At 41.5% G+C, this 72089-nt stretch overlaps 1 protein-coding gene across 1 annotated transcript; it reads left to right on the top strand.

Annotated features, from left to right (window-relative positions):
* Positions 1-11898: 11898 nt before the first annotated feature.
* Positions 11899-25867, top strand: LOC126355315 (organic cation transporter protein-like). The gene is made up of 3 exons (XM_050005608.1): positions 11899-12076; positions 14605-14792; positions 25438-25867. The coding sequence occupies exons 1-3, from the start codon at positions 11899-11901 to the stop codon at positions 25648-25650; spliced, it is 579 nt and encodes a 192-aa protein (XP_049861565.1). The 3' UTR covers positions 25651-25867.
* Positions 25868-72089: the final 46222 nt, after the last annotated feature.

The following is a 72089-nucleotide window of genomic DNA, read 5'->3' on the forward strand; positions in this document are numbered from 1 at the left end:
CTTACTCCTGAAGTTAATGTAATCATATCCACAAAACTGGAGACTTGAGATCCGCAACGGATAAAGGATAAAAGTAGTATTAGGATATCAAATGATAAGATGGTTACTGTCGCAGGGCCATTGACAGGGAGGGTTAATGCATCATCAAGTGGAATATGTGTGATAAAAGAAAAAGTTGTGAGAACTAGTTCATAAAGTGGGACTGCTATTTTTTCTTTAATAGTGAGAATGGGAAATATATTACATCATAATGAGGTAGATAGTTGATTTACGGTAATGAAGTAATTTAAATTTTCTGGAACATCAACTGATTATTTTACATCAAAGAGCCACAAATATTAACAAGTTTATTACGTTATTATCACATTTGTGACGTAGCGAATTCCTCGTTATCTATATTATTATATATGTACTGCGAATTCCCTCTTCTGTGTGTTGGAGAATATATTATGCTAATTGGGATATCTACCTAATGCACAGAACTGTATGACAGGGTATCATAGATTGTAAGGAAATCGGAATTGAGTACAAACAAAACGTCTCCGATGTACGTCTACAGAAGGTTGTTGTGTATAAAAATTGCCTTAGAACATTTAAGAACAGCCTGGAGGACCTGGGAGGGGAATATGTGTGAAACAAAATGGAACGTGAAGGATGACTGGACGTGTGCTAGGACGTAAGTGCACAACTTCCAAGGTAGTAGAGGGCACAGTCATTCAGTTATCCTGAACATGAACCAGAAAATTTATTTCTAAATAATTGATGACCATTTATTACACTATATCCTAGATTTTACAGTGATTATTCTGTTGATGCACCCGCCTTTCAAAATGAAGACTACAGGCATAGTTTCCGGGTTTGATCATGTGCTATAAATAAAACATTATACGCCAAAATTGTAGTCGCATCGAAAAGACTGGTACTGCTTGGACCAGCGGGTGACTTGTGAAATTATGTTCCTCTCACTTCGGCAGCTCAACGGCATCAAGTTGTGAATTCAGCTGGATTTCTGCTGAATATGGCTTAGTTGTAAACTTCATTCGTCGCAGAATGAAAACTGTTACAGTATTAGATGCGGTTTCTCTCAGTATTACCTTAATGAGGGGAGATATTCATAATAAGTACGATTGTTGTAATCAATACTCTGTTGCAAAGGAAACTTTGGTGGGCAGCGACAGAACAGTGAGGAAAGACTCGAGAGCGAAGCCTAAAGAAAGCCCTATCACTATGCTATTGTCATCACTTTACCGTGGCAATGAATGGAGTGGATGTAATTACGAGTGGATCAAACCATCGCAGAGGACTAATGGACTGTAATGATTACCTTGTTTTAAGCAAGAGAATATATCATTTGCGAAGGTAAATAAGGGTAATGCTAAGACGAGAATCGTCCTATGTTGAAATACAGTGCAAAGTAAATAGGCTGTCTAGTTTTACAGTCTCTTCAGTGAGCCGCTGCGAATGGAACATGACACTGCTCGAAATTTTCTTATGGTTTGCGCACCTTATGCCTTTATCGAAATGAGGCAATAGTTAAGGCGAGGTCAGGTTTTATTTCTCGTACCGGATAAAAATTACTATCACTGGACGTACATCGCTGCCCTTCATCATGTTTGGCCAGTTCTTCTGCGTGGCAAACCTGTGTTTAAGAAACGTTCAAAGACCTCTGAGGAATACCTGGCCACTGCAGACCAAGATTTGTCAGCTTCTACAATTTCCAATGCTTACATCGCTGCCCTTTTTGATTCTGTACCAAAAACTTTGCTCTCTCACTGCACTCTGTAACTCTTGACCGATGACGCAAGCAAATCCCTCGTTGGTGTTTGGTCTCACACTACTACAACACAACATCAATATCAACAGCTTTGCATTGTTAAGCATTACATCTATCCATTTGATTTTTTCCAAACTTTTTTATATATAGGTTACTTTTTAATAGTTGGAATCCGATATAGATCAAAACTGGTTCACTTTCTTTCTGTTTTAGGTCTGGAACTGACAGACATCAAACATCGGACGACGCTGAACTATTTCACGAGCAGCAGCTTGGGAGTTGGCATTATGGCTTCCGGATTCTTAGCTTGGCCTCTCCGCAACTGGAACTACTTTCTGTCTTGCTCTGCCGCGTTCTGCTTAGCGTTGTTTTTATTTTTCAGGTAATGTGGAGCGTGAAGGAAACCAGACAGCCATAATAATACTGAATATTTGTGAGGAATGTTTCGTTGCAGGGTATTTGTCTGTGTAGTAATGTGTTTCTACTATCCATTTTAATATTAAATCCCCTTACAATTCTCCAACCGTGGGAATTTGTTTTTCTGCGAGAGCTATTTTCCATTTTAAATTTGGTTTCAGATGCTAAATATACCTGTCTGTTAAAGGACTACATTTGCCAGTACGACTGTTAACATCAATTATTTCCCTTATTGGACAAAATCAGCTACTATTTATTCTGTACACGGTAAATTTGAACATTGGCATTGTTTTTATGCTTGACAGTTCTCTATCGTCAAAATTACATATTTGTGGTATACAATGACGATTAGATGTATCATGAAGTCGGGTTCCGTTACAGAACGGGATCTACTTTTTATTTCTAATGTGTAGTAGTACAGTCCTTAGACTCTTGGGGTGCCAACGGATGCTCACGTGGCTAAAATGAAAAATTTTGTAACCTTATTTCGGTAACAATTATTAATAGATATAATGCTGTTCTGTAGCATGGTGTAAACACGATAGTTTTCCAATGACACTTTACCTCTTTCAAATATAATGTAGCAGAACGGTGATGAGATGGATGGAGAGTTTGAGAAGTTGACGAATACGATTCTGACTCTAACTATACATCACATTCTTTCAATAACTCAGAATTTAATAATATTTATTTCTCAAACTGGCTGATTAATTAGCGTTTTAATAACATTTCTTATGTTTTGACCACACATTAATTTTCACCACAACCCCTTACACGTTTCGATCGTCTCTCGCTTTCAAAGGTAATATTATATTAATAATATAAAATGGTTAATTATATACATTGTATAACGTCAATGTTCTCAGTCACGAAACAAGTGTCGGATATATATGCAATCCAGTTTCCTATCAGTCCATCGCCTCCTTTACCCTTTTTCTGTGAATCTACTCTTCCCCCCCCCCTTCCCCTGCTGCCCCGTCTCTGTGTCTATCATCCTTTCCCACCCACCATACTGCTTCTATCCATATCGATCTATATCTCTCCCCTTTCCTCTGTCGATCATCTCTTCCCCTCTCTCTATCCATCTCCCTTTTCTGGTCCATCTCCTGCACTTTTTTGTCTCTGTGCCGGCTTCTGTAGCCGAGCGGTTCTAGGCGCTTCAGTCAGGAACCGCGCTGATGCTACGATCACAGATTCTAATCCTGCCTCGGGCATGGATGTGTGTGATGTTCTTAGGTCGGTTAGGTTTAGTAGTTCTAAGTTCTAGCTGACTGATGACCGTAGGTTTTAAGTCCATAGTGGTTAGAAACATTTGAACGATTTCGGTCTCTGTCGACTTCCTCTCCTATCTCTCTGTCGATGTTTCCCTCCCTTTACTTGTCTATCTTCTAATCGTTCCTTTCTCTGCCCTTCTCCTCTTCTTCCCTTCACTGTCTATGTCCTCCTCCCACTAGTCCTACTCCTCCTGCCCTTTCTCTCTGTCCATCTCTTCATCAGGCCTCTCTCTGTCCATTTTTGCTTTCTTTCTCTGTCCATCTTTCCCCACCCTTCTCTTTCTCCGTCTCATACCTTTCTCTTCATTTCCGTCTTCCCCTCTCTCTGTCCAATTCCACCTCCGCACACAAATGAGCCCATCACCTCCATCCTCCGCTATGTCTATCCTTCTCCCCTTCTTACTCCACGTTTTAAACCCATCCCAACAGGAGATCTGTTTTTCTCACTTCTTCAGTATTTATTTACAAACAGTATGTAATATCTGTATCAAGTTTGACTGAAATCTATTCAGCTGTTTAGAGAAATTTTTTACTCGTGACCTAATACGCACATGCCACATATATTTGCCATATATTTAACTTTTTTTTTTTTGGTCATCAGTCTACTGACTGGTTTGATGCGATCCGACACGATTTCCTTTCCTGTGCTAACCTCTACATCTCAGAGTAGCACTTGCAACCTACGTCCTCAATTATTTGCTTGACGTATTCCAATCTTTGTCTTCCTCTACAGTTTTTGCCCTCTACAGCTCCCTCTAGTACCATGGAAGTCATTCCCTCATGTCTTAGCAGATGTCCTGTCATCCTGTCCCCTTCTCTTTATCAATGTTTTCCACATATTCCTTTCCTCTCCGATTCTGCGTAGACCCTCCTCATTCCTTACCTTATCAGTCCATCTATTTCTCAACATTCGGTTTTAGCACCACATCTCAAATGCTTCGATTCTCTTCTGTTCCGATTTTCCCACAGTCCATATTTCACTACCATACAGTGCTGTACTCCAGAGATTTCTTCCTCAAATTAAGGCTGGTATTTGATATTAGTAGACTTCTCTTGGCCAGAAATGCGTTTTTCGCCATAGCGAGTCTGCTTTTAATGTCCTCCTTGCTCCGTCCGTCATTGGTTATTTTACTGCCTAGGTAGCAGAATTCCTTAACTTCACTGACTTCGTGACCATCAATCCTGATGTTAAGTTTCTCGCTGTTCTCATTTCTACTACTTCTCATTACCTTTGTCTTTCTCCGATTTACTCTTAAACCATACTGTGTACTCATCAGACTATTCATTCCGTTCACTTTCACTCACGATAGCAATCTCATCAGCGAATCGTATCATTGATATCCTTTCGCCTTGTATTTTGATTCCACTCCTGAACCTTTCTTTTATTTCCATCATTGTTTTCTCGATGTACAGATTGAAGAGTAGGGGCGAAAGGCTACAGCCTTGTCTTACACCCTTCTTAATACGAGCACTTCGTTCTTGATCGTCCACTCTTATTTTTACGTCTTGGTTGTTGTACATATTGTATTTGACCCGTCTCTCCTTATAGCTTACCCGTACTTTTTTCAGAATCTCGAACAGCTTGCACCATTTTATATTGTCGAACGCTTTTTCCAGATCGACAAATCCTATGAACTTGTCTTGATTTTTCTTTAGCCTTGCTTCCATTATTAGCCGTAACGTCAGAATTACCTCTCTCGTGCCTTTACTTTTCCTAAAGCCAAACTGATCGTCACCTAGCGCATTCTCAATTTTATTTTCCATCTTTCTGTATATTATTCTTGTAAGCAGCTTCGATGCATGAGCTGTTAAGCTGATTGTGCGATAATTCTCGCACTTGTCAGTTCTTGCCGTCCTCGGAATTGTGTGGATGATGCCTTTCCGAAAGTCAGATGGTATGTCACCAGACTCATATATTCTACACACCAGCGTGAATAGTCGTTTTCTTGCCACTCCCCCTAACGATACTAGAAATTCTGATGGAATGTTATCTATCCCTTCTGCCTTATTTGACCGTAACTCCTCCAAAGCTCTTTTAAATTCCGATTCTAATACTGGATCCCCTATCTCTTCTAAATCGACTCCTGTTTCTTCTTCTATCAAATCAGACAAATCTTCACCCTCATAGAGGCTTTCAATGTGTTCTTTCCACCTATCTGCTCTCTCCTCTGCATTTAACAGTGGAATTCCCGTTGCACTCTTAATGTTACCACCGGTGCTTTTAATGTCACCAAAGGTTGTTTTGACTTTTCTGTATGCTGAGTCTGGAAGTCCGACAATCATATCTCTTTCGATGTCTTCACATTTTTCCTGCAGCCATTTCGTCTTAGCTTCCCAACACTTCCTATTTATTTCATTCCTCAGCGACTTGTATTTCTGTATTCCTGATTTTCCCGGAACATGTTTGTACTTCCTCTTTTCATCAATTAACTGAAGTATTTCTTCTGTTACCCATGATTTCTTCGCAGCTACCTTCTCTGTACCTATGTTTTCCTTCCCAACTTCTGTAATGGCCCTTTTTAAAAACTTCCATTGCTCTTCAACTGTGTTGCCTTCTGCGCTATTACTTATTACTGTATCTACAGAGTTAGAGAACTTCAAACGCATCTTGTCATTCATTAGAACTTCCGTATCCCACTTCTTAGCGTATTGATTCTTCCTGACTATAGTCTTGAACTTCAGCCTACTCTTCATCACTACTATAATGTTATCTGAGTCTATGTCTGCTCCTGGGTACGCCTTACAATCCAGTATCTGATTTCGGAATTTCTGTCTGACCATGATGTAATCTAATTGAAATCTTCCCGCATCTCCCAGCCTTTTCCAAGTATAACTCCTCCTCTTGTGATTCTTGAACAGAGTATTCGCTATCACTAGCTGATACTTGTTACAGAACTCAATTAGTCTTTCTCCTCTTTCATTCTTTGTCCCAAGCCCATATTCTCCTGTAAAATGTCTTCTACTCCTTCCCCTACAACTGCATTCCAGTCGCCCATGACTATTAGATTTTCGTCCCCCTTTACATACTGCATTACCCTTTCAATATCCTCATACACTTTCTCTATCTGTTCATCTTCAGCTTGCGACGTCGGCATGTATACCTGAACTATCGTTGTGGGTGTTGGTCTACTGTCGATTCTGATTACAATAACCCAGTCACTGAACTGTTTACATTTACACACCCTCTGCCCTACCTTCCTATTCATAACGAATCCTTCACCTATTATACCACTTTCTGCTGCTGTTGATATTACCCGATACTCATCTGACCAGATATCTTTGTCTTCCTTCCACTTCACTTCACCGACCCCTACCATGTCTAGTTTGAGCCTTTGCATTTCCCTTTTCAGATTCTTTAGTTTCCCTACCACGTTCAAGCTTCTGACATTCCACGCCCCGTGTCGTAGAACATTATCTTTTCGTTGATTATTCACTCTTTTTCTCGTGGTAACCTCCCCCTTGGCAGTCCCCTTCCGGAGATCCGAATGGGGGACTATTCCGGAATCTTTTGCCAATGGATAAATCATCATGACATTTCTTCAACTACAGGCCACATGTCCAGTGGATACACGTTACGTGTCTTTAATGCAGTAGTTTTCATTGCTTCTGCATCCTCATGTCGTTGATCATTGCTAATGCTTCCGCCTTTAGGGCAATTTCCCACCCCTAGGACAAGAGAGTACCCAGAACCTCTATCCGCTCCTCCGCCCTCTTTGACAAGGCCGTCAACGTCACACATATTTGTAGCAGTTTCGTTCAACCCCAGCTCAATGTTTATGACGTTGTATCTCTTGAACTATATGTTGTACAATATAATTTAGCAGGTAGATCAAGCGGAACACCTGGATACTATCTATGATATGTGTTGCTAATCGAGTTAGTAGTAAAGGGGTAACAGATTAAAAGATTATCCTTGATTGGGCAGTTGTGCTACATGAACAATGAAAGTAGAGTAAGAGACACTCGGTTTTTCCTTTTATCTTTTTTGTATGTGTATGGGAGGGAGACGGGTTCATAGAGATTTAATATTATTTATAACATTGTTTGTAGTGACTAACTGCTCAGATTCAAAAATACTGGATGAATATAGACTGGTTATTTGCGAGATATCTGGTTCTTACCACACAATGACCTTTTCCAGACAGTAGTGGTGTGTGTACGAAGTTTCGTTGAAATGGTTCCAGTGGCTTAGGAGGAAATTTGGAACATACATTCATTTATACATAAATATATATATACATATACACATTTACTTTTAAAACATGTATGGAATTAAGAAGAGCGACCACATTATCTCACGAGATGAACTCTGGGTAGGTGGTTCCCAGAGTCACCGCGGTGGCTGGCATGCAAAGGTCGCGAGGAGGACGCCTTGAAGCTGCTGCGTCGCATCGCCATCACCAACGGCGGTGAGGTGCCTCCGTTCGCACCGCAGGTGATGCGGACCGTGGCCAAGGCCCAAAGGGACAGGAAGGGCTTCCTCAGCCTCTTCTCCAGCTGGAACGTCTTCAAGAATACGGTGCTGCTCATTATTGCAAGGTATGTGAATGCAGAGGAAAGCTATCCTAAGAATGTCTGCCTCCTCAATCCACTGCTTTCACTAGAAAGGTATCTGGTTATATCATACTTATCAACTGAATTTATGGTTCGGGAAGCCTGTCAGCAGTTCGGAAGTAAAACGCTTATGTATAAGGTTAGTAAGTGTATTACAGAGCGTACAATGGCGGCAGGTATTGCAACATGAGACTAATTTGTATAAATAGTTGTTATTTCAGGCACTCATTAAAACTCATTGAGGTAACCAGAGGGTAGATTGAATAAATTAAAAAAAATGGAATATAAAGCTCTGGAATTTTAAAACAGTTAATTAAATTTAGTGTCAAAATGGTATTGTAGTGCTAGGCACATGTGTATTGTGTCTGTATAAGGCAAAGGATTACATGAAAGCATAATTTAAAAATAAACATGCATCTCCTTACGAGAGTAATATCACCACTGAACTTTCACAAACAAGAATATATATATTTCAAATGTGACTGTAATAACGTAAAGGGCAATCAAACATAAACGAGATGGGTGGAAAAATGTACTTTTAAGTAAACTTTTCAATCACTCTTCACACATTTACCTCCCTGCAAGGCAAGACTGTTAGTGTGGAAAACGTTTGCAGCTAATTTTTCCTATGTGGGGACCTTTTGCCCCGAAAGAAAACCGACGTCCACTAATGTTTCTCCTCAGGCTCCAAAGGAATGGAAATCGCATGGAGGAATTCGAGAAGTTATGGGGGAGTTTTAAGGGCTCCTGAGTGAAACTTCTGCAGCAACCTGAAAACAACCCAAGCAACGTTTGAGTGGGCCCAAATGGCAGTCAGTCTGCTTTGCTTGAAAAGGTGTACCCCTGGGTACAGTCATGGTTCCATAGGCAACCATAAACATTTCTCCATAAAATTATAGGCTGTCGTTTCTCGCTGTCGATATATTATTAACATTTATGGAGATTTCTTCTGAAATAATGAATAGTTTCCATGCTTTTCCTACTATCTGTGTAATTTTCATTTGACTGCTCCTTATATCTCCATTGCTTCTTCTAGAAGGTTAAACAAAAATCGTAGCATGGAAGCGCTTTTAACTGTCTCCTTAACTTGGGTCCGCTACAAACGTGTGTAGTGGACTATTACAGAGATGTGCTGTGGCATGTAGCGGCAACCAGTAGTGTCGTTCTGGTGAGTCCTAAAGCAGCACTCAATTCGGAAAGCACCTAGGGCGTTGGATTTGATACTATTAAGCTACTACCCACGGGAATGTTAATTGTAAGTGTCACAAATAAAAAACGACACGCGTTGTTTTAAGATGCGACTGCAGTAGTTTCCTCGAACATATTTGTCTTGGGAGAGACGTCCGAGCAATGGCTCTTATTACAGCATTGCAAGATATCACGGTAAGCTACAGCAAAAGCGTATGACGTGGTCAGAGAAAGACGTCACACTTACAGTGACGTAAAACATAGGCCAAATCTCTCTATGCAGTACATCACGCTGCCGCCATCTTACTTCGACAGTTGTATAGAAGGGCTGACTCGAGTGGAGTGATCGGAACGCGCCGACTCAGACACAGCGAGTCCCTGCCTCTTTGTCACTTTCGCCGTCATATGTTACTAAATTATCATGTAATTCGAGGTTTCAGGTAATTTGTAAAATAGTTTTTGTAGCCAAACTAACTTTATCATAGTATCCTCGGACTTTCTGCCGGATCCTTAGCTCAATATGATTCGATATTCCTGCGAGGCAACTGTCCTCCATCTTCCGAAAAACGCTGCCACATCCTGCTGGAAACGGATGCATCCAACTAATGTCATAATTGCTCGAAAATATCTTATATTTCGTAAAATAAATTACTAAATACAGAGTACTACACACATCAAAACAAGTTTACCATCACCTCGGCTCTTAGAGTTCCGGAACCTGTACAGAAAACTGGAATAGAGAGAAACAAAAACATCATTTCCAACATTTTTTTTTGCTCATGACAACCACACATTGCATGTTGGACTACCATACAGCGAGACTTTCAGAGGTGGTACTCAAGACTGCTGCATACACCAGCATCTCTAGTACAAAGCACCTCGTCCTCTTGCATTGATGCATGCTCTTATTCGTTGTTGCATACTATCCACCAGTTCATCAACTCACTGTCGGTTCACATTGTTGCACTTCTCAACGGCGATTCGGTGTAGATCCCTCAGAGCGGCTGGTACGTCACATCGTCCATAAACAGCCCTTTACAATCTATCCCAGGTGTGTTCGATAGGGTTCATGTCTGAAGAACATGCCGGCCACTCTAGTCGAGCGATGTCGTAATCCTGAGGGAAGTCACTCACAAGATATGCACAATAGGTGCTCGAATTGTCGTCTATGAAAACAAATGCCTCGCCAATATACTGCAGATATGGTTGGAGTATCAGTTGGAGGATGGCATTCACGTATCGTACAGCCGTCACGGTGCCTTTCATGACCATCAGCGGCGTAGGTAGGCCCCACATAATGCCCCCCCCCCCCCCCCCCCCCGAAAACAGCAGGGAACCTCCACCTCATTGCACTCTCTGGACAGTGTGTGTAAGGCGTTCAGCCTGACCGGGTTGTCTCTAAACTTGACTCCGACGATTGTCTGGTTGAAGGTGTGTGCGACAGTCGTCGGTGAAGGGAAAGTTATGCCGGTCAGTCGGCATGTTGTTGGGCCCATCTGTACCGTGCTGCATGGTGTCGCAGTTTTAAAGATGGACCTCGCCATGGACATCGGGTCTGAAGTGACACGCCATGCAACCCATCGCGCTTAGTTTGAGTACTAACAAGACGATCTGTGTCTGCACTAACATTATTACTCAATATGCTGGCGCTGCTCTCGGGGCTCCTCTGAGTTAACGTAGGCAGCGATCATCCACTTCAGTAGTAGCCCTTGCGAAGCCTGAGCGAGACATTTCAGCGACAGTTCCTTTCTCTCTGTGTCTTCTCCATATCCGAAAATCGCTTTGGTACCATCCGAGACCGCTGGACACTTCCCTTGTTGAGAGCCTTTTCGGGCACAAAGTAACGAAGCGTAAGCGATCGAACCGCGGTATTGACTGTCGAACTCCCTCCGTCTAATAGGTTGTTTACATATTTGAGCGGGTTTAGTGACATCTCTGGCCAGTCAAAGGGACTTTGTCTGTGATACAATATCCTGAGTGAACGACTGTCTTTAAGAGTTCTAGGAACTGGGGTGATGCAAAACTTTTTATGATGTGTGCATAAGGTGCCTGTGTGCATCCATTTGCGTGCGGTCATTGTCCGTCTGTGTGTGTGTGTGTGTGTGTGTGTGTGTGTGTGTGTGTGTGTGTGTGTTTGTTTGTTTATGTGTGTGTGGGTATGCTGAAAAGAAAGTGGCAGTGGTGTCCAATAATTTGATCATAAAAAATAATAAACAATAACTGTTGTTTAAAATTGATATAGGGGACAATATTGCAGCAAAAACTGGGATATGGGCAGGGCTATTTCTTCACTGAGAGACGTGTACGCATTTCAAATCACTCATATATCCGAATAACAGAAATCGCTATTCCAAGACAGTGTGTAACTGGCTTCCACATTGTGAACATACAGTTATTCCACAAAAAAACAAAACGCACTGCTAACGAATTTAAACATACGCACAATTCGTAAACGCTTTGAAAATAACATAGCAATTATCATGACACAGCTCTGAGAGTTTCACGATAGTCAAGCCCCAGTTACAGCACTCATTTCGGCCGGCAGCCGGAGATTCAGATGCTCGGGTCGTGGTGATGGCTAGTACCGTCAGGAACTTGATGCATGAAGCGTGTCGTTAATTAACTATATTCCTTTGTGAAACAACTCTGCACAGGTCTACGCACCTGCTGACGCTCCACTCGTTGGTGATGATGGCTGGCGGCGTGGGCGTGAATCCTTTCTTAGCCGTGGCAGCACAGGGCGCCATCCAGCTGCCCGCCTACTGCGTGGTCCACTTCACTGCTGCGCGCTTTGGCCGCCGCTGGTCCGCCGTGGGCAGCGCCCTGCTCGCTGGCATCACCTCTGCTGTCGCCTCCTGCATGTTGGCCGGTAAGCTACACGCCCCCTGGAAGTTGCAGAGTGTTTGGTCCATCCTGCAACTGTGCAGCTAGTAAATATTGGCCTGAGTTTTTGTCTGCAGCACTGTTGCGTGGGGCTGACCGCGCAGCAAATGTTTTACTCGTACCACTTTTCACAGACAAGCTTCGGGAAGGAAACAATAAGCGATTGCCATTATTTTCTGGGTTCATCTTGCAGCCCTCATGTGGACAGTTTACGCAAGCCTACAGGATCAACGATTCAAACACAGTATATTGTTCACTTTCTTCCGCCGTGCACCCCTGCGAAAGAGTTCACGTGAGAATAGCAGTGTCAGTGCCCAAAGGGCGCAGTATTTCTTCGGAAAGCGAGCACTTAACGACTAACAGGAGGGCTGACGAACTGACCGCGGAGGCGCCGGAGTGCCAGGCTTTAGTCTCCCCTCCCCCCGCCGCCCCCCCTCCGCAACCCATTTCTCATACAGGTGCTCCCAGCGCTGTCCTCGCCCAGGCGCGGAGGGTCCAACATCCGTTCCGTTTGCGGTCCACGCCCATTGGCAATCGTCGGCGGCATCTTCGTAGTATATCTGCCTGTTCTCCAACTCAGTTCGTGGTGGGATGTTTACTTTCTCCGATTTAAAGCTAGTTCCCAGGACTTACTAAGGACGTAACCGCTGTTTGGATTGATCAGCAGTTCTCGTAATCGAAACTTGATTGATTCTGTAAACACATAGTCCCAGTTTTGGACGTCTGTGCCAGAATCTTGGTCAGGTCGTAATTCATTCTGTGTAATTCCGAGACGGCCGACTTGTAAGGCTGCTGCAGGCTGGTTTGCCGTTGATGTTCTTGGCAGCGATCATCGATAGTACGCACCGTCTGGCCTATAAAAGCCATGCCACATTCTCAGGGGATCTGGCTGACTCCGAATTTCCGTAGTCCTAGTTCGTCTCTGACATTACCAAGCATCGCCTGCGTCTCAATTGGTCATCGAAAGATACTCTCCACTTGATGTTTCCACTTGATGTTTTTGAAGAATTCAACCTACCTTCCCCGATAAAGGGCCACAAAACGGAATAAATGCCATACCACCGTCCAGCATCCTCACCGTTATGCACTATCACCTCGAATTGTAGCTACAGGTATAAGACCAGCTGTTTATGGTCCAAAAGTATAAATTTTGTAGAGAAACCTTGTAAATCAAACAACATCACGTATTTCTCGCTTGACTCGGATAGTTCTCAGAACAAGTTTCACTTACATAGCACCTCGCAAACTGTGCCAACAAGACTCTCACCAGCATGCTGCCCTGTGAGCTCCCATTACAAGACTGTAGCCAACATGGTGTCTCGTGAACTAGCATTACAAGAGTTACAGCACAATACCTCATGAACTCTCAGACGACACTGTAGTTAACATCTCGCCTCGTGATCCTGGGTAGAAAATTCGCCAGCTGCATGGTACAATGGTCATTATTTTGGCTGCTGAAGCCACAGGATTAGTTTACGTTTCTCAGTACGTTGAGTGACAAAAAGTAATTGGAAGGCACTGTAACACTTTTGCTGAAGCTATTGTTGTCATTACAGTTCTGTTAGACATGTGTTGCTCGCTCGCTCAAATCGGTGGCAATGATCCACAGTAGTCTGTTAATCGCCACGTACGACTGTACAGAAGCGACGTGTTATCAGTTATTCAAACACTTGAGTGAGTACTTTAAGACAGTGCATAACTGTGGAAACGTTGTTCCTGCGATAGTGAGAACCACCCAGGACGCATTTGACCTCAGATAGCGGAATTCAGATGTAATCTTCGATATGTTAAGTTATAAGCGTTTTGTTCCTTTAAGTCCCCCAGGTTGATAGGTGGTATATTTTCATAGTCACCACATACCTGACTGTCATAAGCTCATCACAAGTTTTGTTTAAGCTCCTGTCACATGCCACCCCTGACAACAACATTCGAGTAGCGTTCACGGCATGTTATTTTCAACACTCATTTCATATTATTAGCGCAAAAACACGGCGAGGAGTTCAGACTACAAGAGCATAGAATCTTACTAAATTTGTTGCTACAGAAGGATGCTGAAGATAAGACATAGTTCAAATAGCAAACGAAGAGGTATTAAATCGAATTAGGGAGGAAAGAAATTGAAGGATCGACCTGACTAAAAGTAGAGGTCAGGGACGCATTCTGCAGCAGCAAGGATGAAAGTGTTGGTGATTAAAATTGTAGAGGAAGACGAAGTGTTCAATACAGCAAGCAGGTTCTAATGGATTTAGGTTGTTCTAGTTACGCATAGATCAAGAGGGTTTCATGTGATAGGCTAGCACGGAGAGTTGCTTGAAGACAGTTTTCGGACAGAAAACCAAATGAACCACATTTGATGTGGCATTCACTTACTTAATTTTGTAATTGATATGCGTGCAAGTCTCTCTCTCTCTCTCTCTCTCTCTATCTATATGCGTGTGTATTTGTGTGTGTGTGTGTTACTTTTTTTATTTAGTAGTATGTAGTAATTGCTGCACCGTTTCTTTAATGGTTCAGCTAACTTCAGCGGACTGGCCATTACGGTGATGATGGTGATAACGCAGTTCTTCACGACGGGCACAAACGGCATGGCCAACCTGCAGAGCGTGGAGGTTCACCCCACGTGCCTGAGGCAGATCGCGGCCTGCGTTGAGTGGACCGGAGCTGGCGTTGTTATGTCTGCCCTGCCATACGTAGCCCTCATGGTAAGTGGAGCGACACGGGCATGAAACCTGTATTCATATTTTGTTTGAATGTTCCACGAGTAGCTAAGATATCACTATTATCTCAGTGAAATGAAAGCTACGAGATGAGAATATGTGAACAGACATGAGAACGAAACAGAAAACAATTTTCCCAGAACACGGACATCTCATGCACAGTCTTCAGAGCCAAAAACTTTATATTCAGCAGCAAACAGGATGCGTATCACTTTGACGTTACCGTTTACTGACAGAGTGCATAGGTGTACATATAGCATCCAATAAGCTGATGTATTTTCATTCTTTCTACACGGGTACGTAGTTGTCGGATGAACATCTCTGCTGGATGGGCAAAACGACGCATCATAAGAGGAATGCATGTCACGGACATGCAACGGACTAATGGCGGTAAAGCCTCTCTAAGTGTCTCTGAAATTTTTCTAATCCACTCTTAGCGTTAATAAGCGACAGAATTCAGAGCTTTCTAAAAATGCATCATTGCTTCACCAGGAAAGTAACTAACTATATAAACTGCACATCAGTAATTCACGTAATAATTCCCAGTAAGACAAACTATTATGCTGTTGCCAACGCCTGCATTTCGTGGTCGTGTGGTAGCGTTCTCGCTTCCCACGCCCGGGTTCCCGGGTTCGATTCCCGGCGGGATTAGGGATTTTCTCTGCCTCGTGTTGTGTGATGTCCTTACGTTAGTTAGGTTTAAGTAGTTCTAAGTTCTAGGGGACTAATGACCATAGATGTTAAGTCCCATAGTGATCAGAGCCATGTGAACCATTTTTTTTTGTTGTTGTTGCCAACGATGAAATAATGTACGGAGGCTTTTTAGTGCAGACCATAGACGGACATGAGAGATGTGATAAAATGTAACAGAAGATATTCTTTCTGGAATGTAGTTCTTATTACATATTATATACCTTTGCTGGCACTCTTTCCGCTCACTATAAAGATTTCTGGAGCTTTTAACTATTTTAGCGAAGCGTTTTAATTTCATGTATGCATATAAAACGAACGACTATTAAGGTTTTGTTTGCTTCTTAGAACAGAAAACGCTCGTATTGGCTGCTGGTGCAGTGAATACGCAGCTTCGTTTTGCTCAAAAATGTAAGAATAACCGACGTAATAGTACGGTTGCATTATCGTGGTAGAAAAGTAATTAGCTTTTTCCTTACAAATCCGGTTTCTTTTGCGATTTGCTTCACGCTAGTGGAGTTGAACTTGCAAGCAGTACTTCTTACTGATCGACCTTGTGGCAGGGATTCGCATGGCACTATGAAGTTGAAATCGCAGAACAAAGTGAGCATATTGTTTAAATTGGATCGCAGTTGTCGAGATTTATTTGACCTTGGCAGTGTAGAATGATTCGACTGAGCCTACTGACTGTTGGACTTATATTTGACGTTTGACACTTTTTAAGTAGTTTCTCGTCTTTGGCAACCTCATCTAGCAATCCCTGAGCAGCCATCATTCTCCACAACTTTTGTTCGAACTATAACATTTCCGGAAGTTGCTATACTTTTTCCCATTTCACACCTACAACATCCGATAAATATTAATAGCGTTATTGATTTTTATGACTGTGATCGTTCATAAGTATCTCTTCCACATTTTAGACGATTTTACCGGATGATGGGGGGGTGGAACATTTGGGAGGCTTGTCATCTACAACTCCTCCACGGCCTTCTTCGGAACACTTATATCATTTGTAAACTATTGTCTTACTCCTAGAAGTCCGCCCATTAGTTAAGTGGTCAGCTCGTCTAACTGTTATGCAACGGGCCCATGCTCGATTCCGTGCCAGCCAGGAGATTTTCTTCGTTCGGGGATTAGATGTGGTTGTCCTCGTCATTTCATCGTCAGAAACGCGCTCGTCGCCCTAAGAGGCTTCAACCAAACAGACATGCAACTCGGCGGCCAAGCTTCCCCATGTGTGAACCCACGGCCATCAGTGATGTACGATCATTGTATTTACTTTACGTTTTTTTCCCTCATTAAATTTAGTAGTTTACTATAGTAAGCGGTTGGTAAGTTGTATTAAAAAGACTTAGTTACGATTGGTGAAAGTTTTGGACAGCCTTGGAACGGTAGTTCCGATAGGTTAATATTGCATCACTAGTTCGATTTGCACATATCATTGACAAGGTACAAACATTTGCAATAAAAATCAATAGTTTAGGTCGTTTATATTTTCTTTGTCTCTCCTAAGTTGTTGGTAAAAACCTTAGGTGATAACAGTTCATGTAACAGATGTAACACGCGTTAGGTAATTTGACCCGTGGTTGTAACACAGATGTGAAAGCAGTCAAGTTGATCGTGTAGACAAAGTGTGGGCATAAAAAATTTCACTGATATGCCAGTTTGTTAGTAAGTATGGGTAGTATTTCAGTCACCATGTATCTGCTGCTAGACCAGATTAGATTCGATCTCTTAAGAACAAATTTGAATAGAAACTGCGTATTACTATTTTAGCTGGACGTGTCTAGGAATAAGAACAGCATATGGGCACATGCTTTACAGTCTTGAATCCTGTTTTATACGCCAATTTGATGTATATGTGTGATCACTGCCACATTTCTGCAAACGTTCTAAGCACTGAATTAACATTCCTACTCCTCATGAGGATTATAGGCTTCGAAAACACACTACTGGCCATTAAAATTGCTACACCACGAAGATGACTTGCTACAGACGTGAAATTCAACCGACAGGCAGACGATGTTGTGATATGCAAATGATAAGCTTCTCAGAGCATTGACGCAAGGGGGGCGCCGGTGGCGACACCTACAACCTGCTGACATGAGCAAAGTTTCCAACCGATATCTCATACACAAACAGCAGTTGACCGGCGTTGCCTGGTGAAACGTTGTTGTGATGCTTTGGGTGTGGAGCAGAAATGCGTACCATCACGTTTCCGACATTTATAAAGGTCGGATTGTAGCTTATCGCGATTGAGGTTTATTGTATCGCGAAGTTGATGCTCGCATTAGTCGAGATCCAATGACTGTTAGCGGAATATGGAATCGGTGGGTTCAGGAGGGTAATAAGGTACGCTGTGCTGGACCCCAACGGCATCGTAGCTGTCGAGATGACAGGCATCTTATCAGCATGGCTGTAACGGATCGTGCAGCCACGTGTCAATCCTTGAGTCAACAGATGGGGACGTTTGCAAGACAACAACCATCTGCAAGAACAGTTCGACGACGTTTGCAGCAGCATGGACTAGCAGCTCGGAGACCATGGCTGCGGTTACCCTTGAGGCTGCATCACAGACAGGAGCGCCTGCAATGGTGTACTCAACGACGAACCTGGGTGCACGAATGGCGAAACGTCATCTTTTTGGATGAATCCAGGTTCTGTTTACAGCATCATGATGGTCGCATCCGTGTATGGCGACATCTCGGTGAACGCACATTGGAAACGTGTATTCGTCATCGTCATACTGGCGTGATGGTATGGCGTGCCATTGGTTAGACGTCTCTGTTACCTCTTGTTCTCATTCACAGCACTTTGAACAGTGGACGTTACATTACAGATGTGTTACGACCCTTGGTTTTACCCTTCATTCGATCCCTGCGAAAACCTACATTTCAGCAGGATAATGGACGACCGCATGTTGCATGTCCTGCGCGGGCATTTCTGGATACAGAAAATGTTCGACTGCTGCCCTGGCAAGCATATTCTCCGGATCTCTCTCCAATTGAAAACGTCTGGTCAATGGTGGCCTAGCAAGTGGCTCGTCGCAATACGCCAGTTACTTCTCTTGATGAACTGTGGTATCGCGTTGAAGCTGCATGTGCAGCTGTACCTGTACACGCCTTCCAAACCCTGTTTGACTCAATGCCCAGCCGTATCAAGGCCGTTATTACGGCCAGAGTTGGCTGTTCTCGGTACTGATTTCTCAGGATCTATGCATCCAAACTGAGTAAAAATGTAACCACATGTCTGTTCTTGTATAATATATTTGTGCAATGAATAAGCGTTTATCATCTCCATATCTTCTGGGTGTATCAATTTCAATGGCCAGTAGGGTAATTAATTTGGAGATCTACTGTGCAACAAAGTGTGGTACATAAGATATTTACAAATGAGCTCATATTTTGTAGATGACAAACAACAGAGACATGAACTAGCAGTTTTTTTGGCGTTTTTGAAGTTTTGCCGAGTAAAACTTACAACGAATATCATCTTCAGTAGCTTTATATCACAAATTCGTTTATTATATTACACAAGCAAATATTCATTTTAACTAATAATAGGGGGTTATTTTATACTGGTTATCAGATTTCTTAGTAAATGATGTATAATTTTCATACAATTTCAGAGATATGACTGGTTCAACAGCCTATAAAATTTTATTTCGGAACTGGAACGAAAACATAGCTAATAATGACAATCTGCCTGTTGGCTGCTGTCTTGGATTTTCGACCAATGTTTGTTTGGTAATGATTCTTAAGTGTCGATAAACGTGTGATCTTTACTGTCAAAGTCTTGACAGTGCTAGCCACTTGTGCAAGGAAAACGTTAGGAACTGCATAAAACATACGTCGGCGAATGAACCCGAGACAGAGGCCAAAATGTAGTTTGTCAACAAATGGAGACGAAAGCTATGAAAATTGTGTATAGCTGAAACGTTTTTTGAAGTGAGTTTTTTGGACCTACTTCATATGTGGAAATACTGAAAATGTAGTTCCTGGACTAATAATTCATGTTGTATGAAAGACAGGAATACAGTTACAGAGTGCCCAAACCAACTATCGGTGAAATGAAACGCAAGGGCATTTACATTAAGAATGCAATGGAAATTCCACCGATAAAGAGAAGAAGAAATCAAGAAAGCAAAGAGGCGGCAATAGCACATTGAAGGCTACTAAGTTTGGTGACTTGATGGAATGAGAGGTGACAAGGAAACGATAGCTGATCCAATATGACAGTTTAACAGAGATTTTGAATATTTGCGACGAGGTGGCATTGTTCGATAACATTCTTTCAGAATTATCATCAAACGTCTCTTAAGATGTTATTTACTAATTCCTGACGAAAAAGGTGGAGATATCGTACAATGCATCCAAGGAACTGAGACAAATTGTAAGCACAAGAATGAAAAAGGAAAGCGCGACGGTAAGTGAGGCTGTAGGAAAAGTAAAGACTCCAGAAAGGTACTATGGACTTCGTGTTTGATTATGGAAACCGGCCTTAAGTAAAATCACAATACTTTCACTAGATTTGATTATCTAAAAGCAGCGTTCGAGAGTGTAGAGCTGTGAAAGGTTTACGAAATAATGAACAAAGTGGGAGTAGGTTACAGGGGAAGACTGGTGACACAGCATGCACTAGACCCAAAGAGATCATTAAGAACTGCAGACCAAGAACGAAGTGTTTGTTACTAAGAAGTAAGTAACACTTGGATGCAGTCTTTCGTGGGTGCTATTGAATTACATTTCAAAGATGCAATGACGCAAATAAAGGATATGTTCAAGAAAGCTATTACAATTCAAGGTGAAAAGGTATCAATGATAATCTTTGCTGATATCGTTGACATACACAGCGAAAGTGAAAAAGACTTACAAAACCTATTGTATGAAAGAACAGTGTCATGCGAACAGATAATTGTTTGAGATTAAACCTAAGAAAGAAAAAAAACTGAATGACGATTAGTAGAAATAAGATTAGCGATAATCAAATTGATATAGACATATATGTAAGTAGATGAATTTAAGTTCTACCATGTTTGAAATAAAATGACACATGACACGAGAAGCATGAAGAACGTAAACAGTACACTATCAAAGGTAAAGGGATCGTTCATAGACAAATTAAATGGCCACCAGTGTCATACATAAGTTCTAACTTCAGGAACAAATTTGTGATAATGAACGTTGGGAACATAGCATAGTGAGTAATGGATTGTGAGAACACGGGAAAAGAAAGGAATCGAAGCGTCTGAGATGTGGCGCTATTGAAGTCTGTTAGAGACAAGACATGAGAAGTTCTCCAGAGAATTAGCGTAGAAAGTAACATACGAATAACGCTGGCATAGAAAACTGGATTTAATCACAGATTTTGTGTTAAGATAGAAACAAATAACGTACATGGTGCCAGAGAGAGCTGTGGGGGCTGAAAACTACCGGGGAATACAGAGACTGAAATCCATCCAAGAAATTATTGGGCACATTATGAGTAAGTTGTACTCTCAGATAGGCGGAAATGAGAATATCGTAATTAATAGCGTGGAAAGTCTGTATTTTCAGATTTCTGCCCATGCAACATAAAATATTCTTGTTTACTTACTGAACTTTTAGTTTTCGCCTGTGATGCCAAAGTACCTAGCAACGACCCTGGTAACCGAAAAACTCCGTAAGCATCAACATCGTTTTATTGGAACATCTCCATGTCTCATGTCCGCACAATAACTGAATTAACATTTGTACAACAGAAATATTGGTCCAATTATCCGTGTACTATCTGCGTTATACCTCACTCAGAATATTTGTGAGTGACGTTAAATCTCACGAAATATGTGAGGATGATTGGCAACCCAGATATAATTGGTTTTGCTGTCAACATATCAATTCAAGTGGAATCATGCGCCATCACTAAAAAAGTTTGGTTAAGCTCATCATTCATATCGTTAATAGCGTTTCTCTTACATCACTGACAACAGGCGACATGCTATCCTGAATCCAAAGGACACAGTTCTTGAGCTACTATAGCTCCGTATGAGAGCAACCTTATTGATTAGTGACTGTGGTAGGTCTAATAAGATGGTTCAGGGTGCTGAGACAACCGATCAAGTCCTTTACCTGGAGGTCGGAGAAGAGGCTGCTGAACTCGCTTCGTAGATTCTGTTGTTTGACATATCAGTTTGCCATCTTCGAGACCTTCTCTTAACAGTACCTGCTTCAGGAACACCTTTAGCGATGTTATAATAAGCCGTTGTTTTCCCAGGAGCAGGGACTTCAGGTAGGGAACAACTCAGCGCAGCAAGGTTTTACCGAGAATAACCTTCCAAGTATGCAAGCAGCTACTATCGCGTGAATACAGGGGTCAGCAGAGAAGCAGCCACTTGGCACTATAGACACCACCACATGTGAGTAATGTGTGAGGATGATAGTTTACTGTGGAACGTTGCCGAACACATTAAACATTACACGAGCCAGAAGTTTGCCATACAATATGCACGGACCATAGCAAAATAAACAGTCCAGAGGATCAATAAACTGTGTATAATGTCGAGACACTGATTCCTAGGGTGTAAACTGCTTGTCATTGTCTACATTCTTTTGAGGAAATTCTTACTTTTTCATATGACAGTCGCGAGTAGCAAATACTTTCAGTCTCCCACCCATCGCTTTTTACCACATTGACGCTACGGATCATTTTATAACCTGTAAAATATAACTGATGCCGTGGTAATGAGTACCTGTTGCCACCAGTAATGTTAATACATTGCAGAGAATGTCTTTCGGAGCAACGTGCAGACCGTTAATGTTCTCCTTAAGTATACACAGAGAAAAAGTTTTGCATCACCTCACTTCCGAGAGTTCCGAAACCTGTACGGAAAACTGGAATAGAGATAAACATAAACCATTTCCGCCCTCTTTATTACTCAAGAAAACCGCACATTGCATTATGTACCGCCACACAGCAAAACTTTCAGAGGTGGTGGTCCAGATTGCTGTACACACCAGTAATCCTCTTGCACTGATGGCATGCCTTTATACATCATGGTATACTATCCACAAGTTCATACAGTCTATCTCAGTTCAGATGGTCTTACTCATCAACGGCGATTCGGTGTAAATCCCTTAGAGTGCTTGGTGGGTCACGTCGTCCATAAACAGCCCTTTTAAATCTATCCCAGGCCTGCTGGATAGGGTTCATGTCTGGAGAATATGCTGGAGACGTTAGTCGAGAGATGTTGTTAACCTGAAGGAAATCATTCACAAGATGTTAACAATTGGAAGGCGAATTGTCATCCATGAAGAAGAATGCCTCGCAAATATGCTGCCGATATGATCGCACTATCGGTCGGACGATGGTATTCACGTATCGCACAGCCGTTACGGCGCCCCCGTGATCACCAGAGGCGTTCGTCGGCCCCACATAATACCACCCCAAAACATCAGGGAACCTCCATCTTGTGACACTCGTTGGATAGTGTGTCTGAGGTGGTTGAAGGCATATGCGCCACTCATCGCTGAAGAGAACGTGTTGCCAATTCTGAGCCGTCAAATCGGCATGTTGTGGGGTCCGCCTGTACCTTGCTGAATGGTCTGTTGGTTGCTAAGATGGACCTCGCTATGGACGTCGGGAGTCAAGCTGAGCACTATGCTGACTATTGCGCACGGTCTGTGTCGTAAAATGACGTCCTGCATTATTCTGATGGTGGTGTTGCTGTCGGACTGCCTCTGAGCAATATTACGCATGTAGTGGTCATCGACAGAAGTAGTAGCCCTTGGACGGCCTGAGCGAGGCATGTCAGCGACAGTTCCTATGAATCTGCATCTCATTCATGTCCGAAAAACATCACTTTGGTTCACTCCGAGATGCCTGGATACTTCCCTTGCTGAGAGCCCTTCCTGGCACCAAGTAACTATGCGGACGCAATCGCGCGGTCTTGACCGTCTAAGTATGGTTGAACGACAGAGAACCCGACCAGTGTACTTTTTCCTGGTGGAATGATTGGAACTGATGCGCTGTCGTCATCCATCCGTCTAATAGACGCCGCTAATGCATCATTGTTTACATCTTTGGGCGGGTTTAGTGACATATCTGAACAGTCAAAGGGACTGTGTCTGTGATACAATACCCACAGTTAACGTCTATCAGCAGGAGTTCTGGGAACTGGGACGATTCAAAAGGTTTTTTTTTTATTATATGTGTATTTAGTAGATGCGTTTTATCTGTTGGTGGAATCAAAATATTAATATATTTGTAGCACGTTGCCGTGAGTACCAGAGCAGATAAAAGACCATTTTAATATGTTGTCTAACAATACAAAAAATAGACCTTAAATGGCTCTTCCTTCCGATACCTTATGCTCATCTTTACAAGGTATAACGTATTTGAATTGCTTCAGAGTCAGATATGTCGCTGAAGTACGGTAGCTGTAGGTGAATAGGACCTTTGTTGAAGTAATAAAGAGGGGAAACGATTGCACAACAAGATCTATGCTGACACTTTGCAGACCAGCATTGCAGAGCTTTTCATTGAATAAACACTTTGCATATTAAACGACTTCGACGTCGATGACAGGTTAGACGCTGATCTTTGTTACCTTTTGTACGTCAAAAATGCTTTTGTGGATGGTTTTTATCCAACATGAGCCTAACACGTGAATTGATATTGGTTTCCAATTAACGTTATGACAAATGGAAATGAAGTAATTATGTCTGAAACTAGTTATGTCCTGAATAATTTATGTAATAACGTTATTTTGAAAGAAATTACATCTAGACAATTACTCAAACCGATTCTGTGGTGACCAAGCAGATTAGTAAAATTATGTTTAAATTATGTTGGGAAATATGGTCAGCTGTTTCATACTATCTGGTGCAGTATACATGAAGACTGGTAAGTCATTGTTAGTTATAATTCGCTGCTTATTCTGAAAATAATAAATTAAGAACAACTGTCGCACTTTCACTTTACATCTTTTTAACCACTTATACTATCTTGATGAGCACGTTTTCGGTTCGTAAGTTCCACGTATACAACTACCGCATATTAAATGCGGAATAGGTTTCTCCCTGTGAAGAATTTTTAAAAACCTATAAGTCAGGAATGAATAATGTCAAACTATAATAATTGAATTTATGGTTATTGTACGATATGCTGTTCCTCTTATGCGCTTGGCTTACAGGAAGGTTAAGAAACTGTTACCATAACAAAGCAAATGATCGCTGTACGTAGGTACTCAAAATTCAAAGCGTAACGGTTACGACGTTGATAGCAAGAATGTCTCTCATAATATGCTCATTGTATCTCATGAGCCGCATGCTTCTTAATTTGAGATGTAGGTTCACGTGTATGTACGTGTGTGCGCTAATTTTGTCACATATGTCACACAGGCTTGTTAAAGACGGAAATTAAAGAGTCATATGAAAAGTTCTATATTAATCCCAGAAAATATAGTAAAAATATAGAATCATCTGATAAGTTAGTACATTGTTTTCGGGAAAATGAAACTGATTTATCTTTTACAGCAACCTGGTTCAAAAATATTGTCTGCATATTGTGTGTATTACTCCAGTACCCTAATGCAATGTTTTCAGAAAACAAGTATCTGAGCTTGAAGTATGGCTCTGTACTCTTCCTTGGTCTCTGAAAATGTTTCACCACAGCGTGTATCCTGCATCAAAAGTGAAGTAATGGTGGAAGATCGTCAATATTGTTGTATGTAAATACTGATAAACTGCAATAGCTACTAAAGCTAGAAGCGTAACACTCTTAGAAATTCGTGATGGAACAGTTAATGGTACGAAACTTGGAGGAGGAGAGTGACTGACGTTGTATGTATAAAACAATTGTTTTATCGTCTTTTTTCCATAGTCAAACTTACACGTGTCTACTGGTATTAGTAGTAGCTTTAATTCGCAGTGCTGACACGGCCTTTTCTTCTTCTTCTTTTCAGAGCGACAGACAGATGCCCTGTGCCATCCTCGCTGCTCTTAACTTGGGTACAGCATTTGCCGTATCGTTTCTTCCGGAATCTGCTCTGCAGAGGTTACCGGAGACATTACAGGATGCAGCTGTCTTTGGCAAAGACCAGAAGTATTGGAGCTGGAAGCCCAAACCACCTCCAGGTTATGTCACGAGGAAGAGCAAGTTCGAGAGTTCATTTTAATGCTATTGTCCGGCATATATACTTATGCAGAAATATGAATAGAGCTAAGGAGTGTGATCACTGACATATATGGAAACTATGCCAATACTATGGAAATTTACTCAGGGAGAAATTGATTCTCAAGCTGAAATGCGGAAATAGAATGACATGCCACTTGAGTTATTCTAGCGTTTAATGAACCGTAGAACATCGTACGAAATCCAGATAAGAGAGGTGCTCGATAACGTCGTATTGTATTAATTCTGCCATGCAGAATTATGTACAATATTACTATACAGCTTTCGGGAACTTAGTGCCAATATTCAGAGGGTTGTGCCTATCGCATAACCTCTTCAAGAAGGCACTAAGTGCCCGAAACCGGTGAAAAAATCTAGTCTTTTTTATGCGACTAGTTGCTTAACATTTCATTATATATGAATAAAGTTGCTGAAGATGTACAAAATACTGAATACAAACATTGCTAGCGTTTAGTGTCAGTGAAGAATTATACAACGTTCATCTTTTAGTTGACAATAGCAAAATGTTTTACATATTTTATTACCGTTAACAGCTTGACCTTCATTGTGAATAAAGAACAAATTATGCTTGAAGAAAAAAAATACGAACGACACATAGCTAGAATCAAAACACAAATTACATATATTAATATAAACATTAAGGTTAGTATGTGCAAAATCATAAGTATTCGAACGTTTTTAACAGATTGCTTTGAAATTTTGACACAACGTTCCATTCAAATGAATGCGCGTTCTTATCTGGGGCGCCACCTCTAATCTATACATATATATGTAATAATTGTTGGGAAATCTACATAAAACTGTAAATGAACATTTGCTCAAAACCTTAAATCTCTGAAATTTTTCAACGATTTATTTGATATTTTAACATAACGTTGAATTCGAATATGTGTGTGTTTTAATGGAACTCATTTTAATATATATAATATATAGAATTAAATTTATAATATGTATAGTGGATACTTTATTTCCTAAAATTTTGAAAGTTTCTCGATCATTTTTCTTGAAATTTGTATATAAGACACTAATGAACATTCGGACAGACGAAGTCTATATATTTTAGTGCACATGATACAGGGGTAGATTATAAACTACTCGACTGCTTTAGTTTACATTTTTGCTCGCTACTCTAATAAGCAACTAGATGGGCGTGCGAGCGCTCGCACCCACCCACCAACACACACACACACACACACGCACACACACATACACAGGATTTGCAGCATATCGGCGAGGGAAGAAGTGGTAATTCACTGACAGATGTGAAGGAATGCGTAAAGAGAACAGAAAGGACGGTAAAGAGATAGAGAGTGGAGGCAGTAGGAGGTGAAGTGATGAAGATGGATTGATATAGGAAGAGAGATGTGATGGAGAGAGAGAAAGAGAGAGCGGTGAGAGATAATGAGTGGAGGAGGTAGAGAACAGGGGGACGAAAAGATGGACAATGGAAGTGGGTAGGAGATCTTGGAGAGAGTGAGGCGGAGAGAGGGGGGACAGGGGGGGATGGAGAGATGGAGAGGAGGAGTGGTAGAGAGAGAGTGGTTAAATGATGGCCAGAGAGCGGGTGACGGTGGGAGAAGTAGACAAAGAGAGTGTGAGGGGGAAAATTATAAACATATGCTTTTTCTTTCCTTTCTTCTCCATTTAACCAGTATGAGTCAAGAAATATCGTCCATTTTGGGGTTTATACTACATGTGAAGATTATGATAGAAGTCAATGGGTTTTGAACACTGTTACTTCAGAACCAATAAATGTCTCTCAGGTGCTTAGGCCTGAAATTATTAAGAAATCTATTTATTGTAAGCGATATTATGTGTCTGAGGAGCTGATGGCAACAGTCCAGGTTTATTACCTCCTACTTTCGTCGTTCATAGGAACTGAAATTTATGGAATAATGCTCGTATTGCTTCAATGAGTCTTTGTAAAAATCTATCCTTTAATTCGAAAAATGGTACCCTGTAAAAGGCTGATTAATACCAATTGTAATACCAATGTTGAAATAAATGTGACTGATATCTCTGACTGTGAAGAAGTCTTCTTAGAAATTTGGTGTAGATTTGTATTTCTATATATCTAATTTCTCGTGTTTTTTATGAAGAATACCTTATAAATCAGCTTTGAAACCATTTGTGATATTTCTTACGGTGGTATGTTAACCTTCATACTAAGTTGTGTTCTTGCGTTCAGCATAGGGATTGCATTGATCGAACTTCGTGCTTGTTCCTGTAATTACAATGTTTCTAATAACCAGGAGACATTTGAACCGTACCTGGAAGAAATGGATAAGCCACCCGCCAATGATGGATGGCAGCAATCTCTCCCAAGCAGTTCGAAATTACTCACCCACAGGGAAAAGAGCATCAGTTGATCAAGCATTAATACTGTATAAAAACAATATCGAAGCAGTCAATACTACTGTATGCCTTGAAGGAATAACAAGAGAACACAACAAAATCTCTAGGCACAATGCAGACCTGCAGATGACCATTTTGTTAGAACCGAAGCAGTTGCGTGCCCACAAAGTCACAGTACTGGATGTAACATGTCAGGGTATTGTACACACTACAGACAAGTGGGCCATATTTCATGGTGGGAACGTGTCCAAGCCGTCGTAGCACACGTGCGACATATTTGATGCTCTCACTGTCACTCTCCTCGGATTGGGATCACTTAGAATTTTTTTTCAGTTATAAGTTGCACGAGCTTCTTGAGATATCAGCATTACTTTCAAACGACATAGGATGGTGAATTAGGACACCGTAGCCTCTGTTTTCTATAATCTGAAATAAAGTCCACACAGGTAATTACGTCAGACTCTACATACCTTACACTATTTACCACGTAGTCCTCACACACATTCAGCCATTTTTTTCCATCTCTTCAAGGTAAAATTCATCCATCGTAAAACTGCTGTCTTGGTTTCACCGTTGTACGTGACTAGCCGTCCGTCCTGGAACCCTACTTGGCAGACCGCAAACGTGAATATCTCGATGGACGATACCCGGACTGTAAGGTGGGCGGTCCAAACTCTGCCAGGGGTATGGCCAGTGCTTGATAACGGTTCTGATTACTACATGTGGCCCCACATTATCTTGGAAGATAAGTATGCTGTCCACAAGGAGAACCCATCGGCACTTCTTCCTGATGGATGACCATAGACGTGACAGAGTGGAACAAAAACTGTCACCACTGACTGTTGCACCTAGTGGCATGAAACAGCACCCACACTGTAGTCAGTCAGTATTCCCGAACGCTCATTGTCAAGCAAGACCTCACAGCCGTTTTTGAAACTCACAACACTACCACCACAACTCTGTCCTCACCTTCCTCTTGCTCGTCCACCTCGTCCTCTTCCTCCTTCTCCTCCTCCTCCTCTTCCTCGCACTTTTCAAAGCAAGATACTTTTCCTCATACCTGAGCTTCATTTCCCTGTGAATTTCTATGAGTGTTTGTCCCTTGTTCAATAGAAAACGAATCAAGCTTCGTTGCTCGTTCTAAGTGAACGTATGGAGCACAGGCATAATCTTCAGTAAGAGATTTTAGCAACATGCGGCAGTGTTACGGGCTCATAAGGCCGAGCTGATCCTAGATGGGTCCACCGCTGGGAGTGAATGTGTTGACTTCGCATTTACAGCAGTAATTTTGCGAACAATATTTTCTGATTCATCCTCGTATTACATCAAGTTAAACACACAAAGCATCCTATTGAGAGTGATCGTATTTCAGTTAACAGTTTCTGTTCTCAGAATTCACTCTGCGCCTCAAAATAGCAGCGTAATGAGAGACCCTGGGAAACTTGCGGAAAGTTTACTAGATTAATGTAGCGCACTTTTTGTGTTTTGGTTGTTCTGGAAGAACGACCTGGACCATGAGTGGTCAAACGTCATTGGTAACGTTCATACATGTCAACAGTTTATGAAGTTCACAACTCTAACAATTAAAACACACGAGATTAATTAGAAAACATGAGATTCATAAGTTGAGTTTCGAGACTTTGAAAGTAATTTAAAACCAAATCAGTTCAATAAAACTCAGTAACTCAATACAGAGCGTTAATTAAGATAGAAATGTCTATAAATGTTTCATCAAACCTAATAAAACTAACCAATGGGAAAGAGGCTTTAATAAATTCTGCCAACATTTAAAAATATATTGTTAAGGTTCACATGTGGGACGTAATACCAAATAACAGAAACCCCTCATTGTGAGATATGGCTTCAATTTTACAAGCATGAATAAACCAAAGGAGAGAGAGCGTTAGCCTGATATCACGCAAAAAAAAAAAAAAAAAATTAAATAAATAATAATTGGTACACCTTTCAATGTGGCCAGCCTGTGGAGTACTGAGATATCCATCTTCAATGACAAACAGTAAATAACGTTAAAAAGAGGCAGTTGTACATTAAAACAGGTCAAATAACATTTCAGCCGCGAAGGGAGAAGACCGTACAGCGGCTAAGTAACCCAGATTAAGCAAATATCGCCCAAGAGTAATACAGCAAACGGTACACTCTAAAGGGTGGCTTATGCTCTCCAGGCGTGAACACACACTGACTAATGGGTTGCTTCACGGTACCAAAGCTAAATTACATAGCAGCATGCTTTTATTGTGTAACAGACATAGGGGAATTTACAGTGGCTCAATGAAAGACATACTTCCAAAAATCTCTTCTCGTAAGACATGCTACTTGGGAAGAACCACACTTCAGTACAAAGTAGGAGCTTTAGCACCTTTTCATTTAAAGAAAAAGTTTTGAAAGACCAACACACAGGAACTAGGGAGACCGTGCAAGAGCATAACTGAGTGACTGAGAAGAACAGTACTTTTAACAATCAATGCATTAAGAAAATTATGTGTGCTAGAGAGACCAAAACAGAGTGCACCAGTCTCACTCCAAATGGTAATCAAGTGGCCGACACACCACCGTCAGAGGTAATCTAAGCAATTCTGCAAAGTTAAGCATCCTACAAAACACTACGCAGTACTTGAAGACCAGCTCAGCATATAATAAGTCATGTGGTAATGTTAGCGTAGACACAATCGGTAGCTGCACCGGTCAGCGATCCCAAGAAGTGCTACCTTTGGCAGCAGAATAACCGCGGCAGTAAACGGCGTCACTGGGAAGCCAGTAGGAACGTCGTGTACACAAGAACGTGCCCCAAACATCAGTAACAGACTCTGTAAACGCCACCATCCCACCTCACAAGAGGACCCAACAGCCTTATGGTCGCAAGCTCTGCCCCAGCCGCTCTGTCTCGAAGTCCCCCAACAGTCACACAGACTCAAAACCGAGTTCAGATGCACTCGATGGACTCGTAGCGTCTTCTCGTCTCTTACCTTCATGATAACGGGAGTCGATACCTCATTCATCTGACATGGCCCCATAAAACGAGGCGACATCTTTCGCGACGCTTTCCTATCTTGATCGTACCCTCAGAGATCCTTATGATAAAAATTAGATACCAAGCGAAGTAGAGCACATCAGTGTTAGCCCATTAGTGCTACACACCAATTTGGGAATCAATTTCAGAAAACTACAAACACCCAAGTAAAGCATTTGAGCATTCAGTGACCTTCTTTAATATGATAAAACGAAGGGAGATACGTGCATAAGCGTATATAGACAATAAACTAAAATTTGGTTGGCGCATGTTATTTAATAAGCTTGAAATGATGTGTACTTCACAGCACTAGGAAATGTTCTTTTTCAATTAGTTTATGTATTACTCATGCTGCTTCATGTGGTCCCCTAGTCGGATACATAAACAGGAAGTTGCTATGATTTCACTCTCATTGACTTTCGGAAATATTTTTATGGCAGCGGTTTACAAATCAGCTCATATCTCAAACAGTTTGCAACTATTTTTAACTCGCCCAAGCCCCTAGCAGAACGCACAAGCTAGAGATTACAACTTTGGACTTCATTTATTTACGACTATAAGTATCTCTAGTTTGTCGTTCGTGGATTGGTCACGAGGAGATCTTATTAGAACTTTTGAGTGTCAGGGACTAATTTGTGCATGAGTGTATTTCTCCAATATGGTTGGAATTTCTCAAAATCAAAATGACCATTCAGCACGATAACACAAAGAATATCCTATATCCAGTAAGAGCTGTATTTTAACGTAATGAACTTTAGTATCAAGCGATGGTAATGTATTTTAGAACGATTACAGTATGGGCGGATTTTAAGTAAGTGTTGTAAATTGATCACTGTTTCTCAACATTCTCAAATTCAATGAAAAACGATTATAATATTCAACACAAATAGTATTTATTGAAAGCGTTGAAAAGTGTGCTTCATCGTTAATAATAAAAATTCGTTGCGTCATTCTTACGGTTAAATACGAGTACATTACAAGAGATAACAGATCCATGGATTTATATCAGCAAAACTCCTTCCCTTCATTCAGCCGAAATAACAAATAGGCGCTGGTACAATGCAACTACACAATACAAGCAGAGAATCTACATGTTCAAACAGGTAATTACATTTGAAATAAATGATCAAAGATTAAATTAGCAGTTATCAATTCACTGTAAATTAATGTTTTTTTCAGGTAATATAATAATTTACGAAATTTTCAGATCAAAATTTTTTTCTGAATATCCAATCAAATCTGCTGTGTATGTAGGCAAATTTTGTCTTTTACCTGAAAAACAGTTTATCCTTTGCATGATTAATCAGGTGTCCAGTGGAATAGATGCCTTAGACTTGATGTCCACTTGATGGATAAGCAAACAAAGTTAGACTGCTCGTTTTATACGTCACACAGTATGATGTTTACGGTACGACAGTAACCTAAAACTGCCATGGAACATCTACACATACATATATTTCAAATTTTGAAACATATTTCAAGGAATTGAAAGGAAGTTTTTAATGATTATGTGTCTCATATAACGCTGTAATATGATAAATTATTTCTTAGTAACGTTATTCTACATCGTACTAGGTGCTTCAAATCATTAAAAACAAATAAAAGATTTTAGTATTTTATTACAGCTGCTATAATGAAGTCACCTTCAGAAAAGTTGAAGGAAATCGACGGTCAGTTATTTACATTTATCACCGGTGATTATCGCCGTACTATTTACGGTACACTACGAAGTCTGAAACGTGTTTAAGGATTTATACAAACGACAGCAATGTATTCGCGTTAACACGCCACATAGAACTTCCGAATATTCAGGTAAACCTGCGTCGTGCTACACGAAATACAGTGTGTAATACATATTTTGCACGCTACTTCTTTTGTTTTAGTGTCTCTGAAATGTTACGGTTGATGATAAGTAAGCCGTATCATCAATATTATTGCTCTAGCCGTTGGTAATACATTACTTTGTAAGAATTAGCAAGCTATATCAGCATTCATAATCGAAGAAAACACGTGAGTAGCAAAGAATTAACCTTACGCTTTATTCATATATCCTTCTATCATGTTCTATGGGCGCATGCTATCAGGGAACGACACTATTTTCAGAATTAGGAATAGCTCCTATGGTTATTTGCCAATGTAATTGGAAATAACAATCCATTTTTAATTTACTACTTTTAAAAACATTTCTGGACCCGTAAATGCATTTCTCAGCTCGAAATTGATTAAATATGGAAGGAAATTATTGTTGTTGTCTATAAGTAAACTACGCCTTGGTAACTGAAAAGTCAACTTGTTTGACCCAGGCTCAACGACCAATACCGCCAGGGACATTTCCACTGAAGTAGGGCACAGAAGGGGTCCACTCAACTTCGTGGCGCCAATTGAGTAGCTGCCTAAGTGACAAGCAGCTTGTCCTCAGTCTCAAAATCTGCGAACAGCCCGGCCAAGTGGCCCCGTGCCCCTCCACACAACTTCAGAAGTTCTCCGCAGACAGAGGAGGACTCAGCGCTTGTCCAGCACCGAATCGTTCACCACGGCCGCAGCGTGAAGTTGGCAATTAAGCCGTTAAAACAGTAACATTTCTGTGAAGCGCAATGACAAAATATGAATTTAGCTACACCAAAGGCCTCATACTAAACTGGATATGTTCCCAATCAACGCATTTTTTCTATACTTCATCATCTCATGAATAAGATCGCATACATTGCACCACTTTCAACATTTTGCTGCCTTTAATAAAATCTAATATGTATTTTGTTAATATAATACTAGTACTGTGTAAACCATTCTCGTAGATACATTTACCGAAAATATCAAAAATTAATTTTCTTCAGTTTGAATGATACTGGTCCAAAGTGGTACAACTTCGAGGCGGGTCCTCTAAATTGTACCATTGATACTGTAAATCGTACCGCTAAAGAGTTTCCCAGCTATAGGGAGAAATAAAGACATTTTACGAGTATTTCGAACATTTATTTTCACTTTTAAGACGTTACCTTACGAATTAGAATTCTTCATTCATAACCTAACTGCCTGAATAATAAAGCTGTCAGTTTATGTGTGAATCAATTTGTCAGACGCTTGGTTGCCATAAGCTGAAATTGCTTTAAGAAATGCGACATCTATTAGTTGAACCCTACGAATGGTGCGTGGAGGCAATCAAAATGTGATTGAGAGGTCATCTCTAACTTAAATTATAGTTTGCACATTTCTTATATGTATGTCATTGTTGTTGTTGTGGTCTTCAGTCCTGAGACTGCTTTGATGCAGCTACTCTATCCTGTGCAAGCTCCATCATCTCCCAGTTCTTACTGCATCATACATCCTTCTAAATCTGCTTAGCGTATTCATCTATTGGTCTCCGTCTACGATTTTTACCCTCCACGCTGCCCTCCAATGCTAAAATTGTGATACCTTAATGCCTCAGAACATGTTCAACGAACCGGTCCTTTCTTCTTTTCAAGTTGTGACACAAGCTCCTATTCTCCACAATTCTATTCAATACCTCGTCATTAGTTATGTGATCTACCCATCTAATATTCAGCATTCTCCTGTAGCACCACATTTCGAAAGCTTCTATTCTCTTCTTGTCCAAACTATTTATCGTCCACGTTTCACTAACATACATGGCTACACTCGATACAAATACTTTCAGAAATGATTTCCTGGCACTTAAATATATACTTGATGTTAGTAAATTTCTCTTCTTCAGAAACGCTTTCCTTGCCATTGCCAGTCTACATTTTATATCCTCTCTACTTCGACCATCATCAGTTATTATGCTCCCCAAATCGCAAAACTCCTTTACTACTTTAGTTGTCTCATTTCATAATCTAATTCCCTCAGCATCACCCGACTTAATTCGATTACATTCTATTATCCTCGTTTTGCTTTTGTTAATGTTCATCTTTTACCCTCCTTTCAAGACACTGTCCATTCCGTTCAACTTCTCTTCCAAGTCCTTTGCTGTCTCTGACAGAATTACAATGTCATCGGCGAACCTCAAAGTTTTTATTCCTTCTCCATGGATTTTAATACCTACTCCGAATATTTCTTTTGTTTCCTTTACTGTCTGCTCAATATACAGATTGCATAACATCTGAGAGAGGCTACAACCCTGTCTCATTCCCTTCCCAACCACTGCTTCCCTTTCATTGCTCTTCACACTTATAACTGCCATCTGGTTTCTGTACAAATTGTAAATAGCCTTTCGCTCCCTGTGTTTTACCCCTGCCACCATTAGAATTTGAAAAAGAGTATTCAAGTCAACAGTGTCAAAAGCTTTCTCTAAGTCTACAAATGGTAGAAACGTAGGTTTGCCTTTCCTTAATCTCTCTTCTAAGATTAGTCGTAAGATCAGTATTGCCTCAAGTGTTCCAATATTTCTACGGAATTCAAATTGATCCTCCCCGCGGTCCGCTTCTACCAGTTTTTCCATTCGTCTGTAAAGAATTAGCGTCAGTATTTTGCAGCTGTGACTTTCTAAACTGATAGTTCGGTAATTTTCACATCTGTCAACACCTGCTTTCTTTAAGATTGGAATTATTATATTCTTCTTGAAGTCTGAGGGTATTTCGCCTGTCTCATACATCTTGCTCACCAGATGGTAGAGTTTTGTCAGGACTGGCTCTCCCAGGGCCGTCAGTAGTTCTTATGGAATGTGGTCTATTCCCGAGGCCTTGTTTCGACTTAGGTCTTTTAGTGCTCTATCAAACTCTTCACGCAGTATCCTATCTCCCATTTCATCTTGTTCTACATCCTGTTCCATTTCCATAATATTGTCCTCAAGTACATTGCCCGCGTATAGTGCCCCTATATTCTCCATCCATCTTTCTGCTTTCCCTACTTTGCTTAGAACTGGGTTTCCATCTGAGCTCATGATATTCATACAAGTGGCTCTCCTTTCTCCAAGGGTCTCCTTAATTTTCCTGTAGGCAGTATCCATCTTACCCCTAGTGAGATAAGCTTCTACATCGTTACATTTGTCCTCAAGCCATGACTGCTTAGCCATTTTGTACTTCCTGTCGACCTCATCTTACTGAATTTTTATATTTTCTCCTTTCATCAATGAAATTCATAAATTCTTCAGTTACCCAAGGATTTCTACTATCCCTCGTCCTTTTACCTACTTGATCCTCTGCTGCCTACACTACCCAAGAGGACGCCATCATCATTTAACCATAACGTAAAGCTGCATGCCCTCTAGGGAAATTACGGCTGTAGTTCCCCTTTGCTTTCAATCTTTCGCAGTATCAGCACAGCAAGGCCGTTTTGGTTAATGTTACAAGACCAGATCAGTCAATCAGCCAGACTGTTGCCTCTGCAACTACTGAAAAGGCTGCTGACCCTCTTCAGGAACCACACGTTTGTCTGGCCTCTCAACAGGTACCCTCCGTTGTGGTTACACCTACGGTACGCCCATCTGTATCGCTGAGGCACGAAAGCCTCCCCACCAACGGCAAGGTCCATGGTTAATCGGGGTGGGGGGGGGGGGGGGGAGGGAGGGATGTATGGCATATCCGCCTGAAATTAGTAACAACTTTCCGTAGGACTCACATCTTGCAGTCTCTATAAAGTTAACAAGTAATTCACTAGTCATGCAGTCACAGCCGGAAATAGAAAATATGGTGCCAGATGCATTTCCTGCATTTAAATCATCAGTTAATCGTTTCTTTCTAATTGCAGCATTGAAGAATCATACACGTCAGAAGTACTTAAAAAAAAATTTCATCTGGTATTTGCTACCCCTTCTGCACTATTGGTGCTTTCGACTTTTATGTTCCATGCATACTCTATTTTCGTCCGTATTGCATATACGCATACACTGAGAACCTTGTTTATTAATTAATTATAAATAACTTGAAAAAAATTCATCATGGCTTCTTTGTTGAAGTGAAATGCGCTAACTTCAGAAGTAGTTTCTGACTGGGGCCCAGATAACTCAGGATGCACACATATGGAGCAATAATAATATTTTTATCTATCATCCCAATGTTAAATTTAATTCTAGTCTCATTTGGTTCTGGCAAGTCTGCTCAGTAACATCCAAACATCTGAATTACAACTGTGTGGCCCATCACCTCGTAAGTAAAAAATTAATTATTATTCGTATGATAAAGCTTTAAACGTCCCCTATATACTCTTTTTGATACACAACTGCCAGCTAATATGCTCACGAGTGTGTGTTTAACTGAAGTAGTGCAGCTTAGGAAGTTCAGTAAAACAATATTTGAAAAATAAAATTATAGATTTACAGTAATCTGTTTCGTAGCGTGTTCAAACAAAATGTGCGAAATTCAAACTTCTCGAAATATAATCCATAAATAGGCCTTACTTATTTATTTTATTACAATTGGTAGCACTGTTAATTATACAACCATTACGACAAATCAGTTGTTAAAACATGCAAAATGAACGTTGTCTTAGAATCAATGGGTAGAAGTTATTAGAAAGTTGGTGGAACTTTTTATAATATGACATCATTATTTTTACGCTTACACAGAGAGGAAGGCGACTTTTAATCTTCCTGTGCTATGTTATCACTGAAAAAGAGTAGACACAAGGTGTATAAATTGACTTCATATAAATCTAAGTGCACAGATTCTTACCTTCACAAACAAATATTTCGTTTCTTAGATCTGAAAATAAACTTGAACCACTCCACGGCAGACTTGTCAAAAGCATGTCGAAATGGTCAAGTACAACACTTACATACAACCTAAAACGCATTCCACCCAACACGGCACATCTTCATGAAGGTAGTTCGCTAGATGTGTGAGTGGACCACTTTAATAGGCGGTAAATTTAATACAACTCTATGCTAACAGTGAAACTGAAATTGATTATCAACACCGGACACAATACAGCACAAAATAAAAAAAGAAATTTACGAAATTTCTTCTGCGACCTGAAGATTATTACTGACATGTAATAGATAACTCTTTATATCATACCAACATTGCTAGTGTTGGAGATGATGTGGAGGAACACATTAAAACGGCAATTTATAAAGTATATCACATCTGGTGGTTGGTTCTAATTGAGAATCCAAACGATGTGTTAACATGTCTAAAGAAGACATATTGCCCAACACGCTCCTTTTCATGAAACGTTAATGCTTCAGTTACGAAGTTTGTACGTCTGCAAAGATTACTTCTCTCACGCTACAGAAACGTATGCAACGTGTAGTTTTTGGGATAGGCGACAGGCCATAACTCAGTATTTGTAACTGATACGCACCTAGTAACACTACCATAGACGTATTGCCGCCCTGTTGTACACCTACGTCCAGTAAGAGGTAACTCTGGCGTCTTCGTTAATTGCTAGTTCTTTGACAAAAAAAAAAGATGTGGTGTATAATTCACATACCTAAACGAAGTTATGGTTTGACGCAAGAGATTTGTCCAGTAACTCGTGTTACACTGATTGGATGCCACACTCTTCTTTGCGCGTTACGGACAGACAATTGATGTTAATGCTGAAGATTTTAGGTAAATTCAACAAGCAGTTACTTCCTTGCCCTGTGTGTAATTCTCGATTCAATCATACAAACTGTCAACCATATGTTCGTACGATCTCGATCTGCACGGAAGATGGCAATCCGGTCAACGGACAACCATACCAACGATGGTAGGTCATCTATGAAACGAGGTACTGTCTGCCAGGTATCCTACAAGATTTTCTGCGGCGGAAGGTCTTAGAAAGTTCGAAAACAGGACAGTTGCATATTGATGTGGCCCGATACTTTGTGTGAATCATTTGGTAGTTTGTGGTTTCCCGGATGAGGTGAGAGTCTATAGAGATCGATACCGTATCCCGAAAACCCGGCCAGGACCGACCACGTGTGACTTCAGAAGAGAGGACCGGCATTTGGCTGCAAGGAAACGATACTACCGCTTTCGTATTGCACGGCAACTGGAATGTGAGCTCGCAGCATCGGATGGACGTGTTGTATCTAGGTAAACAGTGTGCAGAAGACCCTTCTTTTCGGAGCCTTCAGTATGTCTATCTCTGACGCGTCTTCACAGTACGGAACTTCTAGAGTGGAGTCATCAACGTGCCACCTCGGCAGTTTAACAGTTTGCCAATGTTGTTTTCACTGATGAATCCCGATTCCCTCTGGAGAGTAATTCTCGATGGACTCACGTGTAGAATGAACGTGGAACATGATTTCGGGACAAACGCGGTGTGAAAAGAGACCGGTATCGAGGAAGATCCCTAATGGTGTGTGCATGGATTTTGTTTACCACTCGAACCCCTATTCATGAAATTTTACGGTTGACTGAGCAAGCTTTAACTGCTGTCAGGTATCGTGACGACATCTTGGGGCCTCATCTGCGCTAGCTGCGAGGTGAGGTGGGCCCAGCCTTCGTACTGATAGACGGTAACGTTCGACATTATAGAGCACCGGTGATGTTTTCTTGAAAACGGGAGATACAGCACGCATGACCTGGCCTTCTCGCTTTCCCTCTCTGAATCCCATAAAGCATGTCTGGAATGCACTAGGGAGAGTGCTTGTATCACGTCAGCATCCATCAACCACCCCTCAAGATTTAGAGCAGCTCTGCAGAAAGAATGGGCGTTATTGACTCAACATGAGACCGATGACTACACTCACGTCATGCCCCATAACTGTCATGCCTGTACTGTAGCCAGGGTATTTACACCCAGTACTGTGCAGTTAAACCAGTTCTCGGAATGTGTGTGAAAATCAGTTAAGTTGAAAAAAACACTTTTGTCTACCACTATGTATGTTGGAGTTGTTTACGTTCTGAATTCTTTGCATAGTTTCTACTTGACTATCACCTGTTTACGCAGTTTTGTGGCAAAATAACCTTTGCAAAACTTCCATTTGTTGCTTTACTGTAACTGTCAAAGGTGCTGTAACCTAAGTTATCGATAAAACATGTCCTGTATAATTAGAAAGTAAGTAGTTTTCAAGATCATTCTCTTCACTTGGCACGGCTTATAGTGTCTCGGTACTAGGATATTTGGATACTGGAAGTGAAACACGTAAAATCAATAACAATAAAACCTAAACTGTATGGCTGTATAATTTTTCCAGACATCCTTTAATGGCCTGTCCTAATCATCTGATTAACTCGGCTAAGACCAATACGTTACATGCAAAATCGTCTGTGCTACTAGCCAAAGAAATATACAGTGATCGGGACATGTCAACACTAAGCTGGTCAGTCGCAACGTCGGTGACAACGGTAGTGTTGCACGTTCGTAAGACAAAGTCATCAAAGAGAGTAGTGTAGTCGGAAGTGCCCCAGGGAAGTGTGATAGGAGAGCTATTACTTTCAATATGAATAAATGATTTGGCTGACAGTGTGGGCAGCAATCTGAGGTCGTTTGCTGATGTGTACAACAAAGTGTCGAACACGAGTGACTGTAGAATGATGAAAGATACTTAGACCAAACTTGTAATTTGTGTGATGATTGACAGCTGGAGCCTAAATGTAGAAAAACGCAAGTTAATGCCGATGAGTGGCAAAAACAGACCTGCAATATTCAGATATAGCATTATTAGTGTCCTGCTTCAGAGAACAACGTCGTTTAAATATCTGATCATAACGTTGCAAGCGATTTGAAACGGAACGAGAGGGTGAGGAGTGTGGTAGGGAAAGCATGTGGTCAACTTTAGTTCATTGGGATAATTGTTGGTAAGTACTGATCATCTGAAGAAGACCGCATGTGTACACTAGAGTGACTTATTTTGTGGATATTGCTCGAGTTTTTGGGATCCGCACCAGGTCGGATTAAAGGAAAATGTCAAAGGAGCTCAAACGCGGCCTCCTAGTTTTCTTAGCGGTAGGTTCGAGCAACACGCCAGTGTTACGGAGATGCTACCGGAACTGAAACGGGAATCCCTGTAGGGTACGCGGCAGTCTTTTCATGGTAAACTATTGATAAAATTTAGAGAACTGCCATTAGAAGCTAACTGCAGAACGCAGTACTATAATGCTGCCTCCATTATGCATTTCGCAGAAGGAACAAGAAGAAGAGATTCGAGATTTTAGGGCTCTCCCTTGTTTGTCTAAGAATGGAACAGGAAAGGAAGCGGCTAATAATGGTACAGAACAACCACCGATAGGCACCGTACGGGGGCGTGCGGAGTACAAATGTTTATGTAGATGTACGACTTTAATGCAGATTAATTGTCTTCCAGACAATTCAGTATACCGTTTCACCTAATAAGTTTCATTCTAGATTAATCATTTGAACTAGAGCTCAAAACGACGACGAGCTTTAAACTGCTCTCTAATAGACCATGTAAACTTGTGTCAGGTCCCCGGTAACAAAACGAAGGACAGGGTCAAGGTACAGGCTACTGTTTAATGAATGAATACGTGCTGTACCTGTAACAGTGTGGTGTGCTGCAACGTGAACTCCGCAGAACAGTCTATACATCACTGTGTCGATCTTTGCCAATTGTCACTTAATTTCAGGGCGTCGATATCCCTCCAAAATACTTTCAGACACTCCATTGTAGAACCACATATTGCAATGTGATATCCCTACGAAATGTGAGTGTGCTATTTTCTTTAACGTATTCGAAGTATAGTGTGCCTATGTATGTTATGCCTTCAGTACAAATTCTCTGCCTCCGTAGCGTAGCGGTAGCATTACCGCCTACCACGCAAAGATCCCGGGTTCGTTTCCCGGCAGGGGACTGGATGTTGTGAGTCCTTTATCATCATTTTCATCATCACTGACTCGCAAGTCGCCGATGTGGCGTCACCTAAAAAGAACTTGCAATACGGCGGCTGAATTCCCCAGATTGGGGCTGCCGGTAAACAATGCCGTACTATCGTTTCCACTTTCTTCCAGTTCAAATTCCTTCGTTATTTAACTCCATTTGATTTACTGTCATTAATTCCGTAATGGTTGGCCCCTCCGTCTGATTTGAGACCCCACAGGGTGAGAATGTGAAAATATTTGGTTGTAACCTCTACCAGATGACGTAATAAGAATGTTAACTTTTTCTGTATACAGACAATGAACGATGATATTTAATGTATCTCTCTAATACATTCAGTTCATCTCTGGTCTCTGCACGCAAAGTCAGACTGAAAGTGGATGATTTAAAACTTCATATACTTCGTCTTTACTCCAACTAATTGGTGTAAAATATCTTTATACCTCATTCCAATAATTGTACCTTTGTGCTCAGGAACCACAGGAACTGCTTTGGACATGTTATATCAGTGTACCATTTCCAAACCAGCAGTATCATTACACACTTATCACTGCTGTCGATGCAAACGCTTTCTAATACACACAGTGAGTTGATTATGATTTACACTCATCTTCAGAAGAAAAAACAGAACACACTGAACGACTGGAGACAGGGTGTTTATATTTACAGTACATGTACGTTAGTACGTTCTGCAGAAAGGATTAGCTTTTCAATCACCAGCGTTAAGAATGTGTTCTGTTACCACAGTGACTGCCATGGGCCCAGATAACTTTTTCCGTGCCTGATGGCATTCAATCGTGTGTAAGACGCGAATGACGCCTTGTGGTATGGCGATCCGTTCTGCATTCACCTGGTTACAGAGTTCATCCGTGGTGGTTTGCACTGAGTCGCAGCACTGCAACCGTCGATTCTTCATATCCTACACATATTCGACAAGACTAGTGATCTGGCGGGCCAGGACAAAAGTCTGACATCGTGTGACACCAAGAAGGCACGTCTTTGTACACCAACATGGCGGTGCATTGTCTTGCTGAAAAATGTCGTCTGGGATATTATGCACAAAGGGTATGGTTACAGGTTGCCGAAGGTGATTCACGTAGGTCACTTGTCACAGTACCATGAACACGGCTCGTCTTGCGCTAGCGTTCTCGCTTCCCGCGCACAGGGTCCCGGTTTCGATTACCGGCGGGGTCAGGGATTTTGTCTGCCTCGAGATGACTGGGTGTTGCGTGTCTCTCATCATCATTCACTCGCAAGTCGCCGTAGTGGCGTTAAAGAACTTGTGAAGCGGTGGCCGAACCGCCCCGCGAGGGGTCTCCCAGCCACCAATGCCATACGCTAATTATTATTGTGGAGACGAACCAACTGTGGTTTGTCGTTGTACTCAATAGTATCCCACGCCATAAGGCCTGGAGTTGGTGCTGTGCGTCTTGCGCGAATGCAGCGCCGTGCTGCAGCCCTCCCTGTCTGCGGCGAACAAAAATGTGGCCATTATTTTCATACAAACAGAACCTGGATACGTCCAAAAACAGTATCTGATGCCATTTATTTCCTCAGTGACGTCGTTCCATACACCATTGTCGTCTAGCATGTTTCAGCACATTCGTCAAAGGTAGGCGGAGAAGTGGACGACACGCACGTAGCCCGTGCCATATTAAACAGCGGCGGACTGTCAACTGTCATAAGTGTACTATGTGTTACACTGTTGCGCAGATCCTAGGAGGACATAAATATTTCCTGCAATGCCATTCCGATGAGGCATCATTCTTCGCTGGGTGGTGCAACCTGACCCGTTGGTGGTGTTGCAAGGCCTTCCGTGAACCATTCTTGCGCTGCCAAATTATTTCGTCCCACACAAGCAGCAATTGCCTGGATGGGTTCATCACAGTCTCTCATGCTAATAATGCGCACCCTTTCAAACTCACTGATTTGACGGTACGGCTCGCGCACACGTCTGTGAGGCATCCTGCACGTCTATTCAAGTGACACTGAATTCTTACCTTCGGTTTATAGAGACAACGAGAATCGGAAGCACATAATACCGGTAGGTGGTCTTGCTCCGCGATATCAACTATGTTGACCTGGCAACCGCTGACCGACTTGTTTCAAATACTAACCTTTTCTTCAGAACATACTACATTACAGCTCCTGTGCATATGAAAGTCATCTCTCTAATCGTTCAAGACGCTCTGCTATTTTCTGAACGTCAGTGTAGTACAGACACATTCTAAAATGAAATTTTTTGTACATATTTCAGAGGATGTACGAAACTTAATTACGTTTAATTATATACACAATATATTTAAGTTGCTTTATCTACCACCAGTATAAAGCATAATGCCATGTATTAAAAAATCAAGTCACGTATTAAAATAGAGATTGACTTAAACGTGGCCAGAACGGGACTGTTTTACGACGTTAATAACATTCATTTCACAATATTCATTTTTGTCACTGCACAATGATAACTGTTCCGGTAGGAAGAATGTGAGGTGAGCGGTGAGACGCTGGGCACATTAAATCCAAAGACATAGTTTAATATCTTTTATTAAACGTTAACTAAAGTACACTTGACGCAAAGCAATACAGCATTAATCGCGACGGAAAATTGAATTTGGAAGCAATGGTTATTTACTTGGTTAGGTAAAAGGTGCTAAGGCACAGATTGAGGAAAACAAGTTTTCTCTAAAAATCACCGTAATACATTTCTGTATTTCAATCGACTGGCCTTTAATAAATTGTAAATACAATACCATCACATTTACTCATATTCAGGTACACGATAGTACCAAAAAAGCCGGCATAACACAGACACACCGCTGCTTCCACGGCCCCACAGACCGCAGCAGAGGTATGAATACAATAAAATAAGGAAAAATGTTGAAATATTGAATTAAGCGGTTCTCAATTCTAGTCAAGTCCCACAAGTAACGATTAATTGCGATAATGGTCAGATGCCCATTTCGCAACCATAAGGAAATATCTTCAGGACGAACATCATCGTAAAGACAAATCTTGAATGTACCCACTTGAAGTAAGCTTGAATAGGCCTGACCCGTAATGAGACGCAATTTGTTTCAAGCAGTCGGTGCGGCAGACAGATGATAGAGCACAATAGTCACTTATAATAACGGCTAAGGAAACTTTACATATGAGGGACACCAGTAATCAGTATGGTGTATTGAGTTACACTATTTAAAAGGCGCAGTATAGAATTTTATTTTTCGGGTGCATAAACTAAACGAGGATCATAGCATTGTTTACCTCAAGCAGAATGATTTCAGAGACAATTTTAAGTCACGTAAGAGGCTATTCACAGTAACCGCCATCTGACAGTTTGAAGTTTGAGGAATGTTAGTGATCCAATTTCGTAACAACACAACTGGCAGCAGTCATAAAGTGATGCCAATAAACCTATCAGTAAGATTTCTGTCTAACACAAGATTAAGAAATTTGAAGAGTTATTTACAGTAGACAACCTTTGAAATGTGAGGGTCACAACAGTATGTGAACAAGTCAGGTGGAAGGAAACGAGCCTTAATGGAAACAAGTAATGACCTACTTACGAAAACACGGTCCCTGAGGGTCACAAAGTTTACTCACATGCACCAGCTAATAATTTACCTTAATACCTGCCTTAGGGCAAGCCTAAATTTACGCTAGTAAGTGGTTGAAAAGTAATTCACCTTTCGAGATAGTGGCAGCCTCAACAGATAAATAGCAACAAACATACAGACTGCAAGACTATTAGTTCAAGATCTCCATAGTAACATAAATTACAGACACGAAGAAAGCAACTCACTAATCTTCGAAATTGACTGTACCAAACGGTATAGTCCACACAAAAATACGCAAAAAATATAACCGCTAGCCACAATGACAAGCATATTATGACAGCAAAACGGTTCAATAAACCTTGAACTGCTACAGAGGGCTCCGCAATTTCTGTTTTATATGTACACAATTATTACACCACATGATGAGGATACTGAACCATTACAGACCGACTAAATCCATAATTCTACAATTCCCCAAAAAGTGCATTCGTGAGCGAATCGACGGTGAGGTCGCTCAACGGACTTCAATGCAAACTTGAGATTCACAACTGACCCCGCATCTCCCAGTCTCAGCTGCTGCTGCCGTCGGCACTTCAGAGGCGAAAATATGAACATAAAACATCCACGGTCTTGCATTGGAGATAATGCACCGACTCAGCTGTTTAGACTCACAGAGAACTTCTGATCCACATGCAACTGCCCTCACTCGGCTTGTGCAGACGAACTTCGAAGTTCCGCTATCACTAACGGTACTGTCATTTCGCGAACTGCCAGCAACTACAGATAATCAAGCGTGACTCTATACCAATACTAACCTACATCAATATAGTTGATGTACGACACAATAACTATTTCTAGGAAGAAAATTGTTTAATTTATTGCCTATCGTGAACGTTCCTTAGCATACATGACGTAAGCGGTGAAATCCAACGTAGAACGGCACATATTCGGTGCCACTACAATATGTTATTTCACACAAGAAAAAATGTGTTAAAATGGCTCTGAGCACTATGGGACTTAACTTCTGAGGTCATCAGTCCCTAGAACTTACAACTACTTAAACCTAACTAACCTAAGGACGTCACACACATCCATGCCCGACGCAGGATTGGAACCTGAGACCGTAGCGATCGCGCGGTTCCAGGCTGTAGCGCCTAGAACCGCTCGGCCACTCCCGCCGGCCTCACACGGGGAAACTGCTGAAGATGTGTTAACATATAATAATGAAGCACCTCGTATATACTCAGACATATGACTTCAAATCACAGCTAAGTTTCCAAATCGAGTCGTGGTCTACAAGGAGTTGGGATATTAAAAGAAGAACTTAAAAGGTGTGAATATGTAGATCCATCAGAAGATCTGTTACTGATATGTGATGAACACAGGTATTCACTACAAAACGACGGAACATAATAAATAGTATTACCCAAAAATTACTTGAAGAATCTGTGAAACGTTGCAGAACGTATCCTGACAGCTACTAAACGTTTCTGCCATAGAACATAATCTGGGTTAATTCGATTAGGTGACCCCTAATTTGAGAATGAGCAGGTCTTGTCAGAGTTATACTTACAACATAAAGATGCTGGCACCGAGATTAAGTACAGAGTTGTTGCAACTAAGCTTTCACTACTTGTGAGTGTACACGGAAACCACATGCGTACTAGACTCTTTAGGAATAATATTCGGACTAAGCACTGTAGGATTTGCATTGATAGCATTGTTAGTGTCTTTATTTGCCGTTAGGCACCGGTACTGGTGTGGTGACGTAGGGTAGAAACACAAGCATCAATGTGCATTACAACTGCAGTCAACATAAGTGAGGTCAAGGCGTGCAAGGCTCCACCCCTAAAGCTATTTTACCAAACCGACAGCAATAATTCTGCTGCGTTTTGCGAATATCGAAGCGGGGAAATGCGTGGAGGTCCTACTTGCATACCGGGACTGAAGAACATGGTTCTGAAAGTCGACTTAACTTGCAATAGTTGAATTTTTCTTGGCAGACACCACCGAACAATTTGCGCCAAAAAATTTTTAAGAAGATACTCTTGCCATGGCTGAGAATGCTAGATGCAATGTCAGATCCTCAGTCACTGAACTCAGTTGTGTCACGAAAACTGAACGTTCGATGGTCCACCGTTCAAAAATGTTCTGTAATCAGTTCTGAAATGGTGTCTCTAGCGCGGTTCCGTGCTGTCGAGGATGATGACGGCAGTCAAATTAAACAACCTTTGTAACCGTGAACGTAAAAGTCGTACGCATAAAACTGATTTTAAAGTTCCATTTTCCTACGATCACAGGTTTGTCATGGGGTGGCGGGTCCTCAATTATTGAAAATATAGTTATAACCACAAGAACATCCTTAGTGAGTTTTCTGAATCCTTGTGAGAAATCATCCCGTTTTACCTATTTCCATTGTTGCCAAAGGTTTTACACAGCGTCGACGACGTAGTACAAGATTACGGTAAACTACAGAAAGAACCTTTTACAATTGTGTTAGTTGTAATGAAGTGCAGGGCGTGTATACTTTAACATATTTTTAAAAGCTTTACTTAATACTAAGAAGATCAAGTGACCAGACTGGATTTCTCTCCGGAGCTGAATCGCTCGCAGCTGGTGATTCTAACTCGGCAGTTACAAGTGATTTATGAGGACAAAGTTAATAAGTTACAGGGCGCTCCCTTTCTATTTTATTGGTGGTGGCATCGCGTGCGTTACTGCAATCGATAGTCGCTTATTTCCGCATCCTGAGGCGATAATTCTTCTATAGAGAGTCAGTGTTATTTTCATACTTCAGTTAGACTCCACCTTATACCACCGTCATATGGCTACGGGGTAGGGTGGGGGAGGGGAGACCCAGGACGTATATCACATCTACTTCGGCTGTCCTCGACACAGAAGTAAATCTGACTAGCTGATCACGGAGCTCGCCCGTATGCATCAACTACTTCCTTCTCTTGAGATGACCATGTTGTTCACAAAGGATGTTGTTGTTGTGGTCTTCAGCGAGACGGCTGGTTTCATGGAACTCTTCACGCTACACCATCCTGTGCCAGCCTTTCCACCTCTTAATGACTACAAAAGCTACATCCTTTTGAACCTGCTTTCTATATTCATCTCTTGCTCTCTCTCTACGGCTTCCAACACACCCCACCCCATAATTCCCCTCAAATTCAAAAATTGCAATGCATTGGTGTCTCAGAATGTGTCCTATTAACTGGTCCCTTCCTTTACTCAAGTAGTGCCACTAATTTGGTTTCTCCCCAACTCTATTCATCACCTCCTCACTAAGTATGTGATTTACTAATTTAATCTGTAATAATCTTCTGTAGTACGACATTAAACAAGCGTCTATTCACTTTCCCTATTCACTTTTTATCGTCTGTGATTCCCTTCCCTTCATGGCTACACCCCAACAACCACTTTCAGAAAATACTTACCAAAACTTAAGTCTATATTCGAGGGCAACAAAGAGCTGTCATGCCAGCAGGCGTCTAACAGTAATTACACAGGGTCTTTAGCAGGGCGTATCGCAGTAGATAAACGATGAATCTGGCCTTTGGGTGCAACGTTCCTTTCGTAAACATTTCGAGATTCAACCATGATATTCAGTTCTGGCCTATGGAACAACTTTCCGAACTACCGAAACGTCGAACATTCGGGTAGCGGTGTTCAGGCAAGCCATCGCCGTTCGTCACGTAAACGTGCCTTAAGCTGACAACAGTTAAAATATCGAATTTACGATAATACACACGTAAAAAAAAATATCACCTCGGTTCCGAGAGCTCCGTAACCTGTACAGAAAATTAGAATAGAGATCGACATAAACATCATTGACGCTCTATTAATTGCTCATGAAAACCTCACATTGCATGTTGTGCCACCATACAGCGTGAACTTCAGAGGTGGTGTTCCAGATTACTGTACACACCAGTTGAACGCATCTTGCTTTGATGCATGCCTGTATTCGTCATGGCATAAGTTCATCAAGGCATTGTTGACCAGATTGTACCACTCCTCGTGAGTGGTTGGTGGGTCATGTCGTCATAAACAGCCCTTTTCAATCTATCCCAGGCATGTTAGATAAGGTTCATGTGTGGAGAACATGCTGGCTACTCTACTCGTGGAATGTCGTGATCTTGAAGGAAGTCATTCACAAGATCTGCACGACGGGGGAGCGACTTGTCGTTCGTGAAGACGAATGCCTCGCCAATATGCTGCCGATAGCGTTGCACTTTCGGTCGGAGGATAGCATTCACGTATCGTTAAGCCGTAACGGCGCCTTCCATGACCACCAGCGGCGTACGTCGGGACCACTTAGTGCCACCCCAAAACAGCAGGGAACCTCCACCTTGCTGCTCTCGCTGGACAGTGTGTCTAAGGCGTTGAGCCTGAGCGGGTTGTCTCCAAGCACGTCTCCGTCGATGGTCTGGTTGAGGGCATATGCGACACTCATCGGTGAAAAGAAAGTGATGCCAATCCTGACCGGTCCATTTGGCATGTTGTTGGGCCCATCTGTACCGCGCTGCATGGTGTTGTGGTTACAACATGGACCTCACCGTGGCCGTCGGAAGTGAAGTTGAACAACATGCAGCTTATTGCGCACAGTCTGAGTCGTAACACGACGTCCTGTGGCAGCATGAAAAGCATTCTTCTACGTGGTGGGAACCGAAGTGATGAAAACTTATGTTTGTGTTTCCTGAAGTCCTCCAGAAGAAACTGGGTAAAACTCCTCGATTATTGTTTAGTCGTGAATGTTCGTCATTTGCCATATATAGTATTTCTTAAATAAATAATTGTGGTGACTCGTGTAAAATATTCAGTTTTCTTTCGCTATTATTTCGTTTGTTATTCAAATATAAATTCGTCAAAACATTTCGGAACACACCGTACCTTGTTAAAGGCGGGATATTTAACGCATTATGCTTAGAAAGACTGAAAAACCTAGTATCTCCAATATAATTTTGCTAGATAAACTTTCTGCAGTCAAATAGGTTGGAAATGTGGGAAATATTTCACTTATTTTAGGATTTAAGTTTCTAGTGACTGTAGCACTTTGGCATCATTTCCTTTTTTAAGTGCATAGAATTCTCTGCAAATATGATTACTGCAACTTTTCCCTGCACCAGTTCGAAGGCGGCTACTATTCATAAAAAATAACAGTGTTTCCCATTCTCTGCAGAATCGCGAAGTACTTAGTATCTGAGCACTTTTATTTCAGTTTCTGTTTATGTAGTAGAAATACATTATGTATTGGGTAATATGTTTGAACTGAAGATGATACTTTGCTGTATTGAACTACTCGATGTGCAGTTGGGCGATTCTTGTGCTCCATGCATCATAATTCGCTCTTCGCTAAAGGTGAAGCGGCAGGGCATTTCAGCCTTGAAGCATACATATTTAAAAACTACCTCATTCAGTCACTGTGTTAACCGAGAGCATACTGTAATGTTGTGCGCTCGAATTATTTATGAGAAAACGCTTAAAGCTTTCTAAATAAAACTAATGTTATTAACATTCAATTTGTTTATTCTTCTAGGCTACATATTTTTTTCTCAAATTTTTCACCGCGGCAACGAAAACATTTTTCCCAACGAGAGACCAGCTTGTTGAAAGCATCACGATAGAATGCCTGACTTTGTTTACGAAGCCACAACCACGCCTCTGCTTTAACCGCTTCGTCCAGAAAGTGTTCTTTAGTTGTTGAAAAGAGACAAAAATCGGATGGGACCAAGTCGGACGTGTGGAGGACGACAGATGACAGTGAACCGAAGAAGTCTAATTGATGCACGTGTCGCAACATTCGTGAGTGGTCTGGCATTGTAAGGCGAAGGGAGAGGATGTTCTGTGTCTGGACGAACGTTTTGGATTGCAAACTTAGTTACAGCACGCTGTTTCTCACTTAGCGACATCGTCACTTCTCGCAATGCAGTGTTGTACCCTACAGTTGGGAATCCTCTAACAGCAGAGGGCGCATATATATAGACGTGAAGAGTAGCGATGTAGAATAATAGTAACGGTTAGCACACAAAACAATACGGAAGCAATATTTTCCAGGAAGCGTGTGTCACGTAACCAGCAACAGAAACCTAAAGTGTTATTAGCTGAAGTAGGTAAATCGAAAATGGTAGTAAATTATACTTGTATAATGAATCCATCCAATAAAATTGAAATATAAGTCGCTTTACTACTAATAAAAAGGACCGTAGCATTTCATAACACTTATCATTAACAGTTCTGTATTCGTAATACTTCTGACAGGGTAGTTCAGCCTTTCCACTCAGCTACTGCAGTGTTTTGCTGGGCCAATTTCCTCGGTATCACCAGAAATGCCTTGTTCAGAAGAATCAGGTTAGGGAGAAGGAGTGAGTCCAACATACACCATTCTTTCCAACAGTGTGTCAACATTATCCAATTAATTGGTTTCAACAATCGTCTCCTAAATAATTCCAATAGAACCTACCTCTAATAATTTCAATAGAAACTAGCTTGCTGCACGGGAAAGGGCGGGTCTAGGGCGCCTTGTCACGGTCCTCGCGGCTTCCCCCGTCGGTGGTTCGAGTCCTCCCTCGGGCATGGGTGTGTGTGATGTCCATAGCGTAAGTTAGTATAAGTAGCGTGTAAGCCTAGGGAACGATGACCTAAGCAGTTTCATCCCGCAAGATCTTACCACAAAAAAAGAACTTGCTTTATCTACACTTTCTCCATACAAAACTTTTCGCAGTTGGGTCCCCTGCAGTTCTAGAAAATGAAAACTAATGAAAATACGGTTTTTTCCAGGAGAACGGTCCGCCACAGCAAATATTATATCGTCATTAAGTAACGAGAAGAACTTGCTCACTGGATGGATTTTGATCTTCCAAATTCTGTACACTATTTGTGGCAGACGTGCCGAGTAACTGGCACCGAGAAACAATTGCCTCCTGTGGAAAGCGGACACGTCCATTATACAATGCCATAATAAACTATTCTACAGCTTTTAGTATATCTCTAAGCGAGCATCTGCTATCTTTAACGTTCCACGTACTGAGTTTAGGTGTCCGTGTTCCTTAAAACACTGTTCAGTCGCATTAATGTGAACGCCTGACAAACCACCATTTTGAAGAGCGAAATGTTGCGAGACGTGCGCGGAGGGAGCAAGGTTCTGCAAGATACGGACAGGGATGTGGAGCCATGCCACTTAATGTCATGGCCAGTAGCACTAGGTTTCTCGCTTCAGGATGCGTGGCACAAATAATCCGATGTAGGTGGTCCCACTGATTTTTAAAGGACTTAAATCCATGGAGATTGGTGGAAAGTGGAATACGGTAAATTCATCCTAGCGTCTCCGAATCACGCATCTATACTGCAACAGGTTGCATTGTCCTGCTGCTAAATGGCTAACGCTCAGCGGAAAAAAGAAGGGCAAGTAGTGGATTGTTGAGCCCCTCGGTCGGCAGGAAAAAGAACTAACTCTCAATTTGGACAAGCCTTATTACAGCTAAAGGAAAAAAAAACGCCTTCTTCTCCTACACTAAGTTTTAAAAGCAAGAACAACAAGAAAATCCACAACTCATGTGACAAACCAAACAAGGAAACAGAAAAATAGAAGAAAAATACTGACAAAAATCTACTCTACACAATACTAAATACACTCCTGGAAATGGAAAAAGAACACATTGACACCGGTGTGTCAGACCCACCATACTTGCTCCGGACACTGCGAGAGGGCTGTACAAGCAATGATCACACGCACGGCACAGCGGACACACCAGGAACCGCGGTGTTGGCAGTCGAATGGCGCTAGCTGCGCAGCATTTGTGCACCGCCGCCGTCAGTTTCAGCCAGTTTGCTGTGGCATACGGAGCTCCATCGCAGTCTTTAACACTGGTAGCATGCCGCGACAGCGTGGACGTGAACCGTATGTGCAGCTGACGGACTTTGAGCGAGGGCGTATAGTGGGCATGTGTGAGGCCTGGTGGACGTACCGTCGAATTGCTCAACACGTGGGGCGTGAGGTCTCCACAGTACATCGATGTTGTCGCCAGTGGTCGGCGGAAGGTGCATGTGCCCGTCGACCTGGGACCGGACCGCAGCGACGCACGGATGCACGCCAAGACCGTAGGATCCTATGCAGTGCCGTAAGGGACCGCACCGCCACTTCCCAGCAAATTAGGGACACTGTTGCTCCTGGGGTATCGGCGAGGACCATTCGCAACCGTCTCCACGAAGCTGGGCTACGGTCCCGCACACCGTTAGGCTGTCTTCCGCTCACGCCCCAACATCGTGCAGCCCGCCTCCAGTGGTGTCGTGACAGGCGTGAATGGAGGGACGAATGGAGACGAATGTAGTCGCTTCTGCCTTGGTGCCAATGATGGCGTATGCGTGTTCCGCGGCGTGCAGGTGAGCGCCACAATCAGGACTGCATACGACCGAGGCAAACAGAGCCAACACCCGGCATCATGGTGTGGGGAGCGATCTCCTACACTGGCCGTACACCTCTGGTGATCGTCGAGGGGACACTGAATAGTGCACGGTACATCCAAACCGTAATCGAACCCATCGTTCTACCATTCCTAGACCGGCAAGGGAACTTGCTGTTCCAACAGGACAATGCACGTCCGCATGTATCCCGTGCCACCCAACGTGCTCTAGAAGGTGTAAGTCAACTACCCTGGCCAGCAAGATCTCCGGATCTGTCCCCCATTGAGCATGTTTGGGAATGGATGAAGCGTCGCCTCACGCGGTCTGCACGTCCAGCACGAACGCTGGCTCAACTGAGGCACCAGGTGGAAATGGCATGGCAAGCCGTTCCACAGGATTACATCCTGCATCTCTTCGATCGTCTCCATGGGAGAATAGCAGCCTGCATTGCTGCGAAAGATGGATATACACTGTACTAGTGCCGACATTGTGCATGCTCTGTTGCCTGTGTCTATGTGCCTGTGGTTCTGTCAGTGTGATCATGTGATGTATCGGACCCCAGGAATGTGTCAATAAAGTTTCCCCTTCCTGGGACAATGAATTCACGTTGTTATTTCAATTTCCAGGAGTGTATAACGTGCTACTACATTGCTAGGGCCGGCGTAATTACTGGCTTTAGTTGTTCCCAGCAGTTGGCAAACACCGCTGGTCTGACGGTCTGGACGAGTTTATAAAGCCAGGTCGGCGGAGTCCTACATCGGTCTTATGGGTTCGGATTGGTGGGACTCTGTCACGTGTTGTCTGGCGTTATTCTCTCCGCGCTGCTTGAAGGTGTTTGGCAACCCATCTCGCGTGTCGGTTCTGTGGGTCCTCTAACAATAAGGGGCCGCTACGGCACGGAGGACATGGTTCCAAAGGACCGAGGCTTTCTTGTGTTGCTCCACTGTGCCTTCGAGAATGACAAGATCATGCAAGGAACACCACAAAACATTCCCTGAATGATAATGCTTTCTCCTCCGGCCTAGATGATTCCGACAATTGATGCAGGGTATTTGAATTCAGATGTACCACGCCACTGGAGCATAAAACGTGATTCATCTGAAAAGGCCACCTGTCACCATTCAGTGGGCCTTAGGATGCGACACTAGCGTTCAAATTCACTACTCTGTCGCCGATAAACAGTAGGCAGGATAATTGCATAACGCAGGGGTTTGTTGCGGAGGAGTAGCAACAGTCATTGACGAAACACTGTTGGTAGAACTTTGGATTATCTGGGCAATCAGCTGCTCGATAGCAACTCGTTTATTCTCCCACTCAGCCATGGTCTTTGATGCGCCACAGTTGCCTCTGTGTCGGCTTTGGATGGTGCCATTTTGATACTCAAGGTATACTTTAATCACAGGAACGCGTAGATTTTACAAACTTAGCCATTTTGAAAATATTTCCATCCTTGAGCCGAACGTCAACGATCATATCCTTTTAACGCAGAATAAAACGCCCAATATCTGCATTAGCACGGCTGCACTGATCCCGCGTCACCTCGAAACTGTTTGTACAACCTCCTGGTTAGTTCTGCCTCCTAACATCTGTAAGTGATTATTGCATGTCGAAGTGAAACATAATCGGAGGTCACATTAATGTGGTTCCGATAGACTTTAACGAATCCTAAACGGCATTCATCTACAAAACTTCTGCGTCATCCGTATGTGGTTATGTGGTGTCATATGCCACAAGAAATTAATAAATAAAAATAAAAATGTCGCTCATTCTGACCTGACTGTGTTAGCAGGTATTGAGACTAATGTCAATAAAGCTGCATGTGCTGCCCATGACGCAAAGTTGTCGTAATCAAATTTGTAGACATCTGCCCATTCCTATAAAGGAGAGATGCGACAACGCCAAGTGAATATGAAATTAATATTATCCGAGAAGTCGGAAGAATGTACGATAATTTTTAAACTTTTTTTACTGCGGGCAGTTTAGCCCTCATAATCTTTGCTTGGTTTTCCAATCCTCCCACACAACAAGACACAGGCTTTTCTTCCGACAGCGTGACTGGACCACAATGCCCTTGTTCTGCCGACTGGCGCTAACCGCCGTGGGCGCTGCGGAGGCGAGGCGCGACGATGCCCGAAGTTCAGGACCTCGTTGTACAACTGGAGGTTTGAAGACGACCATGTCTGTCCAGGCGGATGGTGGAGTAATACGATAGCACGTCTAACGCAAGTTACAGTTGCCGACTCGAGCCTCTGCTGGTGGCTCGAACGATGCGTACAAGTAACGCCGCAGTGACTTTATTTAGCTGTGAGGTAGCGAAGGTAGGCACCGCTACTTAGCACAGTGCTGCGTCGATAGGTCGCTACGAGAGCCCCGCAACCTGTTGACGTAACGTTCGTCGCGTTTCTGACGTCGTGTCGGCTACGTCGTTAGCGGTGTGCCTTTAGGACGGTGATGGGGGTACCATGTCGCGAATTTCCTTGCGGCCGCGATGTGCCGCAAGTCAGTTTCTCTGCGTGCGCCAGTGTTATAGTCAATGACGAAAGACTTAAAACCGTAATGAGTAAACGCTGAAATTTTTGAGACACTGTCCGTGTAAAAAACAGCTGTTGATAAAAGTATAATAAAATTGTTCCAATAAATGCAATCTTGATCTCGTACCATGTATTTTATACGGTGACCGATTTCGATCTCTTATAGGATCACTATAGGACAGCTTTACTTTTCGATGACAGCAGAAGACGATAGCGTTGAGCAGGACACTCTGGAACGAAGTGACGAACACTGCAGTGCAAAGTATAAAATGTTTCGATGACGTTCCTATAAAAAATCTAAACTGGTCATCGAATGCAGTAACTTATATACGTTCAAGACTGCTTTTACAGAAATAACGTATCAAAGTGAATAATGATTTCTTATGGCTTAATTCTTTTTGTTGACCTAAAACTTAACGGACGTTGCAGACGACAGGACCTCTCTAATGTATTGCAGTAAAATGGAAGAAAAGGAGTAGCAATTGAAACTGGGTGTGAAATGCTAATGTTGTAATCATCTGAAGAATAATCGTTCATAAGCAATGATATATCACATCGACCAGAGCAAGAGTGCAACATGGAAATGCATAGTAAAAATAATTCTAATTTTAATAACTTATCCTACAGATGGACGAAAGAGACTTGTGTGTTACCAGTTTCCGTAAGCGTCGGGATCAAAGTCTTCGTTGACAAGCAGATAACACTGGTGGCGGCGGATATTGTGACGTACATTACGAAAAAACTGTTTGCATCATGCCGTCAAACATTAACCGGGCTTCGTGAAAGAAATTTAGACCACAAGATTCGAAATTGGAAGCTGAAAATCTGTATGTAATAGCGTGAATTCCGGTCATACGTCACCAAACCAATCACTTACGAATGTATTTGAAACTGAACCAAAAATTTTGGTTTATTTGTTAATAATAGTACCTCAAACGCTTACAGTAAAGTAAAATTGGTGTATTCCAATATACAAGGTGTTTCAGAAGTGATAGTCAATATTGAGGAATATGACAGGAATGATCAATCGAAACTAAAAATTAAAGTAAACATGGGCCCCTATAAAGCATACTTTAAGAGCTATAAGATCTGGTTCACCTTCGTTACTTTGAAACAAAACCCTTGCAACGGAAAAGTGCTCATAACTTTTAATGCAGGGTATCAACAATATTTGACAGTCATTCAATGGAAACAAGTCATCTGTTTGCATTAATAACGTTTCTTGTTGCACTAGGTCAATGTACGACAGACCTTCCCTCTTCTAATAGATCAGTTTTACTCTTTTGGAGAATTTACGGTTGCAATCACATAAGAAACTGATTTTCAGGAATTGGACTATTCATTTCGTCTCCAGAATACATTCTGTTAAATAGCAAAGAGTACATTCGAAAGCTGCATCTCATCTACAATGTTTCTAGCATCGTACTTATTTTTACCCAGATAAAAACCCGATCGCCAATCAAAACCTGATATACAATTTTGAAATAATAGTAATTCAATACTTTTGAGACTGATTACATAAAATGTAACCATGTAGCATTTATCTCGCATGTGGGCAAATTCGTGACATCGAGCAGTATCAGCAACGTGTATACAGCTGTCTAAAATGAGATACCCATTGAATAACATACTTCCTCACAGTGACTTTAGACACCCAAACTGTCTGGCTTTGACAGGAACACTGTCTTAAAGCATCTGTTAAGGTAATGAACAAATCTAGTCCTCGAATACGTGGGCGCTCTCAATATAGTAACACATGGCATCATTGAAAAATCTTAAAGCACACACGTACTACACAATATTAAATCTGTGTATCATTTTATTTCCTTAAGAATGGTTTCTAAACAGAAATGGAAAGGGTACTAGTTATTACCTTCAACAATACAATTTCACGTAAAGATTGCTTTACCAGTAATTTTATTCACAATCTAGTACTTCAGTTATTGTTAATAAAACCAGCGAATATTTTTATAATGGGCAGTAGGATTATGAGATAAATTATGTGACAGTGGTCTATAGCAAACTTCGAGCACACGATGTATAAATTCCACAAATCTATCGGATTACAACAAGGAGAACTGATTCATGCACTTCTACTAATTTAATGAAACATTACATCATCTGTAAGCGATAATGCTTTGAGCCCGGAGTTATTGAATTGTCTAGTGTTGTACAAGCGTGGTTCAGCTAAAAATTCCTCTAATATAGTTCTTCCTTCCATATAAAAAAACACCATAGAGCACTGAGCAAACATTTCAGGCTGCTGTCCATCAGGGACAGATAAGATAGCCTCGGATCACTGCAATATGATGATAGTCTTGAAACGTCCCGTTATAAAAATAATTGAATTACTGTGCTGATAAACCTCTTATATTATTTGATTTTCAAACAGCTGATCAAAACTGAACGTACTCAGACATTACTCTCTTTACTTATTCTGATCAACCCTAAACTGACACACAATGCTTTTAGCGCAACGCAATGTTACTTTTCAAAAATCCCTACAATGGCCCTTACTAAGAATAACCTATATCTTTCACAAATCACTTACCTCACAAAAATCTTCGTTACTCGAACTACTGCAATACAGCAAGCGCCACTACTGCCAGCTAAATAAAAGATTCAAACTACTGAAGACACTAACTACTGATAGGCATAGTAAGCAAATGAAAGATTTTGATAAAGGACCAACAATGTATTTACCTTAATGGTGTTCAAAAGTCATAATATATATAGCAGTTCATGAGATCCAGACTTACAAATGTACTTTCTCTGATGGACACACGTCCAGATAATCCACTCTCAAAACTCCGCCATTTCTCTCCCCGCATGCATCACTGCTGGCGGCTAACCTGCAACTGCGCAACGCTACGCTCTGTTAACAGCCAACTGGCCAACACTACAACAGCCAACAACAACGCAAACCAGCCACAGACTGCACGCAACAAAGCCAGTAATTTTCATACAGAGCGCTACGTGGTGGTGGCGTTACTAATATAAGAACCTAAACAGCCAACTTACAGTCTAAAGACTAGTGGCTGACTTCTAGCTGTTACTCCAGGAGAAACAGACTACATTCTTGACCCCGCAGCCACACGCCTCAATGATTAAATCAAATAGAAATTCTGACATTGACCGAATCGAATATTGAAATTAATTCAGTGGAGACCAGCGAAAATTGTACATGATAGGAAGTCGAAACCGGATTGCCCGCTTTCAGTGAGCAGTCACTTTGATAGCCCTGAGCGCACTTCCAGTCCCACCTTAATTCCCAGCTGCCTCACGCAACTTACGTAGTTAGTTCGGAAGGGAGAGTGCATCTGCACGGAAGTGGTCGTGATGGCCGTCACACGGACACACGCCAGCGGCACTACCATCAGGGACGCAGTGGGATCTGTGGTAGGAACTGAATGCAGCATGCCAACAATGGAAAACGTGAATAGTACTGCAGTCCATCTGCCTCCGCACGCACTTACAGTCTTCCATGACGGCGATGGCATCATCCAGGAAGATGATTCTCCGTGTCAGAGGGCAACACTCGTGCTACAGGGATTCGAGCAGCATGACACAGGCCCCACACGGCAGGGGCCTTTCATTTGCATCCTGCACACATGTCCCACTGGGACATGTCTTGTATGATATCAGCTGCCAGGTCAGCCACTGCATGCCACCATCGTGTAATTTTGCAGAAAATGCGTAACCTGTCGTAGATATCCTGTGATACACACCACCGGAATTCTACCAAGGAAGATTTGCAGTCACTCGGTATTTGTAGTTGTACTACTTTCCATAGGCGAACCAACACGCTATACACAGGTGGTCATGATGTTTTGGCTTACCGGTGTACGTTACACACCAAGATTTTTATGCATATCTGTGCTATTTCTTCAGACTGTCCACACTATATAAGTGGAACATATCTAGCCGAAACCTAGCTTATAATGTAGCTCTTATATTTTTGTGGTTTAGGCCTTCAGTGCCTTGGTACAATACTCCCACAGTACTCTAACCGTGTGACTTTATCTCTAGATAACTACAGCAGCTTACATCCACTTCAACTTCCATAGTCGAGTCACACTATCCCTACTAAATGTCTACTCTTCCCTCCACACCCTCCCACGCCTTCACTCTACCGCTCCACTCCCCTATGCCTTACCGGCGGCAGAGTAGGCAGTGTAGCCTTGAAAATGAGATTCTCTATAGCTGTAAAAATATTACCAGTTTTCATCATTCTGATGCGGTCTCTTATTCGATTCAGTATGCTCGTAAAATATCTACATCTACATCTATATGACTATTCTGATATTCACATTTAAGTGCTTGGCAGAGGGTTCATCTCTCTACGATTCCACTCCCGAACAGCGAGCGGGAAAAACGAACACCTAATCTTTTCTGTTCGGGCTCTGATTTCTCTTATTTTATTTTGATGATCATTCCTACCTATCTAGGTTGGGCTCAACAAAATATTTTCGCATTCGGAAGAGAAAGTTGGGGACTGAAATTTCGTAAATAGATCGCGCTGCGACGAAAAAGTCTTTGCTTTAATGACTTCCATCCCAACTAGCGTATCATATCTGCCACACTCTCTCCCCTATTACGTGATAACACAAACCGAGCTGCCCTTTTTTTTGCACCCTTTCGATGTCCTCCGTCAATCCCACCTGGTAAGGATCCCACACCGCGCAGCAATATTCTAACAGAGGACGAACTAGTGTAGTGTAAGCTGTCTCTTTAGTGGACGTGTTGCATCTTATAAGTGTCCTGCCAATGAAACGCAACTTTTTGCTCGCCTTCCTCACAATATTATCTATGTGGTCTTTCCAACTGAAGTTGTTCGTAATTTTAACACCCAGGTACTTAGTTGAGTTGACAGCCTTGAGAACTGTACTATTTACCGAGTAATCGAATTCCAACGGACTTCTTTTGGAATTCATGTGGATCACCTCACACTTTTCGTTATTTAACGCCAACTGCCACTTGCCACTCCATACAGCAATCTTTTCTAAATCGCTTTGCAACTGATACTGGTCTTCGGATGACCTTAGTAGACGGTAAATTACAGCATCCTATGCGAACAACCTAAGAGAACTGCTCAGATTATCACCCGGGTCATTTATATAGATCAGGAACAACAGAAGCCTCAGGACGCTTCCCTGGGGAACACCTGATATCACTTCAGTTTTACTCGATGATTTGCTGTCTATTACTATGAACTGCGACCTACCTGACAGGAAATCACGAATCCAGTCTCACAACTGAGACGATACCCCATAGACCCGCAGCTTGAATAGAATTCGCTTGTGAGGAACTGTGTCAAAAGCTTTCCGGAAATCCAGAAATACGGAATCAACCTGAGATCCCCTGTCGTTAGCGGCCATTACTTTGTAAGAATAAAGAGCTAGCTGCGTTGTACAAGAACGATTTTTGCTGAAACCATGCTGATTACATATTAATAGATCGTTCCTTTCGAGGTGATTAATAATGTTTGAATACAGTATATGCTCCAAAACCCTACTGCAAACCGACATCAATGATATAGATCTGTAGATCGATGTATCACTCCTACTACCCTTCTTAAACACTGGTGCTACCTGCGCAATTTTCCAATCTGTAGGTACAGATCTATCGGTGAGCGATCGGTTGTATATGATTGCTAAGTAGGGAGCTATAGTATCAGCGTAATCTGAAAGGAACCTAATCGGTATACAAACTGGACCTGACGACTTGCCCGTATCATGTTTCTAGAGCTTCCGGCAGTTTATCACGTACACTTCATTGACATTCAACGTTATACACGGAAGAATACTTTCGGAAGAAATTTGCTAACGTTCAAATCTGTCGTAGATATTCACAATTTTCTCTTTCTCTGAAACACTTGATATCCTACATTTTTCTTGTCTTTACACCACCTGTCTTCATTTCTCGGGAACACAAACCGAAGATCCTCTAGGTTGGTTTGTTCCACCCATTCCCTGCTTCTCACTTCACAGTAGCAGAGAATACAGAGAATAGATGACGTGAGAGTGCCTAGGTGCTAAAATTCCATAGGAGATATTAGTGTAATTCCTAATTCGATATTTTTAATGAAACTCAGAATTAGTAGGTTACTAATGTGAATATGGATATCGAACAAGAAACCTAGGAGAAGGTAATGCATTGTGACGAACTAATTAATGTCGACCAGCCTACGCAACCACTGTTTTGGTTCGATCACGGTCGATGGTAACTTACCGGAGTAAGCTGGTGTTTGATGAGGGCTGAGTCCCAAATGTATACGTACTTGCGCTTTCTTTCATAATTACCGTTTATTAATCTGGAATATGTAAGGCTACAATATCGTTACAAGGACTGATGATTCGACTAAGAAACAAGAGGTTGTCTTAGATCCATTGCAGCTCCCTCCTTAAATATGTTGAGGGAGAGTGAAATTGCCATTGGTTTGGAACTGGGTCAACGACTGGAGCCGTCAGAGACATCCGCGTACCTTAACATACTTGCTGTTCCTTTGCTAAAGAGACGGGCTTTACTACTCCGTCATAAAACAAAGAGAAAATTGCGGGAAACACAGAAATTAGGAAACTATATGGGCTCACGACTTATAATAACCTTCAAAAACTCCTCATACTCACATAATTCTTTTAACTTGGGTTACGATTTGTCACATTAATCTAACATGATCTTAGCGGTAAACAATTTGTGGAGCACGAATTATTTATCCTAGCTGTGTCTGCGTATACCGACTCTCACAGTGTAACATACTTTTGGAATCACTAAAGATCTATTTTTTTTTTTTTTTTTTTTTTTTTTTTTTTTACGATCCGACACGTTTCTCTACGTCATCCTATACAAGGACCGCGATATATCCCAAATCTGTCTTGAAAACTACAGGTGTCAAGAAATTAAACTGCCATGGATGAGAAGATCCGCGAAGTATAGCAAATGTAGTCGATGATCCATGTGACTGGCACCACGACCAGTCAAGACACTAAATCAAGTTAATTTTCTAAACGACAAGTAACAGCTTATGGAGCGAGACTGTGTTATTCTTCACATTCAAGTATGTACAGAAGACAAACGTGCTGCATGTCATAAACACAATAGTAAAGTAACGTATATGATGATTATGGTTTAACGTATAATTTTCCTGGAGGTAATTAAAAAAAATGGTTCAAATGGCTCTGAGCACTATGCGACTCAACATCTGTGGTCATCAGTCGCCTAGAACTTAGAACTAATTAAACCTAACTAACCTAAGGACATCACACACATCCATGCCCGAGGCAGGATTCGAACCTGCGACCGTAGCAGGAGGTAATTAGATTCGTATGATAAGCACAGAATAGAGAAGGGCGGGGAAAGAAATGCGCCGTGTCCTGTTCAATAGAATCGTCCTAGCTCTGACTGTATGCTGTTTAGGGGAAACCTAAATCTGAATTTCCAAATATCCATTGTCGTACCTTTCTGCCACCTAGCCCGGTAAACAACGGATACTGTGTCATACAGTAGTCCTAGACAACTACATCATTAAACTCACTCATGGTTTATAGGAAAATGTTTGCGAGTATGTACTTGTGGAAAAGTTGGCGTAGTACGGATTATAAAATTACACAAATGCTAAATAACGACTTTTGTTATGAATTGTACTATTGTACTAAAATAAATATCCAAGATCTTAATAAGGACGAAGGAACAGGGATATTCAGATTTTATACACTTGAAAGAGCGCAGTTGAACTAAACATGGCCAATTCCTGTTGCTGCCTTCCGTGCGGTCCAAATCTCCCTCATTCGCTCGCTGTTTTTCTGTTTCTGGTCCTCTGTCCATGCATCTTGTCGGCTTCGTGTCTTCGGCTTCATCTCCGTTATCCATATTTCGTTCATCTTCCGGCTGTGATCTTGCTTGCGTTCTTCGGTCCATTTTATGCCTGTTCGTTTCTCGCAGTGTATCTCATGTAGTTTACATTTCTTAAAGATGTTTCTGAAATATATTCTGTTGTTTATTGTGTCTGGTGTGATACTGAGATGGTTCAGGTCTTTTTTTACCTCTGCCACCCATCTTTGGCTTCTAGTGGTTACCATGTCAAATATCTGCTGCCATTCTGTATAGGTATCCATAGAATTGTAGTCTCCGTATGTTTGTTTAGTTCCTCTGTACGTTTCTTGATCCATATTCCATTAATGTTAGATGCACCAAATATTTTCCTAAGTATTTTCCGTTCTACTTTCTCTAGTTGTCTGATACGTGTTGCCCTAGGATTAGTGTGGTCTCTGCTGCATACAGTGCCTCGGGGAGCACCACAGTGTTGTAGTGGAGTAATTTGGCTTTTTGTGAGACACACTTCTTCTTGTAATGATTCCACACCACTTTGTACTTTTCTTCGTTTGAGTCTCTGTTATGTACGCTCATTTGTAGTGTTTCAACGAGGTATTTGAAGTTTGCGGTTTTGTAAATCGTGCCGTACTTTGTGTTCATAGAGTTTTTTTGTGCTCATAAACTGTGACATTTCGTAAAAGATTTGTAGTCCACTTTTGAAAGCGATTTCGTGTAGATTTTCAATGGCTTCTTTTGTTTCGTCCGCAGCTCGTGGTCGTGCGTTAGCGTTCTCGCTTCCTACGCCCGGGTTCCCGGGTTCGATTCCGGGCGGGGTCGGGGATTTTCTCTGCCTCGTTATGACTGGGAGTTGTGTGATGTCTTTAGGTTAGTTAGGTTTAAGTAGTTCTAAGTTTTAGGGGACTGATTAACATAGATGTTTAGTCCTATAGTGCTCAGAGGCATTTCTTTTGTTTCGTTTATACCTTTCGTGACAATCGCCAACTCGTCTGCAAAAGCCAGGAATTTAATCTGTAGGTTTCCTAAGGTTATTCCGTGTATTTGGCAAAAACTGACTCGGCTACAATTTTAATTTTTTATTTTTCAACGACGCGTTTGCCTTATTTAGGCATCTTCAGGTTATCTTTTCAAGATGGACGCGAGAGACCACAAGATTTGCATAACTAGTTCGCATTCACATTTTTTACTTTCTTATCTAATACTAGATTGTAAAAGAGAGGTGAGAGGCCATCGCCTCGTCGGATACGTGTGTAAATTTCAAAGGATTCTGATAGTTCCCCACGGAACTTTACTTTGGGTGTCGTTTTGGTCAAGGTTTGCTCTATGATAGTCCGTATTTTGTTATCTACTTTGTGTTCAGCCTGATTTTTGCAAGTTTTCCTGTCGATAGAGTAGTATGCCTTTTTGAAGACGACAAGCTCCGTTTGGGTTGCAAAATCATTTTCAGGTTCCAGATTTGTTCCGCACAAGACCGCCCTTTACGGAAGCTTGCTTGGTATTCCCCAGTCAGGTGGTCGGTCTAGCATTCTACCATGTTCAGTACAACTTTACTCAGGATCTTGTATGTGACCGGTAGTAGGGATATTTCTCTCTAATTGAAAAGCCCCTTCTTGCCGCGTTTTTTGTGCAGTGGTAGTACCAGGGCAGTTTTCCAGTCGCCAGGAATTTACAGGGTCTCCCAGATATCTTCCAATATCCGGTGGATGTCTTTCGTGAATTCTGGGTATTGTAACTTCCAGATTTACGCAATGATGCCGTGTTCTTCTAGTGCTCTACAATTCTTGAGCTGACTTTATTATTTCTTAACTTTTTTTAGAGTTGGAGGTTCACTATCTGGATTGTACGCGCCCGTCTCTGTCATTAGTTCTTCCTTACGGGGGTCCGTTTTTCACATTACTTTGCCAGAATGTCACAGTTGTCCTTGGTGTTGGTTTCTAGGGTTCCATCCAGTCTTCCGAAGCACAAGTTAGGTGGTTGATATCCAGCCATATTTTTCTGAACGATCTGTAGAAGTTTCTCGTACTGTTCTTCGTGAAGTCCGATTCGATCTCCGTCAGTAGCCGTTTATCATACTGTCGTTTTTCACTGTGAATGATTTTGCCAGATTTTTTCTGTGTTTTCAGGAGGTTCATCCAAATCTCTGGGGATTTATGGTCACCCACATTTTCCAAGCCCTGATTCGTTGGTCAATATTTTGGTCACATGTGTGGCATTTCCTTGTGGTTGGTGCTTGTACTAGTTTCATGGCCTCTCGATTATTCCTGAAAGTTTTGTCCAAGCTGTCGTTTTTTCTTTTTCATTTTAATTTCGTCTAATATTTGTGTCTGGTTTAGAGTAGGGTATTCTGAATCTGGTCTAACAATTTCGTTTTTCCGGAGCTTTTTCTGGGGAAAAAGACGAATCCTGATCTGTAGTATTTAGTTTGTTAGCAATGTCAGAAAGTCATCTCAAACTACCATCTCATAAATTATCAATGTATTGTTTTACATAGGTCTACGGAAGTTCAAATTCCTTTTGTGCAACTCAAATGTATGAGTCAAGAAGTACCTCAAATTAAAATTTTAGGCATGAACTCATTAGTATTTGGTGGTGCGTAAGTTTGCGCATAGGTCTTCAGAACACTAGATATTGGCTACAGTAATCAAGTAAACCCATGAAAACCTACGTAAAGCAATATAGCTCTATCGCATATTCTTTGAAAGAATTAATTCGTGCTGCACATGCAATTAAATGCTTTCTTCTTTAATTCTTATAAGATCAGTAATAACTATTTTATTCATAAGTGACTGTAAATCCTCAAAGAATTTTGTGAAAGAAAACATTGTCCATAATAGTCAGTATAAGTAATACTTTATTTGTTGTGTGATTGGCCTGTGTTATTATCCAGTACATTACTCGCTCACGTTCATGTACTTCAAAAGTGAAACAAATTGACTAACAGCCAAAACTGGTCAATCGCACAGCAAATAAAGGTTTACTATAAGGCCTACTATGGGCAATGTTTCCTTTCACAGAATTAGTATAAAATTTTGGAATATATTCGTGGCCTGATTTTACTCTGAAATTCATTGAAGAACTATCAAACTTTATAGTCTACTTTCTAAAATACCGACTGCATTTAAAGTTCAGTTTCTGAAGTGGCCTTACTTCCTCATGTTAACGCAATAATGATCTTTCAGAGGCGAATTGCTACCAAGATTTGAGTTGCATTTAAAAATAACATTGAAAATTGTTGATATAAATTTTACGGTAAATCGATCATGACAGTAATGCTCAAGTTTTGAATGAAAAAGAAACAAGAAGAACCTTACATTGGCACTAAGACACCCAAAATAGATAAGCATATGAGCACAGAAATGTATGTCACACCTGGTCAAAATAAGTCTTATAGTCTCGAACGATGGCCTTTACTTGAGAAAGTAATTTCTATGAATATACGTTTGGAACATACCATTGTACGAAATCGAACCATGGACTCTAAGGAAAATCTAAAATACGCGTAGAAGCGTTTGATATGTGATGCTAAAGTAGGAGGTTGAAAATAAGAAGGATATGACACGAGGAGATTCTCATTAGAAGGGACTAATCAAAAATTTCATAATTTTTGAGCCATCACTTGTCCTTGTCATAGATGGTCACAAGTGTGTGACTCCTTCCTCACCCCTGGTGTAACACATTTTACTCTTTTAAACTAGAAATAATTAAAGCATCATTTCCAAAATTATTTACATATATTTCTATGTAAAAACATTTTTCATAAAATTAGGAATCAGCCCAACGCTTTAGAATATTTGCAAAACGTAACAAATCAAATGAACGGCACAAAATTTAATCATCTTGTGTCTAAGGATTTGAATCTATTCTCTTATATAATTGATGAGTGACATAGCCGTCACGGCGTTCTCGAATTGGACAGCGTTAGGAAAATTCGATGTGTCCACATCCTCTTTATCCAGCCATGTAGCATCGTCACTGTTCATCAACCAGAGAATTGCCTGGCACGTATAGCTGCCTTTCGTGATTGCATGTGTTGCTTGCGAATGGTTCAAATGGCTCCGAGCACTATGAGGCTTTAACATCTGAGGTCATCAGTCCCCTAGAACTACTTAAACATAACCAACCTAAGGACATCACATACATCCATGCGCGAGGCCGGATTAGAACCTGTGACCATGGTAGTTGCGCGGTTCTAGTCTGAAGAGCCTAGAACCACTCGGCCACACCGGCCAGCTTGTTACTTACAGGCTTTGTATTTTTACAAATATAGGCAACAGATGCCATGTCATCACTTAAATAAATGCCACGAATCTGAGGTGTCATATATCGTAAGGAGCTTGCTTCAAACGGGACGAAGATCGGAAATCCAAATAAAATTTTACGAAGTAAGAGCGGAGAAAAGTTACCTTTGGAGTCATCATATCATACGTGTACATACCCGTCTCAACTCTATTTAATCAAAACAGGTGGTTGTTAAAACCTACAGAGGCTATATCATCTCACACCGCTCTCCTTTTACGGTTTCTAGAAAATTTTCTTATTCACGTACGTAATTTGCATTGCAGGTTGCATAATTTTTCAATGTCCTAGCCTGTACTGCTATCAATCTGATATCGGTTGGCACAATGTATGCGCCAACCACAGGAAAACCTCCAAACACCAGATGACGTCAGATATTCGCACGACGATGCTCGCCCTCTTGAGGTTCCGTTTTCATAGCTCGAAGTCGATAGTTATGTTACTGCAATCAGGAGGTTAGCCGAAACTGTCGTGGTTTAACACAGCATTAGTAAGTTAGCAACTAGAAGGTGCCAATTTACACTTCACTCTGTTAAATGTACTTCGTCCTGGAGCAATTTAGTCAGTGGAAAAGTGCCATGGTGGTCCCTCCAACAGAATAATTTTGTGGAATAGTCCTCCTTTCGGATCTCCGGGAGCGGACTGCCAAGGGGGTGGTGAGCATGAGAAAATATTGAATAACCATGAGCATGAACGTGGCAGGGATGTTGTAAGACCTGAAAAGGGAAATGCTAAGACTCAGTCTAGATGTAGTAGACCCCAGTGAGGTGTAATGTAGGAAAGACACGGATTTATGGGCAGATAGGTATAGCAGAAGCAACTTGTATAGCGGGAGTAGGATTCATTATGAATAGGAAGGTACGGCAGAGAGTGAGTTACTGTGAGAAGTCCAGTGTGGCAGTTATTCATGCGTGAATCGACAGCAAACCAACACAGACTAGTTCAGGTGGGCAGGCTGACGTCGCAAGCTGAAGTTGCAGAGATAGGGAAAGTATATGATGATACTGAAACGGTAATACATTACGTAATGGGACACGAAAATGTAATAGTCATGGGAGGCTGCAGTGGTTTTGAAGGGAAAGGAGTAGAAGAAAAGGTTACAGGAGAATTTGGGATTCGGACAAGGAATGAGAGACGAGAATAACTAATTGACTTCTGTTATTGATTTCAACTAGTAATAGAGAATACTATTTGAAGAATCACATAGTGAAAGTTCAGTTTCATTGAAAATAAAAGGTATCAGTACTTAATAATAGCTAAAATGGACAGGAAACTAGAAATAAATGTAGACACGCGAGAACAGGATGCAATCGAGAGCAGTTCAGGCAGCACACCAACAGATGGCATTACGCGCGATTTATATTACGTACGTTATCACGCGGAGGTAAATAAACAGATAGACGCTATGAGCGTCGCTCGTACTAAGCAAGACAATGTAGGCGATGTTGTCGAAGACAGTGGCTATGCTGATGAATCGAGGGATATGTTTGAATCGCCAAAACCAGAAAGGGGTGTAGGATCGGAACACAAAAAGGCAGTAGAATCTAAAACTGAAAAGGCACTAGATTTGACATACTTGCTTAGAATACTGTCTGCGCCAAATGACAATATTAATGCACAAATAGTAGCACTGGGGCAACAAAATGCAGCACAAAGTAAACAAATCGAAATGCAGGGTACCAGACATAGTAAACAAATTCAAGAAGTCAACTCAAGGGTAGGAACAGTGAGTAGTGAAATCAAAAGTATTAAAAGCGAAAATACTGTCATCAATGACAAAATAGCCAATGTACAAGGACAAATTGACGACATTAACGAAAGATTTGACAATGAAGTAATTAAAATTCAAGGTAAAAAAAAACACTTAGTCATCACTAAAGTGGACGAAAAGGTATTCAGTATGAAATCGGAAATACAAACAAAATGTAACGTGGAATTTGCACAGATTAAACAATCTGAAACAGAAACAAGTAGAGAACTAACCAAACAGATTGTTACTTGCGAAAAGAAGTGTGAACATAACACTTCACAAATCCAAGACAAAATGTATCACTTGGAAAGAAAAATACAAACAGGACCTTCACATTTTACTGAAAAAATGCCTTTCAGTAAAATCTTGGAGGGCGAGGAAAAATTCGACCCTGCAAAGAGGCATAACGGATGGCACCCCTAGATTTTGTGAAGAATTGGGAAAGAAACTTTCCTGAATATTTATCTGCCCACGAAAAAATTAATGTGGTAATCAGTGCATTAATGGGAGAAGCAAAAGGTTTGGGCTGAAACTGCATACTAACCAGATGTCTTTTGAAAACTTTAAACAAAAATTTATTGACGGATACTGCTCAGAACAAAAACAACACCAGTTGTGGCGTGAGTTTCTAATGGCCAGACTGTATGGTATGAGAGGTAGGCAAATAATGAAAGAGTTTTGCGAATCGTGGTATAGAAAACTGATACACCTAAAAGCAAGGAGGACTGAAGCCGAGATCGTTTGGGTTCTTTGGCAGAAACTGCCTGAGGCTTCTAAACGATATGTTGGGAGTACCCACAAAAGCTTTTCTGGGTTCTTGGAAAGGGTAGAGGATGAAGATCAGTGGCGAAGAAATCGCGAGACCCGTCCCCACAATAACAACAATTATATGCGAGAAAGTAATGAGCAAAACGAACGACCAGAAAACAATAGATATCGTGTAAACACGATTCAAACAGGTCGTGTGAGAGGCAGAAAAATTACAGCACGCGCTGCAGAGGACACATGGCGCGGAATTTCCAAAATAGAGACGAAATGGAATACTGAAAACCGCGTCTGTTATGGGCTGTATTCACGCGGAAACCGGTTTTGGACCCAAAGAAAAGATATCAAAACATAAATTCAAGAAAGAAAGATGTAAAATACGGGGCAGGAACGTTAAGGACGCGCCTATGGAAAACGTGCGCGGAGTGATACATAGTGGCGTTCCTAGTGCGAAATCACGTGACCGTTCGTGCTCGGGTCAGCGCTTGCTGGAGAACCGTACATTGCACTTGGCAGCCCACACAAATGACAGACATCAGAACAAGATGGCTGCCGTAGAGGGAAACAGAAGATGAGGGATCGGACACTTCCGTTGGCCGGTTTCAGTAACAGACGAATGTAAAACTGAAAGTAAAGTTAATATGTCATATGATAAAGATAACTCGGTAGCGAAATCGTGCGAAAAAGCATTATTAAACAAAGAAAGGGAGCCAGGAAAGGCAAGTGAAAAGGAAAATTTTTGTACTGTTAATGATGTGTATGAGGTAAAAGACGTAGATGTGGGGGAGGTTATGATGAATAAAGAGGAAATTGAGGTAGAATATGCCACACAAAAGACGTGTGCACAATTAACAATAGGTGAAAGTGATGTAAAGGAGGACATTACTAAACAAGACATTATAAGCAGTGCAGATGAAATTATTGTTAATGGAAATGTGTTTAATGATTTTAAGGCAGAAGGGCCTAGTAGGAATTTCGCACTATTACCTGAGAATGATAACAAAGGGGAAAATGAAATGAAGGTTATCAAAGTATATGACGATTATACTAAGTATGAAGTTAAGGCTGAAATTGTTCAAAGTGATACAACAGAAGTGCCTGAGTCTCCAAACGATGTGCAGTGTGCAGAAAATGAGTCTAAAAACGATGTGGCTGAAACATCTAGTGATAATCTGCCTCACTGTTTCAAAGTTGCTTTCCTA

This window comes from Schistocerca gregaria, chromosome 3 (genome assembly GCF_023897955.1).
Source record: "Schistocerca gregaria isolate iqSchGreg1 chromosome 3, iqSchGreg1.2, whole genome shotgun sequence".
NCBI lineage: Eukaryota > Metazoa > Arthropoda > Insecta > Orthoptera > Acrididae > Schistocerca > Schistocerca gregaria.

Excerpts from the sequence above, each read along its gene's own strand:
- LOC126355315 (XM_050005608.1), top strand. The coding sequence starts at position 11,899 with ATGGCTGGCGGCGTGGGCGTGAATCCTTTCTTAGCCGTGGCAGCACAG. Across the intron at positions 12,077-14,604 it reads CGCCTCCTGCATGTTGGCCG|CTAACTTCAGCGGACTGGCC; the intron begins GTAAGCTACACG and ends TTAATGGTTCAG. Across the intron at positions 14,793-25,437 it reads TGCCATACGTAGCCCTCATG|AGCGACAGACAGATGCCCTG; the intron begins GTAAGTGGAGCG and ends TCTTCTTTTCAG.